The sequence below is a fragment of the Hevea brasiliensis genome, chromosome 5 (assembly GCF_030052815.1).
Source record: "Hevea brasiliensis isolate MT/VB/25A 57/8 chromosome 5, ASM3005281v1, whole genome shotgun sequence".
NCBI lineage: Eukaryota > Viridiplantae > Streptophyta > Magnoliopsida > Malpighiales > Euphorbiaceae > Hevea > Hevea brasiliensis.
Genome location: NC_079497.1, coordinates 9848288 through 9920376, shown reverse-complemented (window position 1 = coordinate 9920376; position 72089 = coordinate 9848288). Strand labels below are relative to the sequence as shown.

Below are 72089 nucleotides of genomic sequence, written 5' to 3'. Positions count from 1 at the left end.
ACTCTACATTTTTACATAAATTGGGTTTTCACTCTTCAAGTTCTGGGATGTTGTTAACAATGCTAGTAAAGGGCACATGACAGTTCAGGTGCAAAATAAAATAAAATAAAATAGAATGACCAAATGATATGGATTCAGGGTGTAGTAAAAATTTTCTAAAACATAGGCAAATATAGGGGTAAGGCTGCGTATATCAACCCTCCCCAGAGCCCACAAGTGTGGAATGCTTCGTGCAATGGGTCACCCTTTATAGGAAAATGCAGAAACACATTTAAAAATCTGCAACAGTGAATATGTACAACACGAGAATTAATTGTGCAGAATGGGAAATAGAAATTTGGTGAAGTAATGGAGAAACTAAGCTAGCAACTCACTTAAGGGGCAATCATCTCCAGGTAGTTTACAATCAGGACAACATCCATCAAAGGCCATCCTACAGATCCCACATGTTTCATCTTGAGCATCCCAAGTCCATGATGCAACAGCATGCCACCTTCACCCATTTGGAACAATAGTTATGATCCCAACCAAAGTAAAGACCATTCGGATATTTTTCTAATACCCCTAACAGTAGACAAACAAGACAGAATATACTTAAAGCCAGAAAACAAGGTCAGGAATTCTTCAACACGAGTATCATCTAGCCAAACATTAAAAGTAAACAACCTTAAGTTCAATCATTAACTCATTAGCCTTGTGTCAGATGTTTAATTCTGAGTTCATAACACTTGAAACAAAAGATAAAAAGAACGTACTCTGTTTAGAAGCCACGGTTGACAATCAGAAAGAAGATAGGTTAAGAGAAAACTGTTTATTCAGAATGTCAAATTGGGAACAAATATATTAGAATTCACATTCACATCCAAACATTGAACAATATAAGAGATTTCACTCAAGATGACAGGATCAGTCCCAACATTATGAAAAGGGCAAATGATATTCTCATGGAAAAGATAACTGACATTAGAATTTCGGTATCATTGGAGAGTAAAGCATTGATGCTAAACGCAATAAAAATGATATCTTTAATCCACAATTACTCAAAATTTGCTTATAAAACAAATGATGTCTTTCAGAAACTGCAACAATTACACAAGAAAAATTGATTGCCATTGACAAATGCTCAAACAGACAGAATATCACAGACATATAACAAAGATTATAGCTCAGCAATCTCCGGAGTTACTGGAGCCCATCAGAGTATGACTATCTATCAAATTTGATGCACAGAATTCACCCAAGTCCCAATTGCCTCAACCCCTTTGAGACATAACAAAGAGAAACTAATAAAAAGCGTAACTTTCAGTAATTAGGAAATCAAATCAATATATTGAAAACTAAATTCGTAATGAAAACAGACACAACACTACATATATGGGGAGGATACGCAAGAGCTTGACTTTCATTGTCTTGCCCTGCAAAACCATCAAGAGAGATGTCAGAGCACAGACTAATCAATAATACACTTGAGAATTTCAATTTGTAAAAGACACTCGAATAAGAGACAATAAATAATTTCTCAGTAATGAAATGGGTACAGAAGCTTATTAGACGAAAGAGGAAAATCAAAATAATGAAAACTTATTACTTCATAGACACCGCCACAAGATACATTTTCTCAGCTATCGAAGAGAAGGAAAACCAATGCCATAAGATCTGAAAAAACCCACCCCGGATTTTTTGTGAAACGGCTAAAAGATGATGATTATTCGCAGGAATCCCTCGGAAAATTTAAGACTCAAATAAGGGTTCTAGTTTTCCTTTTTGGGTATATATTATACGGTCCTTTTCTATTGTTTCATCATTAATCAAATGGGCTATTTCTCTCCTTCCACTTGAGTCGTGGTGTTTGGGCTGCATTTAGGGTAATTATGACCGAGTGTTCTCATACAAGTTTTTCATAAATTTCGTTAAATTTTAATTTATTTTATAAAATTTATTATGATTAAAATTAAAAATTTTTAATTTAATTTATTAATTATTTTATAAATAAAATTATTTAATTAGTAATTATTAAAAAAAATAAATAAATAAAATATTTGACGATAAAAAAATTTAAAATAATATAATTTTATTTATAAAATAATTAATAAGTTAATAAATTAATTTAAAAATTTTTAATTTTTAATTGTAATAGAATAAATTTTATAAAATAAAACTCAACTTAGTAATTTTTATGAAAATTCTTATAAAAATAATAATATTTATAGTGAGAAATTACTAAAAAAGTTTGAAATATTAAAGATCCCCCGACTTAAAATACTTAATTATTATTTGTTTTCCATATATTTTGTTATTATAAATTTCTTTTTTATTTAAAAAATAAATTAAAAAAGTTTTGAAGCGCTGATGCTCCCTTCACTTCCCTTTTTATTTGCCCTCCCGTCCCGTGTAAGTTGCCAGCGTACCCACAAAAATTATTAGAATTTAAATTTAATTAATATTTTTAAATTTAAATTCGCCTTAAATTCGATTAAAATTTACTTTTAATTATCCGAATCCATTTTAAATCTGATTGTTATTACTCAAAAAATATCTGTATTCATTTAATTTTATATATTTAATTAATAATCTATATAAAAAATTATTTTTATTAATAATTTATATTTTAAAATTTTAATAATTTTATAAAATATTTTAATTTTATTTTATATAAAATAAAATATATAAAAATTTATAAATATTATTAAAAAAAATATATTTTATATTTAATTAAATTTTATATAAACGGGTTCGGATAACGGATACTCAATATATAAAGCCTGAAACCGATCCGAAACCATCACGGGTATTAAAATTTAAACCCGAAATCGTCACGGGTACTAAATTTTAAACCCGAAACTGTCACGAATATTAAATTTTAAACCCGAACCCATCTCAAACCCGATTATATACTATCCAAACCCGATCTATTAGATTTTGGTCGAACTAGGTACCCACAAAAACCCGATCCGTTGCCGTACCTCCCCCTCCCCCTCCCTGCCACCGTTTCCCAATGGCATTGGCATGTAATGCTCTCTCTTAGACTATATTCGGTATCATAATATAATATAATTAATTATATAATAAAATAAATAATATATTATAATATAATTTATTTCAGTAAAATGATATAATAAATTTAAGTTATTTATTTTATTCAAAATTTTTAATTTTAAATAATTTAAGTATGATTTTTAAAATTTAAAAAATTTTACCTAAAACCCATAATTTAATTTGAAAATTTTAACTTTTATTTTATAGGTATTTATTGTAAACTAATTATCTATTTAGTAATATGCCAAGCAAAATTCTTTCAAATGAGCATTGTAAACTTATTCATTACTCTCTCCCCTGTATGAGTTTAGGATGAAATTTCATCAATTTTAAAATTATAATTAAATTGTCTAAAATTAAAATTTTTAAATAAAATAAATAATAGATGTAAAGGTCTAATTTATTATGCCAATTGGCCAATTTATTTCAGTATAATTAATTTATTATATGTAATTCATTGGGAGACCATTATCTTAAATACCAGTGGACCATCATCTATTCTAGTTATATGAAGCAATAAAGGATGAAGATCCGCCCACTTGATTCTTGGATGCTTGAAGTGGGACAACAAAATTATAGACACTCCATACAAAGAAGGTCTCATTGTTCGTACCTGAACAATATTGTATTTACTGGATGTCTGCAACCCAGAAAAAATAGCTAATCAAAAGGAGGGAACAAAGAAACTATTGGGAGAGCATTTCATTTATATTCATTTTGCTCAATAAGAGTGTCTATTTAACGACATTCCAAAGAACTAACTAGTAACCATTATTTCCCAGTTTCTTAGGCAACCATATGGTATCATATTAGCTTATTTATAAGGCCTAACCATTAAAAAAAATGTCAAACTTTTATGCGAATTATTAATTTTAATTAATTTTTTAGGCTGATTTTTGTCTAATTTCAAACTTTTGTGTCAATTTTGTTCAGGAGATGAATTTAGAAATTTTGGACATTAATGTGGCAGATGATATGACCAAAATATTATTATTTTAGATGTTACTAACGTGGCATGAATTAAAATATTGTTACTATCATGGTGATTAATGTGGTAAAAATATTATTATCTTGCAGCTAGCCGCTGACATGGCGTAAATTTTTTAAAAAAAAAATAATAAAAGTTTTCCATTTTTATCAATTATTGCTAATTTTATTTGATTTGATTTAATTATAGCTAACTGATTAATTTGAACAAACTTAGTGAAAAAATTAATGTTTTATTACTCCAATACAATTGCAAAAACAATTAATATTTATGTAACTTAGTGTACCTTTCCCTCTCCTCTCATATTTTCTTAAAATGTATTTAAGAAACTTAAATTAAAAATTCATGTAATAACGTAAATAATAACAATAATCACTATTTTAGCACATATGTTTAAACCTGGGTTTATACCTTGAGCCACTAAACCTATTTAGGCTAGGCAATCAATCAAGTATATATATAAATGTTACATACATAGCAAAATAATTAGAAACAAGAAATTATCAAGTACAAAGCAAATCATCCAGTAACCCTAAACAGGAGTGAATCCAACAATATGAGCGATTTGTGATAAGGTTTATCAAGATAGCATCTCTAACTTCTTGTAATCCTAGTCTCATGCAATTAAAGCTTTGGACTCTTTATTTATATGGCATCAGAGCCTTACAGTGGCCGCTTCTCAGAGTTTAATCACTTGTTCAACCTCTTCTTCTTTATCACAATCCTTACTGAATATTTTGATGAGTGAGGAAGAGAAGGAGGAGATCGAAGATGATGCACTACAAAAAAAATTGTCATCAAATTGCAGATACACCAAGTTCTTGTATGATAAAACCTCTTGGTTGTAAAGCCAAGCTGCTACTTCTGAGTTTCTCTCATAGTTTGTGATAATATGTATTTACATATTTTTAATTTAATAATATATATATATATAATTTAAATAATAAAAGATTATTGAAAAATTTAATTGAAAGTCATTTATCAACTAATCACATGCATAATCATATTATTTTGTCTAAATAAAATTTACTATTAAAAAAATTACAATAGAATTTTAAAAGGAAATAAATTTTTGAATACATAACATGATCATTTATCTCAAATAATTTTAAATTTTAACAAAATAAGAGTTGAAAATTAAATTTATGAGAGGTCAAAATATATAAATATATATAAATGCAAAGAGCTTTTAATAAAAAATAAGAGTGAATTGATCCTTTTTTCATGTATTAAATCTGCCACTGTGAAAAACTATTTATAAACAAATTGGATGGCAAGAAGAAGCATTTTAAGAATTAAATTATAAATAATGTACAATGCACGTTGTAATAGAAACTAGTAATTGAAACTGTACAAGATGATAATATTATTTTTTACAATTTTGTTTTTAAAATTCAACTTTAAATTTTAAATATCACAAAAAAAAATATTCTTTTTTTTTCAATATTCAAAAAAATTATAACTATTATCAATATATTTTTCTATATTAATTTAGATAATTTCCATTAAAGATATGATGCTTTAAATAGTAATATGAGATTTTTTTTATAATTATATTTACATATACGTATGAATTGCATACATATTAATTAATTTAGATAATTTTCATCATGCTAATGCCATGACAAATAAGTTTCATCATCCAAAAAAAGAATGATATTACTATGGATTTGCCAAAAACAGCAATAAAGAAATATAAGCAACAGTGAAGCATTTTTGTAAAACCATGGCTATGATCCTTTCTTGTATTCTATTCCTTAAGTAAACCTAAGTTGTAAATGTGAAAGGAATCATATTACAACTCACCAAATTTATTTGTCTGAATGGACAGACAACTTTAATATATTAGGTTACAGATTTCATCATTTATCCTAAATTAATTACCCTCTACCAACCCGCAAAATAGACCATATTACCCCCTTCAAATGATTGTTTTTTCTTTTTTTTTTTTTTAAATCTTGATTAAGCATCTTGTGATGATAATAATTAATTTCCTACACTATGTTAGGATTTTTTTTCAATGATTGCATTGTAATTGAAGGGGGGTGCAGCGGGTATAATTTCCAAATCACCCATTAATATCTCCAGCTAAGAATTAACAAATCCATAATCTTATCCTATTAATGTGGTTATCTTTCTGACCTTATAAATAGAATAGAATGTAAAGGGCAAGATACATACCAAGCCTCCAAACTTCGATATTCTTGTTCTTTCTTTGCTGCCGCCATGACTAGAAAGAAGGTCAAGCTTGCATATATCACTAATGATTCTGCAAGGAAAGCAACCTTCAAGAAAAGGAAGAAAGGATTAATGAAGAAGGTAAGCGAGTTAAGCACCCTTTGTGGGATTGATGCTTGTGCGATCATTTATAGCCCCTATGATTCTCTACCTGAGGTTTGGCCATCTCCTTTGGGGGTCCAACGTGTGCTGGCTCAATTCAAGAACATGCCTGAGATGGATCAAAGCAAGAAAATGGTGAATCAAGACAGTTTCCTCAGGCAAAGGATCGCCAAAGCCAATGAGCAGCTCAAGAAACAGCGCAAGGACAACCGCGAGAAGGAGATGACACAGATCATGTTCCAGGGCTTAATTGGAAAGAGCCTAAACAGCTTGAACATGATGGACTTGAACGATCTTGGATGGTTGATAGATCAGAACTTGAGGGATATTCATAAGAGGATAGAGACACTCAACAAGCAAGCTAATTCCCAAGCGGGAGTAGGAGCCGCATCGTCATCTGGGGCTGGAACAAGTGGAGAGGTGAATATTGCAACGGAGCAGGCAGAAAGACAAACATTTGGGATTGACATGGATGCTGTGCATAGGCAACAATGGCTGATGGACTGGATCAACCCACATGAACCCATGGCATTTGGTGGGGATGAGGTCAATCTTCATTTTGGGGAGAACAATCATAATGCTCTTTGGTCTAGTGCCTTTTTCCCATAAGGGAGACCCAATTAGGGTTTACATCTAATGTCACAAGGGATTTGCTTGGAACATTTGATGATGTTTAACCAGTTGGGACACATAATATTACTGCTTTCCCCTTCTGTTGTAGCTAGCTAAATAAACCCTTGATGACAGAATCCACATTTTATGTTCATGATGTTCACATAGTTTATTTTATATTTTTGATAAGCGTGATGTTCACATATTTAATGTATTCTATGGTTTCGAATAATCTAAAGTCTCTTTGTGTTTATCTGTTGTAGCTAAATCTGCTTCCTGTTTTATGTGCAACACTTTGTAAGGTGTTTTCTCAAGTTCAGTTATTCAAATGGGAAGCAACATAGACCGTTTTCATGGAATTTCCATTCGCTACATATAATTTGATGATGGAAATTCTATTAACTAAAATTAATACAAGTATTACCCTTATTAGTTAGCTAAATAATTTTTAAATACATTGTTACACTTAAAAAAAATCATCTATAAAAATTTGACAATACCGATTTCATCAAATAAAAGTAAAAATTAAATAATTTTATGTCATAATGAATTAAAATCATTAAAACTTTAATGATAAATTAAATTATCGCATATGAAATTAATAACATGCATAAAATGAGATATTACTTCTATCCATCTCATTTTTATTTTTATTTTAAAATTCTTTTCAAAGTATAAAAATTGTTAAAACTTAAATTCTTTATTTTATGTAATTATAAACATATTGAAAAACTATCACAATGTAATTTCATTTTTATTTTTAAAAGTTAATATCTTTTTACTAAAAAAAGTTAATTAATAAATTAATAAAAAAGAATAGCATTAATGAATAAATGTGCAAATAAATTAACTATTAGTATGTGCACGGTAAAAGGGAATTCTTGCTTACACTCAGTCTGATTCAAGACATAAATATATATGATTCATGTATTTAATAAGTGAATTTTACCATACATTTTGTATTTTAAATCTATAATAAATCGAGTTTAAATAAGAAAAATTAGTTTATATTAATATTAATATTTCCATATAATAAGTAGTGGAATGCAAAAAGCAACATGACTAAGCCAATACATGCACGTTGACAATGATAGTCCATGAAAGGCTGGCTTCAACCTTTTTGATTTTATTAATAGAAGTTCCTTATTCTGCTTATCTAAAAAAAGACAGTTAAGAAAAATAATTCTTCCAAATGAGCTGCATGATATGGTAGTAATTATTTTGAGATTTCTCAAGGATTATAAATGTATCTTGATATTAATATAAATTAATTTTGTCATAATATAGAAATTATTTCCTAAATTATGTGTGAAAAGTTCATTGTAGCACTTATCTTTTATTTTAATCTATTACACTTAATACTTTTTGTAATAGTAATAGTAATATTTTTTTAAAATTTATGTAATAAAGGAAAATAATTAAATACATTAATATATTTTTTTCACTTTATATATAGTGAATTAAACTTGATAATTTATTTAATTATTTATTATTAAGTTAAGAAAATTGTGCTTGTTGGTTATTAAAAAAAATAAATTGAAGGGTGCAAATGGTTAAAAATGAAGCATAAGAGGTGTAATAGGGTAAAATAAAAGATCAAGACTCTGATTTGCTTGAAGTTTTTATTTTCTAATATTTAGGGGTGTTTAAGAAATTTGGTTAAAAGAAAACAAGTTGTTGGTAATACAGGAAAATGACATTTTATTTTTAAAATCAAAAGTTTTTTTATTTATGTTGAACTCACTTTCTCCGACTTTCACAATACTTGACTTGATAAATTTTATGAATAATGACATTAAATACTAGAAATATATCACATAATGAAAAATATTTTCTTAAAAAATATTTTTTATGAAAATATTTTTTAGTTGTAAATTGTTTTCCGCGAAATAAATGGAATTTAAGACTCCATTTATTTTACAAAAAATAACTTGCATATAAAAAAAATTTTATAAAAAATATTTCTAAAAAAAAATATTTTTCATTATTTGGTTACGACGTTAAATTAATGATATATATTTATATGATGTATATATGTGTTTTCATATTTTAATAAAATCATTATAGTTTAGAAAATGAAAAAAAACTATTTTTTTAAAAAAAGAAAGTTATTTTATTTAAAAATGACTTAATTTTTTCTTTAATTAAGATTCATTTTTCTAAGTTGTCAAAATGCTAAAAAATGTAAAACCATGAAACAAACATAGGCTAATTAAGAGTGTATTATACATTTCCCAAATAAATTGGGAGTTAATTTATGTGTTCGGTTATTCATTTTTTTCTATTATATGGTATCCTTATAAAAAAAGTATTTATGATTAGGCACCTTCCTAGATAGGTATATTCTAAAATTACTTTATTATGAAAAATAAAGTAATTTAACAAAATTTTATAATTTATCTCATTATTTTTTATATAAAATGATGTTTTTTTTTTAAGTAGTTAATTATAAAAAATTTATTAACTTAATGGGAAAAATAAAATTTATTCAACATCTTAAATTATCATATTTTTCACAACATCTTAAATTTTAATTAAAATAATAGATATTAAATGTGAAATGCTAAATAAGTATACTTTATTTAATTTTATTTATTCTATTTTTTAATATTATTAAAAAATATTATATATGTTCTTGAAGAAATTTTAGTTTTTTTTGTTAAGTTAATAAATTTTTTTAATTATTTATTTTATGAAAAAAAATATCATTTTATAAAAATTTAATGAGATGAATTGTAAAATTTCATTAAATCGCTTTATTTTTTGTAAAAAAATAATTTTACTTTGTTTTAAATGAAGTAATCATAAAATAGACTAGACATTGCATGGCCAAATAATGATGAAGATTTAATTTTTCATAAAAAATAAAATTTTTGCAACCAAAATGAAAAGCTTGAGGAGCATAATTTATCAATTCTACAAACCTAATTGTCATTGATCTCCAGGGACTGAAATTCACCTTATACTGGTCTGCAATCGTTACAAGCTAGCTTCTGAGGGTATTAAGAAATGGGTGAATGTTGCTCCCCAGAGCCATTACTACACTGGTTTGCAACTCCACAATCTTTGCTAAAATGGAACATTGATGGTCTGCATTTGCTGCTTCTGGGAGCAGTGGTAATGGTTTTGTTCTGTGCTTATTCTCATGCCCTGTTGGAATGGTTAGTTCCAATGAAAACGAGCTTACGTGTTGGAGAGAGGAGGGATATTAAGAAGGAAGAAACTTTGTGAAGAAAGGACTTACAGAATTCACTTCTCAATTTCTCTTATGCAAACGCAAATATAAAGGGTATTTATAGGAGTAGAAAGATGAACCTTAACCCTAAGTCCATGAATCCATTCCTGAACCATATTAATGACATAAGCCTGAACATAAATCAATTAAGACACATATGCATCCAGAATTTTCAAATTAATCTTTAACACTCCCCCTCAATTTGATTATATTTTTTATTTCACAGCACACTGTTAATTTTTTAAAAACTTCGAACTTAGAAGTTTTATAAGAATGTCAGCAATTTGATCTTGAATCTTTACATAATTGAGCTCCACTTCTCTTTTAGCAACGCATTTTTTATTGAAATGATACCTTGTATCGATATGTTTGCTTCGATGATGAAAAATCAAATTCTTGACCAATGCTTGTGTATACTTATTGTGAATTCCAGCCACTCTATAAATCTCGTAGTTTTTTTTTTTTCTCTATGTTTAGGGGCAGAGGTAAAATTAATTATTAAGGACAAAAATTTAAGAGTAAGTCTTCTCCATATTTATACTCCCAACTAATCAATAAATAATATATTAATTAAAATCATAGTAAGTCGATAGATAAATATATATTCATGATTTTCTATTAGTTGGGTGAGTGCACATAAATCCCTTGATTTGAATAAGAATTTTTCAAAATTTAAATAGTCATATAATTAATAAAAAATTATAAATTATATATTTTATTAATTTTAAGGAAAATTTTAATAAAAATAGTAAATATTTAATAAATCATAATTAATATTTATTACAATATTTTTTAACCATCGGTTAGTAGATAATTTTTAGAGAATTTTATTAAGGTTAGAGAGTTAAAGTGTTAAATTGTCATAAAATACTAAATTTAAGTTTTAAGAGTTTAAATGTCTATATAAATATTTTTAAATTAATTAATTCATGAAAATAATTTATAATTATTATAATAAATAATAACTAAAAATTTTGAATCTATAGGAATAAAATAAATAGAGATAAATTTTTACACTCACAAAAAAATAAAATTTTTGGGCTTCAATAAATAATCTATTTTCATAATTGGTAGTAAAATTAATTTTAAATTTTAAGTTTGATAAAATTATTGTTCCTAAAATTTAAGGAAAATTAGTGTATTTACTGTGCATTAATGTTATATATATATATATAATAATATATATATTAATCTTTTAATATTTCCATATAATAATAAGTAGTCATATGCAAAAGGCAACATAACAATGCACGATGATAGTAAAGGAAATGCTGGTTTCCCCCTTTTTGATTATATTAATAAAAGTTTCTTAATTTGCTGAAATAGTGGTAATTATTTTGAGAATTCTCAAGGATTATATGTATTATTAATTTTGTTATAATACAGAAATTATTTCTTAAATTGTTTGAGGAAAGTTCATTGCACCACTTATCTTTTATTTTGATCTATTAATTTATTTAATAATGGAAATAATTAAATATATCACTAAATATATCTATTTTTCACTTTATAAAGAATTACAGCTGATGATTATTTAATTATTTATTATTAAATTAAGAAAATTATGCTTATTGGTTATAAAAGGAAAAATTTGAAGGGTGCAAATGGTTAAAAATGAAGAGTTAGAGGTGTAATAGGGTAAAAATAAAAGATTAAAAGTTGCATTATACTTTTCCCAAATAAATAAGGAGCTGATTTATGTGTTAGGTTATTATTATTATTATTTATTTATTTTATTATATGGTAGCATTATAGAAAAGTATGATCAATTTATTAATTTATTATTGATGAGTCTTACGGATAAATATATGGTGACTAAGACTAATTACTATGCTTAGATTGTGATTAGGCACTTACTTTTATACATCCTGAATTCCATGCAGGGCAGAGCTAGAAAATTGATCTAAGGAGGTTAAAAAAATTGTATTTTGCTTGATACAATGAAAAAAAATATATAAAATAATAAATTATTTCTTAAAAAAAATTAATATATGTAAACTTTTAATATATAATAGTAATTGAATAGAAAAAGAATATAATTTGATAAAATAATTTTTATTATAATGTTAAATTTACAATGATCTTCTACGAGTTCTTCATTATTGGATTGACATTTCTGGAAGATTATTTTACAGGAAATTATTTTGAAACCTTTATTTATTATTGGATTGGCATTCCTCGAAGATTATTTTACATGTAATTACAATAGTATTATAATTTCTCCCTTCCATGAAGGCCAGGCCTCGCATGACTAAATGTTGAAGATTTAATTTTTCATAAAAATTAAAATTTTTGTGACCAAAATGAAAAGCCTAAAGAGCGTAAAGGTGGTTCCGCATATTATTAATTCTGCAAACCTAATTTAAGATTGATCTCCAATATAATTTTTCCAATCTCCAGGGACTGAAATTCACCTTACACTGGTCTGCAATTGTTACAAGCTTCTGAGGGTATTAAGAAATGGGTAAATGTTACTCCTTAGAGGCGGCCATTACTACACTGGTCTGCACCTCCACTATCTTTGCTAATGAAACACTGATGGGTCTACATTTGGTGCATCTGGGAAATAGTATTGGTGGGGTGCTGAGTAATTGCAATGGTTTTGTTCTGTGCCTTGTTGGAATGGTTAATTCCATTGAAGCAGAGCTCATGGCTATGCACAAAGCCTTGTATATTTCTGGTCAACGTCCCTCAATTCTTCAAGGTGTATCAGAGTTGATTGTTGAATCTGGTTCCTCAAATGTTCTCTCTTGGATTATAGGGGATTCAGATGGGCCTTGGCGACTATACAGAAGGATTAGTGATATGATTAACCTTGCTTCTTCACTAACTTATATGTAATTCTCTATTTATTTTGCATAGTTCCTTCTGTAATTCTCTATTTATTTTACATAGTTTACTTGTCTAGGCCTAACAAGGCAATTACCACCGAGATGGCATCATTTAACTCGTGTATATACAAACTCACAAAAGGATAGCACTTTTAAAACCCAAATTAAGGAACAATCATTTTGAGCAGTGACTTATATTTTATGATGTTAAATTGTTATTTTTGTTATTTATAATAAAATGCATTCAATGCATATTTTTTTTAATTTTATTTTTTAAAAATTTAAATTTTTTTAAATTTATCTTGAAGTTTCACTATAATTTTTTCAAAAATAAATGATTTAACATTTGAATATAATTACTAATTACTAAAAAAAATTGGTTTTTTTTTTCAATGGGCCAAATTCAAAAGGTAGCAGATTCACCTTCCTCTTGTCTTGACTACACAACTAGGCCTACACAAATAATTTTTATAGGTAATCAAATCAAAAGTTCTGATACCAAATTGATGTAAAGTCACAAAGAACACTAAAAAAAATCAGAAAAATTCACAATTTTTTTTAATTAATTCCCAATTGTCAATATAAATAATCATAATAAATTCTACCAAAATATCTAGATGACATAAGTATTTACAATATAATAATTAGTCCTAATAGTAATAAAATTAGGAATCTTAAAATAAGAAATAATAAATCAATGAATATCAATCAACACTAATAGAAACAATAATAAATAATAGAACCCTTTAAATATTTTTAAATAATTATAGAATTCTAAAATAATAAAACACTACTTTTTAATTAAATTTTTTAATAAAAAAATAAAAAAAATTAATTTAAATTCTATTTATTTTTTAAAAAAATAACTTGTATATGAAAATATTTTATAAAAACAAAAGTAGCCTTGGTCTTTGTTGGCAACATCAGATATACTAATCACTCTTTAGTAATTAGGACCATTGGTTATGTAGGTATCAGGCATGACAGGGTAGAGTTGATTAGCTGGTAAGCAAAGAGATTTTTTTTCACTCTAAATAGCTAAAAGTATAAGAATCTGATGATTTTGCTTTATAAATACTACAACTTGCTAGTAGAAATTATTCCTGAAAGAAAAGATAAATATCTAAAACTTAACATATAAAGATTCTTGATGTATGAAGGCTTTTAGAAATTTATTGTTCTAAATCAAAAATTGACATAAATTAATCATCATATCAGAGTAGAAAGCAAGGGAAATTGTAATATGAGAGGAGAGAAAGGGGAAAAAAGTGGTAAGAGAACAATAATATAGTGGAGTACAAAGGAAGAATTTGGGAGGTTTATAATCATCAGTTGCCTTAGTAGGCACATGGTAGAACCATCAAAAGGGGACTCATAGGGGATCTTATAAAGTCCTCTACTTCTACAAATTTAGATGGTCACCATTACTTACAGCTATACATACAAGCCAAGCAAGACCCATTGTATTACTTTTCAAGCTGGCATCTGTTTCACATTGTTTTTTTTTTTTGTCTTTTAGTTCCAGTTTTTTTCAGCTGATTCGATAGAAAAAATTATACATTTTTATTAATTGACAGTTATATCTAAACGTTTTAATTTTAAATCACATATCTAACCTATTAAAACTCCAAAATCTTATGATTCATTTTGTTATCATAACAAAACATATTATTAATTTTTTTTACTTAACAATCATAGCTCTAGGCGGATGAAATTTAAAATCTCTTGAACTAATTTTAAAGTTTTCGTTATGATTACTCCCAATGTTAAAGGTTGGGATATACAATCCAAAATTAGAACGTTTGAATATAATTACCAATTAGAAAAAAAATATTTAGTCTTTTCCGTCAAATTGACCTTTATATTCAATTGATTGATGAAGTACTAGTGTAGATGCCTAAACATTATAAGACAGGCACTATAAATTGCTTAAGCAAAAATGTTCATCCAAAATAACTCTTTTTTCAGAAAAAACAAAAATAAAAAGGGAAATTTATGAAATTTCTTTTCGGTAAACAGTGATATGCAGCACATCAAAAACAAGTAGTCTAAAGAAGAATATTAAATATGAACCAACATTATTAGAAATTACAGCTAATATCATATACTTTGTCAAGGATATTTTTCTAATATGGCATGATTCTCTTAAAACTTGCAGCAGAGATTTCTCTAAATTTGTGAAGTTCACTAAATGGTTTTAGATTCTGTAGTGATGATCATATATAAGATGCCTGATGCATGCACTTCTCCCTCCGTAACATGATCTATTATTAGTCCTTTCGGGAATATTATTCAGGGTGTTTCAGAACAACCCTCGCCAATCGTTTGCTGTCAGTCCACTCCAGTTTCCAGGGGAATCTCCTTTTTTTTTTTTTTTTGGCTTTCTTATATGTATGGCTTATAACATTAAATATCATTTTACATCAAACATCCTCTTGTAGTCTCTCATGTGTTGCACATTGATGGAGCCATTGAAATTTGGTTTTGGTTACAGTAAGTAGTCACCAATAATGCTTCTAAGGGTAGGTTCATTAATTTGGGCACCTAAAGAAAGAAACAGTAAAAAGTGGGTATTTCAGAGACTAAAGCAAGTTACTGAAAGATTGAGAAACAAGAGAGGTACCTTGTAATACATGTGTCCTGAATAAACCACAACCCTTCTTCTTGGAAATGTGTAAGATTCCAGAACTAATAAAGGAATAATTTCTAGTGGCGGCTTTTTAAAAAAAAAAGAAGAAAAAAAAACACACACACACACACACACAATTTCTAGCAGCATCTTCCCTGATACAAAAGAAGAATTGGGCCGTACATTAGAGAAATGACATGAAGGTGAAAGTTCTGGAGCTATCTCAAGGTGAAAGTTCTGGATTCGAACTAGTAGTTCAGTGAAGCTAACTATTATATACGCTCAGGAATCATGATTCATCGAGCATATGTCATCCATGAAGTTTTCACATTCTGTACTTTATTATGACTACAGAATTATCTATATTTCTGCTGCTGCTGCTGCTTCTGTTTCTGTTTCTGACAAGATTAATGCAACAAATATAACAGTGCCACTCTGGTTTTTATGCTATACAAGATTCTTCCTCAATTGCACATAGTTATTGACTGCCCTAGCTTATTTAGAACTGAAAATGGCATCTTCAAGTTCAAGGCCAAATGAATACTAGAGTATATGTTTCTTTTGATAAGTAAGACTGCAAAAGCAGATTGAAGAGCATTTATATATTTGAATAACAAAACTGAAACGATCAAGAATGTGAAACTTGAAGAGACGAAAAGAAAAGAACATAAACAAATCTTGATGTTTCCATCTTTTTATTCATTAGGATAAACAAACTAGTTACAACATCATTAAACAAATAACATATATGGACACTACAGACGCAGAAACAGAGAGAAGAAGAATAAGCAGTCCTGACAAATTTTTCATCAGGCTTTTGCAGGCTGGTAAATTTGGCGGTCGGATTCTGAGATGTGAGTGGCATGGAAATGGGCAATGAAAGCAGAAGTTTTGGTGTCAATTCGAGGATCAGCAACCCTCCATGGACCTCTGCCATCTTCATCACTAGGAAACACCCTTCGAGCACTGGATACATCTTCATAACTATCTTCAACCCTTCGAGGCCTCCTGGACTTGAAGATGTTAAAAATAGACTTCTTGTTTTGCCTGCTGTTGCCGCCCATGATATAATTTCTTGCACTTGTCTCTATAGAAAGCTAGTAAGCAAGAACAGCTCTCTCTTATGGGCTCAAGGCTTTTGTTTGTTGAGTATGAGATGGAAAGCAAGCAAGGTAGTGAATTTATAGTGATGGAGGGTAGCATTTGAATTTGATGTTTGGGTGGAGAATCTTTAGAATTATTTGAATTGTTATACGAATGGTGAGAATGAAATATCAAGGCAAGGGTCAGGAAATTGAGTACTTTGTTGGTAAAACTTTTTCAAGGCAAAAGCACATGTATTGTTGTCCGCAACATTGTTCTATTGACCCTGTAAAGCATTTGTTGGCTGTTCTGTGCACTTATATTTTTCTCTGGATTTTTTTTTTTATTTTTTTATTTTTTTTTTTATATATATATATCAAAGCTCTGGAGACTTTTTAATGGCCTTTGTTATTGGAATTGGGAATTGGGATGTTACAATATTTTGGCCTAGTTCTTGAATCCTTCCTGTGCCATTTTTCATCTCCTTCCAATAATTGATTCACAGGTTGCTTCACCTGCTAGTATTTAATTAATTAATTAATTATTTATTTATTTTAGTTAATTGGCAGGAATTAAAAGATGATTAAAAAATATATTTAACAAAAAAAAGTATGTTTGTAAATTAAAATTCATGGATAGATAGGCAATAACTAATAGTTTTATAATTTCTTATCCATAAAATCACTAAAATTATAAATTTGTCTTATCTAAATTTGATTTATCATAGATATAGATGGACGATTTAAGATGTATAGTGAGATCCATCTATTAAATACACGAATTTCATATATTTATATTTTAAGTTTATGACGAACGCAATAATTTTTTTTAAAACTAGATCAATCATACGTAGAAAGTACTGTAATTTTCATATATTTATCTTATTATTCCTCCTTCTTCTTCTTCGTTATTTATTTATTTTTATTGTCTTTCGGTTTATATAATTTGTTCTTTGTTTTCCTTTGTATCACTAATATAATTTCTTTTTCCAATATTTAAAAAAAAAACTAAAAAAACCTTTTGGATTGTAAATATTCTTTTCCTTTTTCAGAACATGTTTTCTCATAAAATATTTTTTTTTCAAATAGATATCAATAAATTTCAATTAAATAATATTAAATTTTTTCCAAAATTATAAGGTATTAATTTCGAATCCCATTAAAAAAAGAAATGTAATATCATTAAATAGTATTTTTTTTAATTCAATTAAATCTTGAATTAGCTTAATTTTCACAATAAATATATATATTATAATACACATATTCGTTGCATCAAGAATAATTTACTTTAAAAAAAATATAAATCAATTAAACATGTTTTACCAATGGTATTTAGTCATTCAATCAATTTCTTAAGCAATTAATTAGTTAAAAATGCATGGATTGGAATTCAATCGCGTGAAGAATAAATCAATTGAAACTACGAAAATTAAAATGCTTTGTTGAGTTTTTAATTAGCTTATCTTTCACGAACTATATAATTAATTAATTAATTAATTACTAGATTCTACCCTTGATTTTGACATTAGAAGCCTATAAGCGACAACTCGTTTTACATATGATTTAGTTACTATAATGGATAAATAATTTTTTTTTTAATATTTTTTATAGTGTCCTCGGTTTAATTAATAGAGTAGGACTAATTCTGTTTGTATCAAGTCGATCTACTAAGAGGTAAATCACTTTAGATGGGTATCTTTTCCGTCTCCGAGAATTAAATACTCAACCTCGTTTGAAGGATAAGAGTATGAACTGCTCATATCAAATGCTCATTGATTGAATAAGGGTTTTTTTTTTTTTTTTTAATGGATGATTAGTTAAACTTGCAATTAAGTTTCCTTTACAACTCTAAAATAAACTTTAAAACTCACATTAATTAGTTGTAAAAGGGGGATTTTTATTTTAATCAAAAGAATTGTAGAAAAGTGGTCAAAAGATATAGCCAAAGTTTTCTTCTTTGAATATATGGTGCATGAACAAGTTGGTAATTAGGTTTAGGGTTTTCCTTTTTTTTCCTTAAAAAACAAAAGATGCTCCCCCTTTCCTCGCAAGAAAGTCTCTTTCAATGATCATAAAATACTACAGTCTGCAAGCTTGCAGCCATTATAAGAATGCCAATTAAACAAAAATCTATACTTATTTTCTCAAAATTGAACATTACCTACCCTTTAACTATATTTAAAGATTTTCTTTTTCCTCTCATTGGCTGCATGAATTATACAATCCACAGAATTTTTTTAGAGAAGCCAAATAAATTCTCAATTCCTATAGGAAATGCAAGCTGTCTAGCTTTAAGGTAGTATCTTGATGAAACCCTAAAATAATACATAAAAAGAGCTAGAGCTTGCCATGCATGTCCAACTTTAATTGTACACAAGTGCACGGAACTTATTTATTTATTTATTTTTCTATAAATCTCAACTCTCTAGAGATATGTAATGCTTTCTTGCTGTAACCGATTGATTTCTTTTCTTTTCTTTAAATTTTTTTAATAAAAGAAATTGTTCAGTATTCTGCAAGAATGAATGAATACTTTCTTACAATAAAAGTCCATCGTTTTATATATAATATTGTGATCGTGATCAAAGTGGGGCTTGAGTTCTTTTGTGGATGACACATAATTAATGATTAATTCTTGTTGATCATGATTAGCAGTCTTAGTGGTTTAATTAATTACTAGTAAGTTTGGCCAATTTAGGTCAGATACCTATGGCCTAGATAGATTTGCTTAGTTATAACTTAGAGAAAACTAAATTAATTTCGGTATTCAACCCTTGAGGTAGCTACTAAATGAAACATCATATTAAGTATGTTTGTATTTTAGATTCATAATTAATTACATTTGGACATAAATTTTTCATAAAATTTTTATCGTAATTTAATATATATTTGTTAGTGGATAAATAGATTTTAACAATTAATTTTTTTATTTAATGAATATTTGTAAGGTAAATTTTATTTTATTTTTTAATTAAAGGCGCCTAAAAAATAAAATCAAAGATAATTTAGATTAAGAGGAAGTTAAAATGAATAAGGATATGTGCAAAAATGGGAAGAAGATGAACATATAAAACTACCGTCATATTCAACAAAAATTAGTCTCACTTGAGTTTTACTATGATTAATAATTGCATGTACAGATGACACCAAATAAAAATTCCATATACAGGACGTCAGAAAATGGAGTGGTGGAGGACCATAGTCTTTCTGAAGAACTTACAAGAAGAAATATGGAGTAAACATGAAACCCCAAACAATCAGCAAATAAATGAACCAATCAGTCAATCAAGCAACATTGATTGATCTGCGTAGTTTTTCTATCATAGCTCAGGCTAATGGTGAATCTACTTTCAATGCAATCAATTTTCATTTCATTTGATGTCGAAATCAATTCAAACATAATTTCAATTAATACAACTAAATATCTTACACATCCACATTCAATTAAATTCAAGCTATAACCAATTAAATTATTTTCACAACAAACAATATATTTAAACATGATATATTTACCAAGCTCAAGTTGAATTTTCTTTTCCCTTTATTTGGCTAAAAAAGAAAAAGTTACAATTAGAAAGAATTTCATCCATAAAATGTATATATTAGCAAAAGTTGAAGAATTAGATCTCATGGATAGAAGGATTGTATAATAAAATAAAATGGGCACATTGATATCTAATAATTAATTTAACAACTATAATTACTTTAATGTGAACAATAGTAAAAGATAATTAATCAAATTGATCAAAATCATCACGAAAACTAATTTTTGCATACATATATCAATGTGTATGATAGTTAATAAATATCTAGAGAACATATATAGTGTTGATAGAGGAAAGTACCTTAGCTTTTTATATTAAACGGCCTAGTTGAGAATATATTGTTTTGCTTTAGCACTTTATTTTTTCTTGATTTATTAAATTGATGTGAATGAAGTTTCATGGGATATGTGTATTATATTTCATAATAATTTAATGCCAATGAAAATGATTGTTTGTCTTGTTAGATTTTTTTAATTTATGTGTACAAATGCTGGCAAGCATTTTGCTCCTGGATTACCCTACAATATATTCTTCTACATCTCTTTTGGTTTTGGAATAAATTTATCAATTACATAATAATTAAATGAATTCCATTTTTAATTAAATCATCTTTAAATATATTACATATGTGACTCATGTGAACTCCATTTTTTAATTTTTAGTCTATCATAAATTAATTAAAAATGTTAATTTATGTCTAATCTAATTTAATTTAATAATTAAAGGTACATCATTTATGTAATAGATTTGGCTTAATTCATTTTATATTCATAATGTGAAGGATAAAGTTCTCACTCCCAATCCATTTATTGAGTGACTAGTGAGTTTTAACTATGATATTGAAAATATTTTTAAAATTGTAAAACCTATAGTTTAAATTTAATATATATATATATATATATATATATATATATATATATATATATATATATATATATTAATATGCATTATACGTTGTCTTTCTTGTGATTTAATTTTCTTTCAAAGTAATAATATAATAAAACTAATAAAACTAAAGTAAGGATATAAATTTAAGTTATGCAAACATCTAAAAAAATACTTTCATTGTATTTTAATTATAGATATTTAATTAAATAAAATATATTCTTATTTATTAATAATATATTTTATTTTGCTTATGCAAAATTCAAAATATCTGTCTTATTAGGTATGATATTTTTTGCTATCAAATTTTTTATTATTGATTTTTTTTTAAAAAAAATTAGTTAGTCATAATAACAAAATATATATATATATATATATATATATATATATATATATATATATATATATATATATATATATATATATATTAACTTTTGCTGTTATAGCCAATTTTTTAATTTTTTGAAAATTTAACTTATTTTAATTATTTATTATTTTTAGTGAGCAATAAAAATTAAATAAATTTATAGTGAAAAAATATGGTATTTCAATTGACTAAAAGAGAAACTAATCGTCAAAATTACATCACATTAGCTTATTTAAATTAATTTTAATTATGGTTTAAAGAAAAATTTTAAAATAAAGCTAAAATTATCAAAAAAAGTTATAATTATCAGAACTTGAAAAAAAAATATTTTTAGCATTAAATCTTTAAATTACATAATATTATTGATTATTAATAAAATTATTCATGAGTTAGGATATCAAATAGAATTTATAATATGATTAATATTTTAATATATTAAATATTATTTATTGTAATTTACAAAACCATAAAAATAATTTGATCAATTTATAAATTTTTCTATTCATATTTTTATATTAATTAATTAATTATTAAGTAGAAAAGAACACAAGACTATAAACGAAAAGTATAATTAATAATTGGATAGATTTTATAATTTATTATTATTATTATTATTATTATTATTATTATTATATAAATTAATAAATTTAATAATGAAAATATTTTATTCTTATTTTTATTTTAATGAAAATAAAATAATGAAAAATTGGTTATATATAAAAATAATTTCTAAATTTGATTAAAGTTATTTTTTTTATTAAGTGGTTGTTATACTTGAATTGGACTAAAAATTTCAATTCTCCATTTTAATATTTAGTTAAAATTTATCTATTACTGTTTTTTTCTTCCAAAAAAAAAAAAGACTGGAAATTTATAACAAATAAAGTAAGTCATTGAATATAATTAAAATTTTATATCTATTAATATTAATATAAATTTTTATTTAATTAAATATATTTTTAGTAATAATTTTATAATTGTGATAATTAAATAATTAAACTTTTAATAATAATTTTATAATTATGATAAGAATATTTTTATTTATCCTATTATTCTTCCCCACACACATATATTATAAATTTGTAAATGTTTCAAAAAATTAAAAAAATAAATTAATGAAAATAAAATTTAGTGTTACAATGTTTTATTAATTTTATTATAATAAGTTAAAATTTTAACGAATTAATAATATTTATAGAGTTAAGATTATAGAATTACTATATATTAGAAAGTATAACATAATTTTTAGTATAAGTAAAATTATTATTAAAATAATATTAAAATTTTAATTTATATTAATTATAATAATATTAAAATTAAAATTATTTAAAAATTTAGCAATAAAAATATTTTCACTAAAAATTATTAGCAATTATAGGCTATCTCAGCCCATGGGTGATCCCAACAACAGAGTAACATACCCTTAAAATATTGGGCTTTGTTGCCAAGAATAAGGGCAGCCCAGTTCAGCCCAGCATTTATTTGATTGAGCTTGGCATTTAAATGAAGAAAAGTTGACTCACCCAAACATCACCTAACGCAAGATCGTAGCGCGAGTCTGTAAGAAGGCGGAAGCAGCAGGTTAGTTTCTATTCCGCCATAGATTGAATATCAGTCGATCAAATCTAATTTTATTCCTTAATTCATATTTAACTTTGATTTTATTCGCTAATAATCAGTTTAATCTCAATTTGCTTTGCTAATCGTTGCTTGGCTTGGCTTCTAAATCTGATTCACTCTGTAAATCTTCTTATTTGGCACGATTTAAGAATTTGTAGCTACGTGGATCGTGGAGCATGGTAGGAATGTGAACAGAGAATCATTTTTCTTACCTGGTGTTTGAGTTTTTGTAATTTCTAGGGAACCCAGTTAAGGAATGGTTAAAAACTTGTAGAGAACGTTGAGATTTGTGGGTATTTTCCTGTGTTACAGAAAAAAGCTAGGATGGGGAAGAAAAGATTTTCCTTTCTCTTTCTCCTTGGCAATCAAACCAAGGTTTAGTGAGCTCAAGATTTCTCATTTGTTCTAGCTAATCTTGTATTTATTCTTGTTAGGCCTTTTGTTCTTTTTTCCTTGAATTCAGAAGTAAATTATTTATAGCTAATATTTTCAGGCCTTGGATGAACTTCTTGAAATTGTACTGTCTCGCATAATTTAACAATGTTGAAACCCTAACAAGGTTGTATCTCTTCATTTTCATCTGTCATGAAGTATATATTTTTAATTTTTTGTTTCTTGGTTTGCAATTTAGCTGGTAAAAAATGGACAACAGATGGTACAGTAGTGAACCAGAAAGAGAAGTCCAAGACAAAAGTCAACAAAATAGGGAGCAGGTAAACCAAAGGTTTATACAGTTCTATGCTTTTTCTGCATATCTGCTACATGTACAGTTTGTTTTGCTGGCTGCATAAATGGTTTAGCCTGTCAATTTGCTCAGTTGTTAAGAGCAACTAATATAATATCTATTTCTCTGTGCTAAAAATATTTGTTGCATCAATGGATTTATCCACTCTTTCATTAAGTGGTTCATGAATTTCAGTGTATTGATGTCCAATATGTGCATTTTCTACTGCATGCTTATCAGGATTCTCTTATTGAGGATTTGGTGGAAGATTTTCGCTTGCCTATTAATCACAAGCCCACAGAAAATGTGGATCTGGATAATGTTGAACAGGCATCACTCGACACAAAGTTGACAGCATCTAACATTGGGTTTAGGCTTCTTCAGAAAATGGGATGGAAAGGGAAAGGTCTTGGAAAGGATGAGCAGGGTATGTTTGGAACCTTGATGTTCACTGCAAAATTGATTTTGATATGTGACTTCTCTGCTGGTAGCATTGTCTTCGAACTCTTTTATATGCTTTTATATTCAAACTTCTATTTTGTGATGCGGGGCATGTTTCTTCAATCCAACAAACCACACTCTCAGGGAGTGTGGTGTTCTGTCCAGCAGTGTGCAGATACTTTTATTTTTTGGATAATTTCAGTTCCAGCAGTCCTAGTTTGACTAGGACTTCCTGTTTTGACTACCTACAGCTGTGGAATTAGTTTAGAACTAGTTCAAAGGTTTTCCTATTATTAGAACGATTATTTATTTAGTTTTCCTCTATGTTACTCGGTCTTAGGTACGGATGTCGAAAATGGGTACATATCCGTGCGTCAGAATTGTGAACTTTCTAAATAGAAAATACAGGATGTGGATCTAAATTTAGACATGGGTGCTTGGATCAATTTTGTAGGCCGAAAAGGTTGAACTAATCTATCCAAAAGGGGTCCACCACAATTAATGACAATATGCAACCATTGGATTCTTGAAATGTTTTATGTTTCTTTGAACTTGTTTTGTACGTATCCATCAATTCAAAGTTGCATACTGTTTTTAACTTGGTTTTTAATTCAATGTGCTTTTCATCTCGAGAGATCTCTATCACTCAAGTGTCTGACTGCATGAATATGTGTTGAACACATATTCCATGTTGTGTCCTGTGTTATGTCGTGTCTACACAGGTATGGCAAGGCAAAATGAAGATTCAGAGTATCAGAGCTTTTCCTATTCCATCTAGAATTAGTTTTATTCCTATTTTATTTAGATTTCCTAATATAATTAGATTTAGTTAAAGTTACTATTTAGTAGAGCTATTTTCCTCTTTGGTTGATGAGTCTACAAACTTTATGAATACGCCTAATTCTATGTATTTCAATTTAGAGAATTCAATTAACAAAATTTTCAGCAGAGAATTTCTCTCAATATTTCACTCGTGTGTATGAGTGTATTATCTTGTTAAGCTTCACGCTGCATCAAGTGGTATTAGAGTGAGGAAATCTCTCCAATCAAGATGACTAACTTTGATGGAGGTTATGATGACGATGGTCCTCACGATGGTGATAAAGGAGCTAGAGCCTTTTACCATAGAGACAAAACGTTGTGACGATGAGAGCAACATTTGGAGCAACAAGTGGATATCAGATTCGAGCGCATCAAGAGACACTTCAAAGAAATTGAAGATTGTATTGATGCTATGGGATTAAAATTGACGAGGATAGGAATGATGATAGAAGGCCAGGAGATGGTATAGCTCATGGTGACCTTATTTTTCGATGGTGATGAAAATTTGGAGGAGGAAGACAACTATGAGCCAATTTGGTACGATATACATAAACGATTTGGTGGTGATAGGAGAAGAGCATAGTTATTAAAGGCTTAAGGCGCACTAAGGCGCCAAGGGATCCATGAGCTTAGGCACCCAAAAAAAAAAAAAAAAAATCAAAGTCAAATAAATGTGAATATTCCATCAAATTTCAATAAAATAATAATAACTAACAAGCATTTAAGTGCTAATATATTAAAACTTGAATAGTCCTTTAATGTTTCAAAACTAAAGTCAAGCAACAATAAAATAACTACCGTTTAATCTTCATCAAAAGTAGTATCATAATCTTCTTCATCTTTTTTTACACCTTCTTCCTCTTAATACTCATCTTCAAAATCAATATTTTTATCATCTTCCTCATTTTTAAGAATTAAAGGGGTATTATTTAATTTTCAAATTATATTGGCAAAGATTTTGAAATAGGTGTAGATACTTTTTTTTTTTTTTTGAAAAAGATAATAGGCGTTAATGTTGAAAATGGAAATATGGGAGGTTTGTGATCCTGGGTGTGGTAGTTTGATGAGATTTTGGTGACTAGTTGTCATCAGCAATACTAATTTCAAAAAATTCTAGATCAATAAATTTTGAGTTGAGTGATAGTGTTTTTTGTCAATGGAAGTATTCGCTGAAAGTGTAAATAAAAAAGGTGCGCCTTTATAGAGCCTTGCGCCTAAAGCAAGGCGTGTACCTAGGCGCATAAGGTGAGAGCCTGGTGAATATCGCTTGTCTTTCTTCTATAGAGGCGTTAGGGTTTGAGCCTGTTGAGCCTGAGGTGTGCCTGAGGCGCACCTTTAATAACCATGGAGAAGAGGCGTGTATGGGTATCATGAAAGGGAAAATCGGTCGAAAATCAGTATTCCTAATTTCTATGGAAATCTCGACATAGAAGAATTTTTAGATTGGATTTCAAAGTTGGAAAATTATTCAACCATGTAATAGAGTCAAATTGGTGGCTTGTCAATTGAAAGGAGGTGCTTTTGTTTGATGTGAGCGATTGCAATCCAAGAGAGCAAGAGAAGGGACAGGACTAGTCTGTACATGGTTTATAATGAAGTATTTGTTGGAATAAGAATTTTTGCCTCTAGATTATGAGCATATCTTATTTCAATATTGTCAAAAGGAAGTCAAACCAAAGCCCTTAGTATTTGAAAAACAAAAAAACTGAAGAACAAACTAAGTTTCGGGATTTGACAATACAACTTAAAGTGGAGGAGTCTAAGTTTGAAGAATTTGAATTAAAAACTCTAATCAAATTTCATTTTGTTGTGGTTGAAGATGAAGAGCTTGAGGAATGTCCCCTATAGAATGAAAAATACCACGTTTTGGATATTCTACTAGAAGTTGAAGAAAAACCATCCATGAAGATAATAATGGAGAGTGAAGAAACTAAAGTCATGGCATTAATAGAAGGTGAAGGTTTATCTATCTCATTGCCCTCTATTATTTCCTTTGATTTTATTTATTTAGGTGTTTTTGTAGAGGCAAAGGCAATAATAGAGGATGAAGTGGATCAATTCTATCGTGTTCAAATCTCCATGGACTACCTCATCAAAGAAGGCTATATGGTGCTCATACCCAATGAAGATTTTCATTCTTTCAATTCAAAATTTGAGAGAAGATTTATTCCTGTTGGGAAATATGGTTTGATTTACTCGTGTGGATTAACCCAGATCTATGAGACTTAAAATTAATACCAAGAACAACCGCATGAAAAGTCATGTATATTGCAAAAAGGCGACAAAAATTCAGAAGTCATGTAAATTGCCAAAAGGTTACAAAATTCAAAAGTCATGTATATTGGGTAAAAGATGTAATTATATGAAAAGATCCAACTCTTCTTAATAGTTACATGCATGAAGTAATGCAACTTTTGGCCAAAAGGCTGGTACACTTTGAGTAGTATATATAAAAGCCTTATAAGTCATTTGAATAAGTAACAAAAGGACAAATGAGTGTGCATTTGTGTGTGTGCAAATTTGGCTCGATTCTTAATCTTTGGAGGCTCTCATTTTAAACAAGTTGTAGAACAATTTGTTTTTTTAAATAAGGTACACATCTAAACTGTGAACTAATCTATGTAGTTTATGTTATTCACGTGATTATATGGTAGGCTAGTGAAACAAATATGGTGGAAATTTTAGGGTTATATGAATACAGGTTAGGATCCATGTAGTTGAATTCATGTACTGGGCCTTTAATTTTTCTTCAATTCCAAAGGGGGGAGAATGGTATGGAAGAGTTCTAACTCGAGGGCGAGCTTTTTTCAAGTGGGGGAGCATGATGCTGGGCATGTTTATTCAAACCAACAAACCACACTCCCACCTAGTTACCAGGCGTTGCCACATGCCTAGATAGTGTGGTGTTCTGGCTAGCAGTTTGTAGATACGCTTTTTTGGATAATTTGAGTTCAGCCATCCTAGTTTGACTAGGACTTCCTGTTTTGACTACCTAATAGCTGGGGAATTAGTTTAGAACTAGTTTAAAGGTTTTCTTATTATTAGAAGGATTGTTTATTTAGTTTTCCTAATCTATTTAGGATTAGTTTTATTCCTATTAAGTAGAGCTCAATGTTATTAAGGCAAAAGGCGACATTAAGTCAATAGGGTACCCTATGACTTTAGGCAAGAGTCTTTTTGAAGCAAGGTATATATAACATAAAAATTCATACTTTTAACTAGTTTAATTAGGCAACAAAACAATACTCATCTAACAAAAAAAGAAACATTTATAAACCATATAGAAGAATACCCATAGACTTGGAGAAGAGTAGTACAACATGACCTCGAAGTATTGCACATTTATGAGGATTTCATCCAAAATCATTTAGAGTAAAGAAAACCATATAGAAGAATACCCATAGACTTGTAGAAGAGTAGTACAACATGACCTCGAAGTATTGCACATTTATGAGGATTTAATCCAAAATCATTTAGAGTAGAGAAAGTGAATCCATATAGCCGACCCCAAATTTTGGGATAAAAGTTTAGTTTAGTTTAGTTTAGTTGAGTTGAGTATAGAAGAATACCCATACCTAAAATCATCTATATAAATTAAAAACTATTTGACAAAATGATACCAATCTCTAAAATTTCATGGGCAGAATTATGAATGATAAATTAATGGTTTTGGCATATTAAATTGGGCAACATGTAGAAGAATTCATGTCACAGTTGAGTTCAATGAGACACATAAACAACTATCAAGGCTGTCCCAATTCAAGACATATAGAAGAATTTATGTAATAGGAACAACAAGTATTAATATTGTCCCAATTCAAGCAAATAAGAAATTAAAGTATTAAATAATTATTTTTTAAATAATTTGCACAATTACACTTTATCATGGCAAGTGCATCAATACCCATTTAATAAAAACATATCACAAATCACAAATACTCATTTAATAAAAAAGCATATTAGACTACTCAAGTAACAAATTTAACAAAAAAAAAGAAGAAACAAAAAAATAATAATAAAGTGTTGGAACTACTGTAGTGAAGATGGGTCGATGGAAGAAGAGAAGAAGAAAAAAAAAATTTAAAAAAAAAAAAACCTGGATTGCAGGAGCTGGACTTGCTAGTAGGTTGCGCAGGTGAGAGGAGAAAAAATATAGAAAAAGAGTAGGGGAGAGAGGAAAGAAGGTGAAGATGAGAGAAGGAGAGAGAAAGTAAGGAAGAAAATGCCTTGTCTGTCGTGTTTCTTTGCTCTATTTGGCATTATCTTCTCTATTAGTGGTGTAAAATGAAGGTGGCTTAAGGTTTTTTTTAGTTTTACTTTTATGCTATTAAAAAAAAAAAAAAAAGGGCGAAAGTGTATGTCAGTCTACAAAGGTGTCGCCTAAACGCCCCAACGCCTTTCGCCTCAAACGTCTCGGGCGCTTGCTTGTTTTCAGTGGCCTCGGCTCAGCCAGGTGAGGCGCCCAAGGCTTGCCTTATCTCACCTAGTGCCTTTTATCGCCTTTAACAACACTGGTTTAGGAGTAAGCAAACTCTATAAATATCCCTAATTCTATGTATTTCAGTTAGAGAATTTAATTATTAAAATTTCCAGCAGAGAATCTCTCAAATTTTCACTCATGAGTGTATGTGTGTTATCTTGTTAAGCTTCACGCTGCGTCGTTGTGTCTTCAAATTCTTTGTTTCTATAAACAAAACATTAATTTAGACATTCTTTTACCAACAAATGTTGGGTACAGTGGTAAGGCTCACTGTGTTCCCAAGGGGAGAACTCAAGTTCGATCATTGGAGAAAACATTATTGGGAGGATTAGCCACGAACTCCAAAGGGATTAGTCTTCTATGAACCGTAAAATGGACAAAGAGGATACCTTGATGTACAACAACCCCCCCCCCCCCCCAACATCCTTTTGTTATCCATGTTTTTTGATAAATCCATATTTCCTGGTCCTGTAAACTCTATTGTTCTTTATTTTTCCCCCTGGATAAATTTATTCACATGGCTCTGGGGGGTGTATGCTCTTTTGATGAAGAGTGGGATTTTCTCACTTTAATGATATTGAAGGCTTGTCAATTGATGACTTCTTTGAAATTTGTGCTTGATCAATCTTATTCTGAATTTCACAATCTGTGTTTTTCGTTCAGGAATAGTTGAGCCCATAAAATCTGGGATTAGAGATCCAAAGTTAGGGATTGGAAAACAAGAAGAAGATGATTTTTTCACTTCAGAAGAAAATATCCAGCGAAAAAAATTGGACGTTGAGGTTGAGGAAACAGAGGAACACGCGAAGAAACGTGAGGTATGCATATAAACTCATAGAAATGACCATAAATATCTTGGCCAGTAGAAAACACATTGAGGTTGATGCTTTACTTTGTCTGAAACCCACATCTAATAGCAGAAGGCAGCATATAGCTTATATGCATGTCTTTTGACGGGAATGGTATATCCTAGGAGAACATCAACTTTGGAAGATCTTGAGAATTTCCTGCAGTTTTTATTACCTGGTGGCTTCTACTGCCTGCTTCGTGCACATTATGAAAATTCAGGTGTTAGCGGAACGGGAGCAGAAAATTCAAACTGAGGTGAAAGAAATAAGGAAGGTGTTTCATTGTGATCTCTGCAACAAGCAATACAAATTGGCTATGGAATTCGAAGTTCACCTAAGTTCATATGATCACAATCACAGAAAGGTTTTTGACCTATCTTGGCAATTGGCATATTGCTGAATTTCCTTTTCATCCATAGCATGACTGTCATATTTTGGCTAAAACTTTGACATTCTTTTGATGAGACGCAGCGTTTTAAAGAAATGAAAGAGATGCATGGTTCTAGCAGTCGTGATGATCGGCAAAAGCGGGAACTGCAACGACAAGAGAGAGAGATGGCTAAGTTTGCTCAGATGTAATCTACATACTTATTTTCCTTGATATATCTTAACCTAGGCCTTTTAGCATGTTCCATCAGCTTTAGGGCCTGATTTCCTTCATCTTTATTTATGCATTCTTTAATGCAATGTAGGGCAGATGCTCGTAAACAGCAACAGCAACAGCAACAGCAACAGCAACAGCAACAACAGCAGCAGGTGGAAGAGTCTGGATCTGGTCAGGTTTCCAATTCAATGAGAAGTGGAACTGCACTTGCCGATCAGGATCAGCGGAAGGCATTAAAATTTGGGTTTTCTTCTAAGAGTGGCACTTCTAAGGCATGACTTTGGTGGCCCTTCATTTATTTTCAAGTTGAAGTCATATGACTTTTAATTTTATCACCATTTTTTAAGTGCTGTTAATTTGTTGCCTTGTCTCTTATTTTATAGAAGCCATCTGGTGGTGATGCAAAGAAGCCGAAAGTAGCTGTAGCCTCAGTCTTTGGCAATGATAGTGACGAAGAACAGTAAATTTTGACCCTGTAGCTTGAAATCAGCTATATGCCCTATGATATGTTCTCGTTTTATTTGGTTCATGATTTGTACTATCTATGGCCAGAACCTCTAATTTCAAGAACCAAATTATCAATGGTTATGGTTCTGAAGATCCTATTTAAAAGTTCCGTGATTTAAGTTTAATGTTCTGAGACGAGCATAGATGATTTTATTGTAAGGCATAGTTTGTATGATGATACAGCTTTCCGAAATATGTGTAGAAACTTACTTTTATGTAGCCTCGTGGACTTGGTTCAAATATTGTGTGATTGGAGATTGAGAAACGTCAAGAACAGGCCACAAGTGCCTGGAACAATCTGATTGCATTCTTACATTCAAAAGAATTATCAATGCAAATACAATCTGATTGCATTTTAATCCTTGCAGTCAAATTATAGGAAACTCCAAAATGAACTGGCAGCCATATGTGCAAAATTTATGTGGTGGAAGCAAGTCATGTTTTACTTCTGGTAGGAAGCAACAAAGTGTGGCGTCTAAACCATTATAATTCCAGTTCAAGTTGCAATAACTGCCTGTTTAAACACAATAAGAGTGCAGAAGCTAGTGATACTGAGAAGCTGAGGTATGACAAAATGGAGAGCTTAAATTCATCCCATGAGACGATATCTCCATAATCTTTATGATTTACCTAAACCAAATAAAAGAAATAAACACCCATGAATTTGCCCCATCTTCACCTTTAAAAGGACAATTTTGCAAAGACATGGCAAATTGCAATAAGACATGGCAAATTGCAATACAACATGGCTACATTGGCAGATGATGCAGCAGAGGAAAATACCAATGCTTATTAAGGGTTTTCCGTACCCAAAGCAACAGAAGATATAAAATTCTGTGGTTAAAAGTTGCACCAAAGACAATCCAGCAGCTTCTTTCCCAATTTAATCAAGCATCGGTTGAATGGCATACTGAATCTTTACATGCCCCTGTCTAAGCACAAATAAGAAGTAATGGCATTTACTTAGCTCCATCCCTTTTGAAAAAAAAAAGTTAAAAAAAAAGAAAGAAAGAAATATACCTTAATTACAAAGATTTTTAAGTATAATTCAGTTGAATTTAAGAGCAAAAGTGCATGTATTCATGTGATGTGATAATAGGCATATACAAGCATAAACCTCTCTACAATCCATTATATCTATCTTCTACTACTATTGGCATCAGAGCATCTGATCACAATATACAACCTAATAAAAGGTTTGCTTGCTAAACAGCCTCAGCAAAACCCAGCTGGAGTTCACCGAAGTCGAACACAGTGTGATACACTCTCATGAACACATCTCCAAGAATCCTGTAAGAAAAACAAAAAAGGGGAAAATGAGAATCCAGGTCATTCCTACTTGAGCTTCAATTTCAAAGGCCATAAACCCAGGAAAATATTGCATACCAGAGAGGACCTCTTGGAGGAGGTATGTCAAAAGCCATAAACCCACTGATGCAAACTGCTGCAATGCCTTCTCCAGTTTTCAGAATATACTGCAGGTAAAGATTTTTTTTTCAGTAGGAAAAGTAAGGATGATTTCTCCATATAAATGAGCAACTAAGACTACATGAACAAAAAGATTTACTCGTTTTGGTGAATTTCAAATTGATCATGAACTGATCATCATGCACTAAATTCAAAAAGATATCACGAATGAGAAGGTATCATGAAATGAAACAAACCTGGTCTGGAGTGAGATTGAAAGGTTTATCTCCTATGGTAAAAGTGATGTTTGGCATGCTTAAAACACTCTCACAATCAATTACTGACTCTCCCATTGGACTTGGTAGGCTCTCGCATAACTGTCGAAGATCATACCCAGAAATTAACACCACACTCAAGAGACTGCCTCCTGAACAGAGGTGGGGTTTCAAGATAAGTCACCTTATTCACATAGTTGAAAGCTGCCTCCTTTGTCTCCTTTTGTTTTAGTTGATTCTGGACCCAAATGACAAGCGTCTCACAGGCCGTGCATAGAAGATCATCCCCAACAGACGATTCCTCCTTCTCAACCACTGATTCAATCCTGGTGCTGCACATAATCATGTTTCACATTTGACTCACGAATTGAAGGCACTATCGTGGTAAAAAAAGAAATGAAATCAGCAAACAGAGACTGAAAAAAACTTGTCGACTTGTCACGATGAGTCTTATAGTATAACAACCTAGACATGATAAAAGAAAATGCCCTTTGATCATGTTTCCAAGGAACTCCATACTAGGCATGTGCTTGCCCTTGGCCTCACAAAACTTCCTTCTCACCTGAATATGGCATGCAATATCCATTTCCATTTCATGTAATATCTGAATAAATAACCTAAATGTATACGTACTAGGGATGTATGCAATCAAAGACTGTCAAAGTCTATAGCATGTACTATGAGATTTATAGCCATACAAATTGATTTGCGGAACATTAAACTCCCTCACCTCACACACTGAGCCCCATTGCAAATGCATAAACCAAGCTGTGAACATACTTGACCAGGTCGTATCTGAACAGAGCAATATAAAATTTCAGTCTATCTACCATTGGAAATACATATAAAGATTGAAAGGCAAAAGATAAATGAGTAAATTAAATGTCAGCCGCACCCCTGATATCAGTAGATCCCATATTAACTCTCCATACTGTGTGATCACTTCCTTGCACTCAGCACTCACGATCCCTTCAGCTCCAATGGCATTATTGATTTCAGCCACAATAGCCTAAAAAATCGCAGCTAATTACTGTACCATTGAAATAATAAATTCATGAAGGATGAAATGAAGATGATTGGTGAAAACTGGTTTCTTTTGAAGGAAGCTGATTGCTGAAAAGATGAAATAACTTACTGTTGGACCAGCAAGCAAGGATGTTCCTGAATCCACGATTGCAGGGCAACCCCACTGGCAGACTCCTGAGAAATCAAAAATATTCTTGAAATATCAGTAGACTTTACAGATATGAAGAGTTCTGTTGATGATAAACTATAAATAGCATAACAATGCAGATGTTGCTTGAATCACCTGTTGAATGGTCTCCAATTAGAAAATCTCCCATGCTGAACTGAAAATGGATAAGATCATTAGGTTTCAGTTTTCTACCCTTATTTTTTCACACAGAATGGCATCTAAGAATAGAAATAGAAATTGATCAGAAGATAACATCTTTTCTGACCTGCCAGTAACCTTTTCTGGTAATTGGAACATAGGTATGTTTCCCCTTATAGTGTTTTTCATCAACACCACCAAAAACAATCTCACCACCCTCTGCGGCCTCTGGATCCTTGTTGAGCCAGAATGAGAAGACATCATCCCCTACAAGGTGTTGCTGCATCATATTGTACCTGCACTCTCAGCATGAATCAATGTGTCCAATATGCTAGTATTAAAAAATTGCAGTTATATGAAAGCCAGCATGATTAGGTCTTCCAAGGGAAAAAAAAAAGTTTAGGACTATTAATTAACTAAAGTATTGACAGAATAATACCACACTGGAACAGCATTCCCAACTGAGATTTCCTGAAATCCAAGCCCAAGTATTCCATCAAACTTTGCCAAGACAAATGTAAGACTTCCTTCTCGCGTAACCTCAATGAAATCCTGGATTAAAAACAGTTGAATCAACATTGTTGTTGGCACAAGACAAATGATTTTTATGATATACACACATGGAACTAACACCTACTTGATCCCTGACAACAAGATTTCCAACTTCAACACTATCTTGACTGAAGAAACCAGCAATTGATCCAGATCCATACTGTATTTCACAAGTTGTTCCTGAATCACATTTGAAAAATATTAGAGTTCTAATTGTTCAATGAAATACTCCTCAAAGTTTGGAATATTCTGGTAATAGGAATATCAGGAAACATATGGCAACGAAAATACAGAGAACATATATGTTATTACCATTCATGGTATATGTACTGGACTGACTTGATTTGTACCTAGAATGGAAATAGCAGGCAAGCTGCAAGTAATTATGAGTCAATAGCCGATGTTGATTTTGATTGAAGGACAGTATGAAAGCCAATATCAATCATTTGAAGTGTAGAACTCACAGAAAAGTAGCATTTTGATGATGGAATCCAGAGATTAGAACTGCCAGTATCAAATATGACAGTGAACTTCTGTGGGGGCGAGCCAATACCAATTTCTCCGAAGTATTGAGTATCCAAAAAGTTTTTAAGTGGTACTATATCTATATCTGAATTATGAAACCTGCTGTATGCACCAACTCCTGATTTGCCTTCCTGCCTTGCGAGTCTGGCAGCATTAATGCTATCAAGATCCAGAGGACGCTTCTTCAAACTAATTCTCACTAGGCCATCGGAGGTAGCAGGAAGAAGTAGGCATGTCAAAGCCCATAAACAAAATACCAACCAAAGAATTTGATTCCCCATATTTAGGCAAATTCCTGCAAGAAGAGATGAAAAAAGATTCAGTTGGACAAATGAAATCAACTATATGCCAAGAAGGAATTGTAAAAAAAAAATAAAAATCATAGAGAGATCAAAGGCAAGTAAATGTACAGTAAGGATAAAGATTAGTTTATGGTCTCAATGGCTTCTCAAAGTAAAAGCCTCATGTTATCAGAGCAAGGCAGAATTAGTTGACCAAATTCTTCAAAACAAGCAACTTTTTTTCCCTCAGAGGGAGGAAAGAAAAAGATAGAAGGAGCAACTTTTCTGATTTTTGATGATTGTCTGATTGTGAGTGCTATCATTTTCTCATATCAGGGCATTCAATTGCAAGCAATGAACCAAGATATAAAGCACTGGGTTATTGCACTGTGAGACAATCTTCCAAAAAGGAAAAAAAAATAGGAGATAATTATATCTGAAGCTGGATTTCACCTAATATAACACTTCTTGATCCAAAACAACAAATTAGAAAAACAAATCAGCACTACCCACAAAACCCTGATAACCTGTATCGATTTTCCTATTGGGATTATCCAATTTTAATGTTATAAGCACACACATATAGAAGAGCACCCATGGAATTCATGGTTATTCAACAACAGAAGGCCAGAGGAATAAAATTAGAAGCAGAAATTGAGAGCCAGCAAATATATTGTGATTAAAATAATTAAACAGTATCATCACAGCTCGAAATGTCAAGATAAGGGTTTGATAACTTCTTGATTATCAAAACCTAACAAACACACCCACAAACATGTAAGTGATACCACCAGGCATATAATCATCCGTCCAACACAAAGACATGATCATCAAGAGAAATTTATATGATATGAATGTTGGTATTTGAGGTTTTAGAAGACAAACCTGAGCTAGGATATAACAGAAACAAAGAGAACAGATAGTACTGAGCTTTTATAAAAGAGTGAAAAAGGTGAAAGAAAGATGATTTTCACGCTTCTTTTAAGAGCGTGGTAGCTTGAGTTTGATAACTACATGCAATAATGGACTATACAACACACAGAAACTATATATTGAATTCCATTACTCCATTTACTCATTCTGAAAAGTATCTGCACAAGGAATTATCCAGTGTTTGTTGAAAGGGATGTCTAATTTGCCTAATAATCAATTTATTTTTCTGTTTTCTAATTTTTATTTACCTTCATCGAGTTGGAGTCCAGCGAGAAATTAAAAAAGCAGATAAGCAAGAGAGTCAAATTTATCTAGTTTAAATCGTTTATCTTGATGAAAGTAACTTCGAACTCAATAATTGAATTATATTAATAATTTTTTATAATTTTTAGTTAGAATTTTACATGAAAACAGAACATGTCACAATCTGAAACCCATAAAAATATGTCAGGCGATGAGTTAAAACTAGGTGAATTCAGAGACTAGTAAAATGAACTAAACCCCTAATGCCAATCCCAAATTCAACAATTAGAATCACTCTCCGGATCAGAATTTAACAGGTTTCTAAAAGACAAAGACTCTAGTACTATACATGATCCCAAAATACTTGATAAAAAATTATGGACCATCCTGAGGTGAGAAATTTTGTTTATTCAACTCTTAAATTTTGATTAATATTTATATATTCTTTTTTAATATTTGTGAAGTCTGAATTTTATACCCATCACTTTTCATGTTTTGTCTACATCAAGATGTTTTTTTTCATTGATTTTATGTGAAGCAAGACATGAAAGGTGGCAAACCCTATTAGAATCTCTGCGTAAGTTAATTATCTGCAACCCCTTCATGATTTGCAAATGAATATGCTGCTTTCTTGGTTTGCATAATGCACACATCAGCTGATTAAAGAATTTGGCATTAGAGTTTTATATCTTCTGTTTGTAGTTGTTGGCATGCTTTTTCTTATTGTCTGCTTCTGTTGCCATTCTTTTACTTGTGATTGCAATTTGAAGTGAAGGCTAATAAGAACATCATGCAAAAAGACATTAAAGAGAAAAAAAAAAAAAATTAAAATATGCATTGCAGATTGCTTTCATACTTTACATATCAATTGAGGGAGACTTCTAAATATATAACTCGTTTAAACCAGATAAAATAGTTTGTTTTTTCAAATTTTACCTACCTAAAGCTCTTATTCTATAACCGTAGAATATTGAGCTCATTAAAAGATATTTATTTTAACTTATAAATTGATTAAATTAGTTTATAAGCTCTAAAAATAAGCTGAATTATTTATTTATAATAATTTTTAAACTTATAAATTGAGTTTATATAAAAAAAAAGCTAATTTAATTAAATATTTTCATATATTTTGTTCATTTAATTTTTAAAATTTTATTATAAATCTTATTTAAAATCCTTTCAATTGTTTTAATAATAAATGTATTTAGAAATCATTTTTTATCAGTTAGTTGAAGACCAAATACAAATACGCAACTATTTAAAATTTTAAATGCTTATAAGTTAAATTTCATAGGTTAAAGAAAAAATCTCTAAATGTGATTCCAATTCAAAATTTTATGGAACTTAAATAATTTTAATATCATTAAATTAAAATTTAAATAAAAATTTTATTTAAAAAATATTGAAAATTAATTTTTTAAAAAATATTGAGAAATTAAAAATATGTGGTGAGTCAAAATTTTCATCTTATCGTTTATAATTAACAACAATGTCCCATATAAGGTATGACAACGTATAGGGTATTCATGAAAATCACCCTATCCGAATTTAAATTTGATTAACATTTTTAAAATCTGAATCCATCCTGAATCTGATTAAAATTTATTTTCAACTACTCGAATCCGATTATTATTATCTAAAAAATTCCAAATCAGTTTAATTTTATATATTTTAATTAAAATTTACATAAAAAATTATTTTTATTAATAATTTACATTTTAAAAATTTAATAACTTCATAAAATGTTTAAATTTTATTTTGTATAAAATAAAATATATAAAAATTTATAAATATTGTTATAAAAAATATACATTTTATATTTAATTAAATATTTATATAAATGAGAAATCTATATCCAATCCGAACCCATCAAAAATCTATATCTAACTCGAACCCATTTAAATTTTAAATTTAATTCTATTATAAATTTAATTATGTACTATCTAAACATATTCTGTTAGAGTTCGATTGTAATAGGTACAACAAAAAATTTGACTTGTTGTCATTCCTAATCGAAAAACTAAATTTAAACCTAATTAAATCAATTTAATTATTTTGACTCGGCTAATTGATTTATTTGATTTGATTATTGATTTTAAAAAATTTTATTTTTTATTCATTCGATTAAACTGACATTAATGAAAAAAAAAAAATACCAACCGAATTATGAGAAGGGGTTCACCTAATCTGAGATGCCCAGCCCAGTATCTCAGCACTCTGAAGGTCCATCCATCTCCTATTTTCCCCACTAATTGGGTAATTTACCATTCTGTTGCTGAACCCAAATGAGATTGGTCACGGCTACTGCTTTCCCACAAAAGTCTCGCCTCTCCCTGCTGCCGCTTGCCGTCGCCCATCTCTCCTCCCCTCTATTCTGGCCATCTGCTAGTGGATTGCTTGATCTGCTACAGTGCTAATCTCAGGTACTTTCTTTTTTTACTTATTCAACTATCATTGCTACTCTGTGCTATTGTGGTTTACTGGTTTCTCACGAAAGTTTTCTTGAAATATATTCATGTATATATGTTTTCAGCCCTCTTTCGTTTTTGTCCCTGCATTTACCTGCACTTTTTAGATGTTGAGTTGGTGACTTGTACAGAGCAGTATGGGGAACTGAATCAAACAAAAGCAAGTGTGGAGTCTAAATGGAGTTGAGGGGTTGAGGGAAGTTCATAAAACACTTTTCAGATTTTGCTGTATGATGATAGTGTGATATCTGGAATTATATTAAATGAATGAGTAGATTTTGGAGAAGCATTAGCATTTCTGCTGATATATTTTTTTTCCACTTTCTTGTGATCATTTTTCTTTTTTTCTTTCTTGATTAAGGACAACTGTGGAACACATGCTCTGCTTCATGCTTTCTTTTGATTTAATTATCTAACATATTATCCTGTCAATATGATGCTTGTAAATATTAAATTGTATATAAGAAAGAAATCATCACTTCTCTGAATTGATTTTTATGTATGTATAGTATGTCGATTTTTGGTAAATTCGGTTTGTTTTAAACTGAACTTAACAGAATCATACTTAGCGATTTAGTTCAGTTTAATTGAAAATCGAACCAATCGAATGCTCCCCTACCCATACACATACAATAGCATAGAAGTAGCTAGCACTTCAGAAACAGAGCAGTAAGCATCTCTGTCTCTGTCATGGCAAACAGAGAGGCAGAGCAGCAGGGCTGCCGGGGTGGTGACGCTTTTGGGGATATTGGTTGGCCCATTTGTGGCCAAAGTCTAGTGGTCTCTGAAATTCAAGGGTTTTACTGTTTATCAAAGACCCAAAACCTCCCAGCCCATTTAGAAAATCAGTGCTTCCTTACTTTCTCTCACCATCGCCGTAGCACCACCACCACAGTCGTATAATCCTCCATTTAAATGTTATTGTACCCTCTCTAACCTTAAACAACATAATTTCAACAGCTATTACTCTAATCCTTGCCACCACTGGACTCTCCATTTCCATAAACAAGTTAGAAACTCAAAGCTCTTAGCTTGCACACTGAATCTTATGTTCTCATTTACTCATTTTTTTCGAGGTGGCATCCTTTACCTTTGTCAGTGCTTGTAGCTTTTTACCCTGCCTGTTTCGTAGTGGCTTTTCAACTTGTTGCTATTCAATTGTTCGACAAAATGACACTGAGAAATAGTAGTTTAAAATAAATCATCTTATACTTGATTAATTGTATGAAACATAAACATATGCATTCAAATTTTTTTATATATTTGATTGTTTCTAAGAGCTTTCATATCTCGGTGGCTGTTGGATTGTAAATTCAATCCTTTCTCAACATTTATATTAGTAGGATTGAGCCATAAACATGGAACCATGGTCAATGCTTGTGGCAAATTCAAGTTTTGAAGCTTTTGAATTTAATTGACAGAGTCATACATGGCGTTGAGGCGCTTCTTTGGGTTCTCAGATGGCGAGCTGATGAGGTCAGATGCTAAACCTTGCTCCAGGCTAATGAGGCAAACAGCTGGAATTTTTTCCGTTGGAGGGGCATTGGGATTCTGGATTCTCTGTAGATTGCATTATGGTATGTTCTGCTTTCGCTATTACATTTCTACTAACCTTTAACTCAACTTAACTCAATTAAGCTTTTATCCAAAAAATTTGGGGTCGGTTATATGGATTCTCTTTCTTAACTCTAAACGATTTTGAGTTAAATTCTCGAAAATGTGTAATGCTTCTAGGTCATATTGTATTACTCTCCTCTAAGTCAGTTTAGGTCTATCCCTTCTTTTCTTTCTATTCTTTGCCCTAATGTGCTCTACTTGTCTAATTGGAGCCTCCGTATGTCTACGCTTCACATGATCAAACCACTTCAATCTCCCTTCTCTCAACTTATCCTCAACTGGTACCACTCCTACCTTTTCTCTAATACTTTCATTACGGACTTTATCTAGTCTAGTATGGCCACTCATCCACCTTAACATTCTCGTCTTCACAACTCTTATCTTAGACACATACGACTCCTTCAGTGCCCAACACTTACTATCATATAACATGGATATAACATGGCCGGTCGTATGGCTGTACGGTAAAATTTTCCTTTCAATTTATTTTCTACTAACCTTTACATTTGCTAAATTTTAATTGATTGCTTGCGAGGTTGTTCATGAGTGAATCTGTCAATTTTAATTAGCTTTTATTGAGCACATGCAACATCTTGGTTATGGAAGTGTTGTTTTATTAATTATTGATATGCCCACTTATGATATCTTCCAATTAAGGCACTACCTGGGCTATCCTTTTGATAGACGCTTGCGAAGCATGGGATCTCATGGAGAAGGTCGCACTTAGTTATAGAAAAGTATATGCGTAGTCATCACTGAATCTAAATGTGATCAACATCAGAGTTAGTCATACAAAACTCAAGGAAATGTTGGTTCTAGCTAGGTCTTATAGGCGATCATCTCTGTAATAATGGAAAGATTGTTCCATTAAAGTAATGGACGATACAAAGATGAATCATATACTTATTAAAGGAAATGAATGGGGAAGGAAACTGTAGGGAATAGGGATAGTGATTGGCAAGCAGGATCCAAATTGAAATATTTGATGATTGAGTTCTAGTGACTCAAGTTTATGGTGTTGCAACCACAGCCTCTATGTAGATAAATGAGTTCTTGTTGTCCAAATGGTCTGGAGCAGGAGCTGCAGGCCTTTAAGGATTGGCAGTTGCGTGCTGGCAAAGGTAAGAGTCCTCCTTATGCATCACCCAGGTTCAATTTCTGGCTTCATCTGTCTGTTAACCCTCTTGGCTGTCTTATCAGGATTATGTTGCTTAGACAGTATTTATTTAGGATTCCCTGTTACTGAGAAAAACAAAATTTTGGAGCTATGAAAGTTCAAGGGAAAAACAGAAGAGAACATAAAATGGAGCATTCCATTCAGAAATTGAAAAAATGGAAGGAAATGCACTGCAATGAACTGTTCTCAAGAATTTTTTATGTGACGCTTCATGCATGAGTTATTTTCTGCTTTTCATTATTTAATACGATGTGGCTAGATGCTAGTGTATTTAATATGCGTCTCAGAAGCAACTATTTAGTCTATTTTTGTTTTGCCTTTGCCTAGTTATGGTTTGTTATTGATTTATGGCATGTAGTTAGCAATGGTACTGTGATTTCTTATTTCATATTTTGGTTAAATTACCTGTAACATTCATGTTGCATTCTCATGCAGGTCCTAGAATTACAGTTCCTAGGAGCCTTCGCTGGGCTACTTGTGGAGCTATTTCTGTGAGTTCAACCTCTGCTCTCCTGGTCCGCCTTTTCAGTCCTGAATGTGAACCCCAGAATATAGCTGCTTATGACAAAACAAAATAGTGATACATCACTATTAAGGTTGAAACTATTGTGCATTAGATGAGCCCATCTATCAGTCTTTTGCAGAGACATCCATCCTATTATATATTTCCTGTGATGAACATTCTTGTGTATAAAGTGATACGTTCATCTTGAAAAGGCTTTGTGGAACAGTTAGTCTTGTCTGAGGATTAGTCGTCTTTGATTTAGCATAGCCATGAATATTTAGCATGGATCTTCCAAGTTGGTTTCCATCATTAATCTGTAGCAACATTATGCCTCGTGATATCCTTTTGATCAACAAATAATGCTCATTGTGAGAATTAAATTTATAAGAATATATGGCGCTACGATGGAGCAAGTATCCACACATATTAGCTAAACCAAGTACTTAATGAATCCCAAACCCTATGAGAACAGCTATTGTTCACCAATGCTTTCAGTTTTCATAACCCTAACAGCTATGAGATACCCCTACCAAAGGGTTCCCTTCCATATGAATATCAAAGTCCTGCACATCTTTTCAGCTGTGCTTTCATAACCATATCAGCTACCAAAGCAGAGTATAAAACAATTACCTGTCTACGATAACTTTTTTTTTCCTCTCCTGGGTACTTAAACTTCAGCAGGCTTTGCATGGAAGCAGTGCAATATCTTTGTAAAGGACCAAAAACCTCAAGATCATAGGATGTTGTGAGAGATATCCTAGGGTTTCGAATGGTGAAAATTATGTTCCAAGTAGTGAGATTACTGAGTGGTGCCATATTGCCAATGGGGTAGGTGAAGTTTTTAAGCTTAGAAACATAGAGAATCAACATTGAATTAGAGGAAAGATCATAATTTAGATGCTACTGCTATGAGAAACACCTTCAAAGTCCCACTTGTTGCTAAGATTAAGCAATTTCAGATAATAAAATTATTGATTATCTAAATTACCAAAAAAAAAAAAAGTTGCTTTCATAGCAATAAGGAAATAGGAATAATCTTAAAATATTACAAGTTGTAGATACAAGTGACCAAAAACTAATAAATTATTAAAAGGTAAATGATCTATAGTCACAGTTTGTGTGTGTGGTACCTCATGCACTAGACAAGAACCAATTTCAAAGCGTCAATTGAAAACTACAAAACATATATTAAAGAAAAATGATATTAAAATCCTAGGAAGAGAAAATGTCATTATCGTATAGTTCCACCATTGTTTTTGCCTTCTCACCTTCCACAGTAGAAGATATTTTCTTTTAATTGATTGACGATGCTATTTCTATATCCGTTTTATAATAATTAAATTAATCTAAATTAAATAATAAAAAATAAATTTATTATTTAATTAACAAATGTTCGATAAAAAAAAAATAGTAATAATAATAATAATAATAATAATAATAAAACTAATCACAAAATAAGATGGCGCGAGTGGCAGTCGAAGCATATTGAATGATGCAGAGTTAATGGAAGTGTACGTATGTCAACAAAGCATTATTTTAATTCATCATCTGTCTCCTCCTCCTCGTCCACCACCACGGCCTTTCTCTATGAGCTATCCTCTCCTCTCCTACCCCTGATTTCCACTCCAATGGCCACCCACAACCGCCAAAACCATACCCTCAACGGCGACCACTGCCACTCTACCATACCCATTACCAAGAGGCCCAAACTTTCTTCACCGTCTCCCACCTCCTTTATCACCCACTCCCAAATCCAATCTGAATTCTCCCACCATGACTTATCCGTCGCTCGCATCAACAACGGCAGTTTCGGCAGCTGCCCTCAGTCTGTCATCTCCGCTCAGCAACGCTGGCAGACCCAGTTCCTCCGCCAGCCTGACCACTTCTACTACAACCAGCTCAAGCCTGGTATCCTCCACTCTCGATCCATCGTCAAATCCTTAATTAATGCTGACCAAGTCGACGAGGTCTCCCTCGTCGACAACGCCACCACCGCTGCCGCTATCGTCTTGCAGAAATCTGCGTGGTCCTTTTCCGAAGGTAGATACAACAAAGGCGATGTTGCTGTAATGCTTCATTATGCTTACGGAGCTGTGAAGAAGTCCGTTGAAGCTTACGTCACGCGCGCTGGTGGGCATGTGATCGAAGTTCAGTTGCCGTTTCCGGTGAAATCGAAAGAGGAAATCATTACCGAATTCCGGAAGGCTTTGGAGAAAGGAAAAGAGAATGGGAAGAAAGTGAGGCTGGCTGTGATTGATCATGTCACTTCCATGCCTAGCGTGGTGATTCCTGTTAAAGAATTGGTTAAGATTTGCAGAGAGGAAGGTGTAGACCAGGTTTTTGTTGATGCAGCTCATGGGATTGGGTGTGTTGATGTTGACATGAAAGAAATTGGGGCTGATTTCTATACCAGTAATTTGCATAAATGGTTTTTTAGTCCACCTTCTGTTGCGTTTTTGTATTCAAGAAAGTCGAACGATAAAGGCAATGATGATTTGCATCACCCTGTGGTTTCCCATGAGTATGGTAATGGGTTGGCACTGGAGAGTGCTTGGATTGGAACTAGGGACTACAGTGCTCAATTAGTAGTTCCTTCGGTTTTGGAATTCATCAATAGATTTCCAGGTGGGATTGACGGAATCAAGAAGAGGAATCATGAGGCTGTTGTTGAAATGGGGGAGATGTTAGTTAAGGCATGGGGGACTCATCTTGGGTGCCCGCCAGAGATGTGTGGGAGCATGATCATGGTTGGATTACCTGCTTGTTTGAGGATTTCGAGTGAGTCAGATGCTTTGAAGTTGAGGACTCATTTGAGAAATAATTTTGGAGTTGAAGTCCCAATATATTTTAGGGCTCCAAAGGATGGAGAGGTTGATCCTATTACTGGGTATGCTCGGATTTCTCATCAAGTCTACAACAAGGTTGAGGATTACTACAAATTTAGGGATGCCGTCAACAAAATTGTTAGTGATGGCATTACTTGTGCCTGTCTCCCTAATTGAAGAGGTATGCCTTTCTTTCAATCATGATGGTCTGTAAGCTGTTTTATCGTGAATTCAGTTATTCTTTTTCATGCCTGTTACTGTTCCATCATTCTATAAAATAGGCGCAATCTTGAATCAGTAATCTATTTTTGTATGATCTTTTCTCCAAAATAGTGTATTTTAATTCTGAAATAGGGGAAGGTTAGTCAATGGAGATTGAATTTAGAACTAATTCAAATTTTTGTGCTTTAATCTAAATGATTCAGAATAATGAATATGCCGAGCGTCTCTTATGCAATTTGTCTGTCATGGCATATTATTCTTGAAAAATGCCCAACTTTTAGAACTTTGTGGCAAGAGTATAATTAGAGCAAGTGGTGGCACCCTAGATGCTCTTATAGAATTAGTAATGAAATAATTAATTAAAATTGTTGCTTAAAACGGTCTCCATTTCCTATGTTGTCTGATGGACCCCTTGTTAATATGTGGTTTGACTGTAACAACTAGGCAAAGCATTTACCCACAAGTGAGCGTAGTAGCTTTTTCTTGAAATATTGTACGTTTCTGCTGATTATTGAAATTTAAGTGATTTTCTTCTAATTTCTTTGCAGATGGTGTTTGTATTGATGTTAATGATGATACTAGATAATTTAAGCTTAATCTTAAATCTCCCATTTTTAGTCACATTCCCAAATGACCTCCTTGCCCCTTGTGAGTGAACTCTGCCTTATGTTAAGCTCTGGAATTAAAGGCAACTATTGGTCTTACTTTATCATTCACTCAAGCTTCTGCTGAGAACAAATGCGTTGCCCAATAATTTTTCTGGTGATAGTTTTGGTTGTGCTTTTTTTCTGTTCCCATTACCACACTTAAATGCAGCATATCTAGCCAATCACTAGCAAGGCCACCCAGAACTACCACAACCGAAGTCCAGATTGCAGGGAAGCCTGTATTAGCATATAACTGCAGCACCTCAAAAGAAATTTGGAACATGCATTGAGTAGTTCTTACTAAGTTAGATCTGCAGTCAAGTAATAAATCTTTGTGATAAATATTTTCATATTGTCAATTCACTTCCTCAAACAGTTGGGCTGGTTTCCAATGGATTGCATTGCAAATTGATTTCAAAATTTTCTTAGTAGGTAGCACAATAATACAATTGAACTGCCCCTCACAACCCTTCCTCCTCTCTTATGAAAAGAAAAGAAAGAACAACTCTGTTGCTGTTTACCATTATTACTGTTTTAAGTCATTAAGAAAAAGTGGGCATCCCTAGAGTCCGAGGGGTCATCTATCTTAATGTTCCCTTCCCCTTTTTTCTGGCATAGAGGCTGTTTGCTTGAAAACTATATATTGTTGTAATTTTAAAAATTGGATAGATTTTTTTTCGTCTCCTTTTTCCTTACAATTCATCTTGTATGCGTGCCTACTCCTTTCTTCAATAATGCATTATAAATGTGTTTTTTTAACACTCCTACTTCATTACTACTGCCAGCATCACCTTTTAATCCCTTTCCCAGTTCTTTTTAGGAACCCGATTCTCACTCATGTTGATTATTGATGGGATTCCACATAAATGGTCTAATGAGAACAAAAAAATTCCCTCCTAAGGTCTAACTATGGTGAGCAGAATTTCTTGCTTTGGTATTAAAATATTTGTTATTAGAGTGCAGCAGCATTAGTTGGCAATATTTTTCTATGCATTTGAGTTCTGTGAAAGAAGGTAATATAGCACCAATCAATTTGTTGCAAGATTTCCATTTGTTATCATATATGAGAAATCGTAAATTGTAAAGATTACGCTAAAACATCCTAGGCATGTTTCCAGTTCCAGTTGGTGCATGCAAGGAACAAGTCAACCATCTTTGTGAATTACAATCTGAAGTTTTGAGTTTTTCTTGTAGTGATGAAACCTATGTGATAATGCCTAAATTTGATTTGCCAATTTATAAGTTTCTTGTTTAACCTGTCTTTTTCTGTTTGTTTGTAGTTAGAGGCACACTAGAAGTATTCCAATGAATAACAGCCATTATACTTGGCCAGTGGTCATGGTTTCGGTACCATGAACCCCTAACCTCCCTCCTCAAAAACATGGACGAATGCATCACAGCTGCAGCATTTGTTTCAATGTTATGAACTTGTCAGTTGTTATCATAAGAGATCTTTTTGTAAATGTTTCGATGACAATTTTAGCATTTGCATGCTTTAATTCTTCAACCATGTAAATAAGCCTGACTTAATATAGACTGGACTGGACAGTCGTTCATGAAAATGAATTTGCATGTATGTCCCATTGACCAATTTTGTGGGCCTGTAGTAGCTGAGTTGTGGATTTTAATTTTGTATGCCAGGTCAAGTCAAGTTGTATTGTTGATTACTAGTGCCCTGTGGATCACCAATTTTGAGTTATATTTAACTTGGATGAAACTGAAAATCCTGATGCATATCTGTTGTTTTAGAGCTTACGTAGTAGCCTGCAGAAGTTCACTAAACAGTCCAATATAAATACAAAGGGTTGTGATGTTCTGTTTCAGAAAGATAAAGTAGCCATTCTCGTAGGATGATTCCCCTTGTCCCTGAAGCTGGCTATCCTTTTTGTTTGCTGTGATCTTTATGATTAAGAGTCCATTAAGAAAATAATATATGATTTGATAGTGTCAGGTCCAAAAAGATTCTCATGGAATATGCTCTGATAACTGATATGCCAGTGTGAAGTTGGCTTCATTCTTTTGGAATGGAATGGCAAGGCAACCACCACCAATGGCTACAAGATATACCAAAAAGCTTGCCTAAGCTCATGTCCATTGATCTGTCCAAGTTGAAATCCTCTCTAACAACTACTGAAAAAGAATAGAAAAATGCAAGTTGTAATCAACATTCTACAAGATTAATTATTAAAATAATCTATTTTCAAAAATTATTTTGTTTAAGAAAATGCCAGTTAAAATACATTTTTAAGGTTCAAAACATAAGCACAAAATCGCTAATTGAAATAACACTTTTAACGCAAATTCATTGCTCTCCTACTTCTCTTGTCAGTGTGTGTTAGCGTGCAGGAAATGTTTATGTTACTTAAAGAAAATATCATTTCAAATAACGATTTTTTAAGCATGCATCAAATCATTGGAACGTGTAAATTGCAAAGAATTTATTCTCTTCAACTGCCTCAATGGCTCACTGATCCCTTCAAATGCAAATTTAAAGCCCTCCCTTCAAATGCAAATTTAAAGCCCTCCCTTGCATTCATATTCATACCAAATATATATATATATAAATTTTTTCTCTTTCTCTCCCTTCTAAAAAAAATTTTCTTTAATTCTTCATAGCAAGATTTAATTTTTCATGGCAAGAATGATTAATGCATATAGGTATTTTTTAGATTTTGTTATGTTATATTTATTAATTTTATATCTATTTATTGTAATAAATAAATATATAAATATTTATTTTAGAATTATTTCTCAAAATCACAATTAAGGAATAATTTGAAATAAAATAAGAGTACTGCAACTCTTTTTTAATTTATATTCTTGTTATGAGTGTAATTCTTATCTTTATTGATTTTAATTGTACTTTAAATTTATAATATTATAACTCTTATTTTATAAAATATGAAAATCTTATCTGAAATTCTTGCTCCGCTTTAAATTAATGAAAAATCCTCACCTAGTAAAAAGATTAGCCCATCTTGCTTTGATTTGTTCTCACCTTAAAAATATATTTCTATTTATATTATAAATATTTTAGGATTGATACAATCATAAAAATGTATTAAGGAATAGTTTTAAATAAATTCAGTTCATGTAAATTTAGTTATATTAGAAAAAAAAAACTAATTACATGATGTAAATAGATGAAATTGAAGATATATTATAATATAAATAATATATTTATAATTAAACACATATTAAAATATAAATTAAATGCTTCTCTTAAAAAATTATATTTATAATGTTCATTATATTAAAATATAATGTAATTAATATAAAATATAATTGAACATATATTAAAACAATATTTGTCCTTCTTTTATGTCAAAATCCAATATAGAAAATCAAGTTGATATATACATATATAAAAAGTAAAAAACAAGTTAACTACAAAGGTAATAAAAAAAAAAAAATAGAAGAAAAAGGGAAGAAGAGAGAATCTTACTCAAGTAAAGGATATTCTTATTTAATATTTTAAATATGAAAACACTTATTTAACTGATGATTTCTATTTTAATATATTATTTTAATAAATAATTTAGATTTTATATTATTATAATAAATAGTTTTTAAAATTATATTATTTTAATAATTAATCCCATTCTACGAGACAAAACATAACCATCCCAATTATGGGGGGATCCAAATGCTTCCTGATTCTGTAGCTGTATGTTTCAATACGTATTTTCTTAAAGTAGGAGCAGAAGTCAAAAAATTTACTAAGTCTACATCATGACCTGACTCGACATTATTGAAAATCAGTAACTTAACTTACTAATTAAGTTTACAATTACCTGCACTCCAAGATAAATTTTTATTTTATTGTTGATGAAATGACTCCATAGAGAATTTTATGTCTTATATAGATTACTAATCACAAAACTACTTCTACTTCTGTAGCTTAAGGGTGACTAGCATTGTGTTGTCCAGAAGAGACCATGAGGTGGTTGTGGGGTTTTGAATGACCGTGTCCATGCCAATTAGAAAAATCTTGATCTTTGTTTGATTTATAAAAACCGAAATTGCTTGGACTGGATTTGGCAGATCATGGCAGAGACTAAACTAATAGCAATTTGCCAGTTGGGGGGCGAATTTGAGACTGATAAGGATGGTTCGTTGCCCTGTAGAGGTGGTGATGCCTATGCTATAGACATTGATGACCAAATGAAGTTCAATGATTTCAAGATGGAAGTGGCTGAAATGTTTAACAGTAGCATCAATATCATGTCTCTCAAGTACTTTCTCCCAGGCAATAGGAAGACTCTCATTACTATCTCCAATGATAAGGACCTAAAATGGTTGCTAAAGTTTCAGGGTGATTTTGTCACCACTGACATTTATGTAATACCGGAAGACATTGTTCTGCCTGATGTCTCAAACTTGCCTGCCAGTTGGTAGTCTTCTCCGTTTCTAAGCTAAAATATATCGTTGATTTTGGTTATCAAGCAGAACAACATTCTCAGAAGCACTGTCTCCTGTACCTCTGGCTGTTGTGGATGGGGTTGTGGATGGTACCATGCAATCAGCTATCCAACTCACTGGACTTCTTGATGTTGTAGTTGATACCAATCATGTTGATGTTCATATTGATGAGACACAGATTGATCAACCACTTGACATTTCACCTATTCTTCCTCTTGTTGATTCCATTGATGATAGACATGCTAAAGGTGCACAGCAGTGGCAAAATACTATTACTGGAGTGGGCCAAAGATTCAGCAGTGTTAACGAATTTCGTGAATCATTGCGTAAATATGCCATTGCACATCAGTTTGCCTTTTGGTATAAGAAGAATGATAGTCACCGCCTGACTGTTAAGCGCAAAGCAGAAGATTGTCCTTGTAGAATTCATGCATCAAGGCTGTCAACCACTCAGCTAATCTGTGTTAAGAAGATGAATCCAACACATACATGTGAAGGTTCTGTAGCAACAACAGGATATCATGCAACTCGGAGCTGGGTGGCTAGCATCATTAAGGAAAGGTCGAAAGTTTTTCCGAATTAAAAGCCAAAGGATATTGTCAATGACATCAAACAAGAGCATGGGATCCAACTAAACTATTTTCAGGACTGGCGTGGAAAAGAAATTTCAAATGAGCAACTTCAAGGTTCTTATAAAGAGGCATATAATCAGTTTCCCTTGTTCTGTGAGAAGATAACACAGACTAATCCAGGCAGTCTTGCTACTTTCACCACTAAGGAAGACTCAAGTTTCCAGCGTCTATTTGTCTCATTCCATGCCTCATTGTATGGTTTTTTTCAAGGTTGCAGGCCTCTCCTTTTCCTTGTTAGCATACCCTTGAAAACAAAATATCAAGGAACATTATTAGCTGCAACAGCTGCAGATGGGGATGATGGTTGTCCCCTGTGGCTTTTTGCTGGAGTAGATAAAGAAACTGATGATAACTGGCATTGGTTTTTGGTACAACTGAAAACTGCACTCTCAACCTCTTGTCCCATAACATTTGTGGCAGACAGGTTTAAAGGAATCAATTGCTGATATATTTAAAGTATCACGCCATGCCTATTGCCTTCGGTACTCGACTGAACAATTTATTCAGGATTTGAAGGGGCAGTTTTCTCATTTGTTGAAGTGACTCATGGTTGAGGACTTGTACTCTGCTGCTTATGCACCTAGGCCTGAAGTGTTCCAGAGGTGCATTGAAAGCATCAAGAGCATTTCACTAGATGCTTATAATTGGATCATACAAAGTGAGCCTCAAAATTGGGCAAATGCGGTTTTTCAGTGTGCAAGATATAACCATATTTTGTCTAACTTTGGAGAGATGTTCTACAGTTGGGCATCAGATGCTCATGAGTTACCAATAACACAAATGGTTGAAGCAATACGGGGTAGGATTATGGGGTTGATTTATACACAGCGGGCAGAATCTGATTCATGGATGACAAGGTTAACTCCAATCCATGGAGGAAAAACTTGAAAAGGAGAGCTCAAAGTCCCATTCCCTTCAAGTGCTACTGTCAGCTGGTAGCACATTTGAGGTTCGAGGTGAATCAATGGAATTGGTGGATATTGATAGATGGGATTGTTGTTGCAAAGGGTGGCAGCTAACTGGTTTACCTTGCTGCCATGCTGTTGCAGTCATTAGTTGTATTGGAAGGAGCCCATATGAATTTTGTTCAAGATATTTCACAACTGAGAGCTGCAGATTAACTTATTCAGAATCAGTTAATCCTATACCAAATATGGACTGGCCTGTTAAGAATGATTCTTCTGAGGTTACAGTGACTGTAACCCCTCCCCCAACCCGCTGTCCTCCTGGACGACCGAGTGCAAAAAGATGTGTACCACAAGATGTAGTTAAACGTCAGCTTCAGTGCAGTAGATGCAAGGGTCTTGGGCACAATAAATCCATTTGCAAAGAGCTTTTGTACAATGTTAGATGAGCTTTTGTTAAGTGTTAGGCGCTGTTAAGTATTCGCTATTGCACATATTGCACTTCATAATACCTCTTTCCGCAGTACTGGAAATCACACAGGACAACTAGTTTTACTTGATGTGCATTTTTAGATGTTGCTTTCATTCGTTCATCCTGATATGAAGTGCATATAGAGCCATATATCTACACAACTTGTTGCTTCTTCAATGTTGGTCAACAAACTGGCCTAGATGCTGAGCCTAAGTGCACTGCTTCTTTTCTATATAAACATACACTTGCACTGCATGTTTTTTTGAGTCGGTAGAGTTCCTGAGATGCATTCTGTAGAAGCAATTTAAGTATTCAGCTAATCAAATTTTAATAGAGGCAGAAGCTTGTGTTCCATGTTGTTCACACTTGAGAGAAAGTGACTCCATTTGAGATAAGAGTCCTGAACCTCAAGCAACTTATTGAAAAGAAAAGGGTCTTGTGTGTTTCTGTGAAAGTGGCTTTCAATTATATGCATCTTTTAGCATGTTACCATTCCTCATGGTTTTAAACAAGGAAATGATGCTCAAGTCTTGTCACCAAGGCCTCTAAAGCAATGACATCGTTCCAAAAGGGCTCACGGATCCTCTAGTTAAAGCGTTGCCACTTGACATTTAGGACAGCCTATGGCTCGCGGGTCCAAAGGAAGGAAAATAAATCATCCATACGACGTCGTTATGATCATGCTTGAGAGGCTAATTTTTAATTAATTATGATAAATTATTATTTATTATTTTGTGTGCTTAGTTTGACAATTACATTATTACATTTTTAAAAATTTGATTTCGTCAATTAAATATTCTTTATTTATATCTATTTATAATTTTTTTTTAATCTATAAAAATTTATGAGTAATTTTTTTGACAAAATATCTGTGTTGACTTTTAAAATGTGAGTAAATATTCATATAAACTCTTCAATTTTTCTGAAATTTGAACAAATATTTCAAATTAAAAAAAAATTAAATAAGCCCTTTAAATTTTAATAATAAGTCAAATAAGTTCTTAATGGATAAATACATCCTTTAAATTTTAAAAATTTATTAAATAAGCTTTGTAACTTCTAAATATAGATCAAAATTAAATTATAATTTACCTCAAATATAATTTCAACTACGGTCGTGTACGATAATTTTCTTATGGATAGGGTCCTTATCAATAACCTCACGCATCTGATTTGCAACATATCAATAGATATGTATTGCATTCTATAGCAAATTGAGTTATTTTTGCTGAATAGCTCAAAAAGTTTTTTATGGGTTTATCATTTTTGTCACAGTTTTTATAGATAAGTTTTTTTAATCATTTGATAAAGAACAATTTGTCAATTTGCTTCAGGATGTAGCAGATGTTCATCGGAGTCTTATAGATCAAATATGCTCAAAGTAGCTAATGAGAACCTTGTGTACTAAAACATTTTTTGCACGACCTTAGGTTGGATTTGAATCGGAAACAAGTTATAGTTTAGTTTCTTTTGATCTATTTTTAAAACTTAAAGGTTTATTTATTTTCAAAATAATAAAAAAAAATTATTTGATTTATTTTAAAATTCGAAAGAGTTATTTGAATTTTCTAAAGATTTGAAGGTTTATTTAGAACTTAAAATTTTTTAAGGATTTATATAAGTATTAGGGCAAACTTTAATGGCCTAAATAGGGCTTTTGCCTTTCTCTTTTTTATAAAGCTAGGGGATCTGGCACCCCAGCACTACTCAGCCCCCTAACTTTTTCATTGCCCTCCTCCTCACTGCGAACCCAAAGCTCTCCTTTCCTACAAACTCGATACTCTTATCTTTCATTCCCTCTCCCTATTCCCAAATTTGGCGACCATAACAAAAAGGAATCTATCTTTACTTAGTCTGTAGTTTTTTTGAGGAAGACAATGACCAACTATTTACCTCAACCCAAATAATGTTCAATCCAATGATGGCCATCATCGATAACTCATCTTGTCGATCTGTCATCAACACTAGCACCAATTTCTTTGGTGGCGGGAGGTGGTTATAGCTCCATAACTTAGAACAGCTACATATAGCCATGATTTTCTGAATTTGAATTGTCATGTTTTGCGACATATTTTGCACAACTAGTAGGTAATAACTGAGAAAAAGAAAATTTTGGTTTCTTTCATTTCGTAAAAGAGAAAATTTTCAATTTCTAACAAGCATAATAAAAACATAATTCTTCTTTTATTCTTTTACTTTTATTATCAGATTTCTTAGTAGTGAGAAAGAGATAGAATTAGAGGAAACTGAAGTAGAAGAAATTGCAATTGGTAGAGTTTTAGGTTGTCTCTTTTTGTTATTCAATTTGTGACATTTTGATTGGATTGAAATGAGTTTCTTGTTTTTTTTTTTTTAAGTTGTTGACGTATGAAAATAAAGAAGAAATTGAAGTTGGATGACTGGGAGAGAGAGAGAGAGAGAGAGAGAGGTGGAAAAGATAGAAATAGAAAGAAAAAAAAAAGAAAGGAACAGAAAATGGAAGAGAGATGGATGAGAGGGTCACAGAGAGGTATGAATATTATATGAATTGAGGTAAATTATTGTTTTGTTTATTTATTTTAATAAAATTAATTATTTAATTTATATATTTTTAAAAAAATATATTATTCAATCTCTATATTTTATTTTTATTAAATTATTTAGCCTATTCGTCAAATTTTTTATTATTCAATACTATCAAATTACTATTACTCTCTCTATTTTAATAAAATTAATTAGTTAATCTCGATATTTTAGAAAAATATATTAATTAGTCTCTGTAATTTGACTTGTTAATTATTTAGTTTCATAATTATTTTTATACTTAAACTACCTAATTTTCTCCCATTTATTTCTCTCTTATCTTTTCTTATTTCTATCTCTTTATATTTCTTTTCCTCTACGCCTACACCATTCTCTCTCATTTTCTTTTTGTTTTCATTTATTAATAAAATAATATAAGCTGTTTACACAAAAAAGTTAATCAATTTTCTCAAAAATTTTAAAAAATTAAGCAACATTATTTTTTAATTGATAAAATACAAAAATAATATTTAAGGAAATGAAAACTTAAAAAAAATATAAATTCAAATTTAATTTTCACATAACAAAATTTCAATTTTTATCTAAAAATATTATATTTTTTAAAATATATTGACTAATTAATTAGTTTCAATAAAATAAAAAGATTAACAATAGTATTTTTCAAATTACATTAATCAACTAATCAATTTTTTTAAAATGGAAGGACTAAATAGTAATTTAAATAGTATAAAAATAAAAAATTTAACAAAAAAATTAAATAATTTAATAGAAATAAAATAAAAATTAGATAATATATTTTTTAAAATATAAAAATTATATTATTAATTTTATTAAAATATATAAATTAAATAATAATTTTTCTTATAAATTAAAAAATTAATATCTCATTTAACTTTTTTACTAATAAAGTACATTAAAATAGTTGATGAAATTAAATTTTTGATAAATTATTTTTTCGTTCTGAATTATGTCAAAATTAGTCCTTATCTATCAAGTTCTAAAAATCAATGATTTAGCCTATGAGTTTTGGTTTGTTAAACAAATCGTCCCTCTATCTAATAATTCCATTAATTCAATGGTTTAAAACTAGTCAAAGAGGGGAGAATAAATTTTATTTCCAAAAATACCCTCAGTCATTTAAGGATAAACCCTTTAATCCTCTAAAGCTGCACACACACTAATCAGTTCATCCCTCTCTCTGCCTCTACCAGCAAAACTCACTCCACCCTTTCCCTCCTCTCTCCATGAAAAAGAACCACCAACCTCTCGTCCCCAGAGGAAACCGACCACCACCACCACCCACCATAGCCTCTGACGCACTATCAAGCTGATTTGCAGCTTCAATGGCGCATTTCATCAAGTAAAAACATCATCAAGAACAGAACAATACATTGCCTTTCAATATTAACCATTGAACAACTCCAAGCTAAATATTTCTTATACATCAATTCGTAAAAAAAAATAAAATAAAATAAATTAAGAAGGTAACTACCCATGTCTATTTGAAAGTTACTATATCATTTAAAACCAAACTGCTATGAGAATGGGTATATCTCAATTAGGAATTTGCTTTTAATTAAAAATTTTTAATTTAATTAAAGAGCATTATGGTCATTTTATGTTTCATTAACAGCAATATTAGAAAAAAATTCTTTCACAAGATCAAAATACAGATTAAATTATTTAGTTTTAAAAATAAAAAGATAAAAATATTAATTATGATATGTTTTAAGGATTAAAAAGTAATTTGGCCTTAAATTTTTTGATTTTATAGATATGATAATATAATTATCAAAATTTTGGTTTTTGTGCACTTCGCCCTTTTCGTTCGCTTTCTCAAATTTATGTGGGCGTTGGAAAGTGAAAATTATCTCATAAACCCCTCGCCCTTCCCCGAAACGGTCATCAGCTCTAAACAGCACCATCACGGGCACCGGCACCACCATAACCAACGAGTAAAACCCTAAAGAATAAAGTATCTCTTCTTAAGTGTATCGTTATCTTCTTTAGAATTTCCCAAAATGAATATCCCAATAGCATCAAAACCCAATACAACCGCTACCATCAACAGCGACGCCAATCCATCCGCTGGACAATGCGGCAACTGCGACACCAAAGACAGCTGGCCCCTCCACCACGTCCGCCTCCGAGGCATCTATCGCCGTCTCTGTACCTCCTGCGTCCTTCGCCTCCATCCTTCCTCTTTCTGCCCTTCCTGCTTCACACTTTATGACTCTTCCCCTCCTCCTCCCTCCAAGCGCCTCTCCTGCTCCAATTGCTCCTCCTTCACCCACTCACACTGCGCCCCCTCTCACCCTCCTTCACCTTTCCCCTTCCTCTGCCCGCCTTGCGCTGACCCCAATTTCTCTTTCTTCCACCTCGATAAAACTGATAATCGAACCATTGATAAGAAAATGGCCACGGTCCTTCTTTGCGCAGCGAAGATTGCGGCTTCCTCCATGGCCAAGGCGGTGATCGTGGCGAGGACGGAGGCCGAAAGGCGGGTAAGGGAGGCGGCTGTTTGTAGAAAGAGAGCTAGAGAGGCGTTGGAGCACGTGGCGTTGGTGGCGAAGAGAAAGGAGGTGGAGTCCGTGGAGGTTTCTGGATCTGGGAATTTGGGGAAACGGGAAAGAGGGAGCGTCGATGTAACCATCATCGGGTCACCCAAGAATGTGGAGCGCATTGCTTCGGCTGGATTTGCAAAGAGCAATGGAAATGCCAACAACAATTCAGGTCATCTGGAAAAGGGTCTTGATAATGGAAGTAATGCAGAGAAGAAGCAGAGCTTGACCAATAATCCTGGTAATGTTAGCGTTAAAGAAGAGGGTGTCAATTCGCTTGTTCGTAATAACTCCTGAGAATTCTTCACTGCTCCGGCCAACAGCCAAAAGCTAATATCCTAGGTGCAGATTCCACTTTGGTTTTTCAATGTACATCCTGCTAATATTAAATGATCAAGATGAGTTTATTCATTTTCTTTCTATCTAGAAAACGCCCATTCTGATCATATATGCTTGATTTTGCAGATTCATAGGTTGCTAAATTACTGGAATTCTCTCTGATACAAGGAAATCTTCTGCGACATGTTTTTGCCAAAAGAAGTTCTAATTTTTCTCTCAGCGCATTGCATTGTTTCTACACATATATAAAGCTTGTTGTTATGTACAATTGATTAGGGTACATGTTCATATATGTTGATTAGACTCTGGCTGGCCAAGTTTAATTCTTTACTACCATCCTTTGTACTATTTTACCTGGTGTGCATTCACATTCAGTGGTAGTAAAACTTCTTATTGCAATATTCTTTTTTCCTTTGCATACATTTTCTGGTGAGCGCACCAGTTCTCTGTTACAATAGGGTATCTTAGGCCATTTTTCATGTACCGTACTAAATCTAGCTTACTAGTCCGGTCAAAGGCATACTAGTTTTATTAGCAGCATCAACTCTGTTTCTATGCTTGTATTTTACTTGGATTCGTAAGCATTTACAATAGGGTTTTATAGGTGGAAAATTTTCCTATTATGTTGATGTTTGAACACCATGATTCATGCATGCAGAGTTGGAACTCTTTAAATTTCTATCTTGGTCACTGTCATGAAATTCTTCCTAAAGTTGACAAGAGATATATCTAGTCTAGATGCGAAAATTGATTGAAGCTTTTGAAATTCCTTTTGTGTATGTTTATATTGAAACACAAGGGATTAAGCCTGGGGTTGGGAATGTATTGGGTAACATTGACCATTCAGAGGTTCAAAGTCCTATCCTGTTTTGATCTGTTTTCGTCTATCTTCTGGAGACGTGGTTTTTCCATGATTGTCAATTAACCTTATGCAAAGAATCAATGCTTGCTTACTTGAATTGTGCCTTTGATTGGGGATTTCCAGTTCTCTATTAATTACAAAAACAGTTTTCTTTGAATCTTGTTTACATCTCCTTTCCTTTGCTCTGTCTTCTTTTACGAAGAAAAATACAACAAATAATTCGTAGATCTTTTGCTGTTAGCGGTGAGTCAGTTGCTGCTCAACAGTAGAAAACAGGCACCCTTTTTATGGATGGAATGGTACCATCTTTCTGTACTTTTGAAGAACTCTATGTTTATACTATTAAAGACTGAACTTTGATGCTAAATTTTGGAGGAGTTTCGTTGAGGTAAAGTGTAGAGAATCTTTTTACTTTACCCAATTCCCTTTTGATGCATATTCGTTCCAACAATACATTTGATACATCTTCTAAATTGAGTAAAATGAAGCAAATTATCAAATCCCTTGCAAAGAACTAAAAATTGAAGCCAGGGATCTTTGACAATTCCAAAATAAAAATTTCCTACAAAAATTATAAAGCGAATTAAAGGAACTAGTAATTCATTCATGTTCTTCGAAAAAAAAGCCCCTACTCGAATCATTACAAAATACGGACCATATTTATTGGTAACTGAAGTAAAAAAGCATCTTCTAATAAATTACATAAAGCAGCAAACACGTAGCAGCAAATGGGATGCATAGGCTTCCTTCACCCCTCCCAGTTTCACAGCACTTCCTCAACTTTCGAAGATCAACCAAATGGGTAATGTTTATCAGAAATATAAATATTGATCGAACCCTAGACATCCTTGAATGCAATCATTAAATCATGATACCAATTTGGCGATTTTATCTCCACTTCAATAATTCTAACCATGACAGCAGCAGGATCCTTTGGAAAAAAAAAAAGAGGCCTACTGATGCGTTAAAACATCCTCGTGGTGGTTTTGAACATCTTCATGTAAGAGTAAAATTAATAGGCTTGATGGTCCAATTATGCCAGGGAATAAATATTTCCATGTCCTGTAATTGAATTTGGCAAGTTTATTAATTTGTGCTAAACATCCTTTTTCCAGTTTTCATAGCCTAGATTAATGTAAATGATTAGCTCATCCAGATTATAATACCGACTAAATTATAAGTTTTTTTTTTTTTGATGCAGCCAACAATAAACTCGTTCTTATAGAAGAATGTTTCTTATAATTTTTAGATGAAATATTTGTTATAAAATTCATGAAGATTAATTAATAAGTGTGTTAATGATTTATAAATTTCATAATAAATATTTAATTTAAGGACAGTTAAATTATTGTTGTCTGAAAATAAATTTATAATAATTCATCCTTTGTTTTTTTATAAATAAAAGTTGTAAGGATTTGATTGACAGTGAAATCTACAAATCCATAATTTCATCAGCTGTTATGCTGAACTTATGCATCAGAAGCAACAGTTTCCTAGTTTAAAGAGCAGTTATCTCCCTTTTTGTGATATAAAATTAAAAGTAATTAAATTCGTCCATCATAAAAATAGAATTGACAAAAAAAAATCAATTAAATTAAATTTTTGTGAACTTTTAAGTTTTAGAACAGTTTCCTGGTTTAACGAGCAATTATCTTTCATTTTTTCCTCTCAAAAATAAGTGATTGAAAATTAAAAGTAACTGAATTCTTCCATTGTAAAAATAGAATTGATAAAAAAAAATATAATTAAATTAAATTCTTATAAAATTTTAGTTTCCAGAAATAACCTTAAGTTGGGTTATTTAATAGATAGTAGTCTAATGGAAAGGGGCAATCATTACTGAAGAGTAGAAACTTTGATATAAAGAAGATTTGTTGATTGAATAGTTGATGTTTATGAATATGTGTTTTAGTTGCAATTTTACTTGCATTTTGGAAGTTATTGTATGGAACGCCAGTCCTACAGTAAATTCTTTATGCTATTTTCCATTACTTATTATTAGCTAATGGACAATGATTGATACAATGTTCGCGTTGATTAAAGATCTCTGCCTAGCCCTTTGAGAAGTTTGCCGGTGCCGGATGGCCCTGGATTTACACTCTCTCTAACCTATACACCGGTGATGATTTCCAGTTGTTACAGGAATGTTATTTTTTTATAAAATTAAATGTAGCATGCTGATTCAGCCCTTGGTAGGCACACCTTGTTATCATCTGCTATTGATGTTTGATAATTTCTGACAATAATGGGAATCAAATTCATTCAGTTCAGAGGGTTCAGCGATTAAGGGCGCTTTGCAATATTCTCAGTTCTGATGCACCAAACCAGAATAGGAATAGTTCCAGGACAGGAAGACCTATCGAAAACTCCACAATCCCTAGCAATGAGAATTGATACACCTAAAAATGACATAATTTCAGCTGCATCTTTTCTGGGGCCTTTTATTAGGATTCCATAAATTTTTTTTGGCATTTGACTGCCAGCATAACATTGAAAAATACTGAAAATGGCAAATTATAGAAGTTGCAATGATCCTAAGAAAAGAGAAGAAAGATATTATCTACTTATTTTGAAAGTAAAATGACTAGGGACTTCAAACAAGCTTATATATTGCTTTTATTCAAGTATGCATACATAACATATTACATACACAACTAGCATGGTGCAGATGCACCAAATATTGTTCAACTCCTCAATTCACAGGCTCGGCTCATGCAATAGTTGTTTACACCTGATTAATCCCAAAAACAAAAGGTCTTATTACCAAAGAAGTTACAAGAACATTACCTTCTCAATGACCAAATTAATCCACACTCGGAACAAGATGATTATAGCATCTTATCTCCACAGCACAAACCATCATTTTCTGCTTGGGTTTTCCTTACTTCCTTCATTTGATATGATCATGATGGTTGCAAAAAGTTCCCAACCATACACAATTTCTCATATTAAATATGTCACTGCAGTATAAATTGACGCTTTTCCATCAATAACTTGCATCTTCTGTTTCCATCAAAGCAGTCAAGCTTTCCGCCTCATCTTTAAGGATTATAATCAAACTTCGGTCAGACTTTCCATCACATACAAGATTCATTTTGTCCACTAAGTACTCCATTGCTGGTTTGAGGTAGAAAGTGATGAACTACTGCAACATAAAAAGGCTAGTGGATATTCAAATAACTAGCTAAAAAGTCCATATGCTGGAGATGATAAATCTTTCTTGATGTTTGGACTGCTTGAATTGAAAGCATGCACCGAGTCCGCGTTCTAATTAAGCAAACACCAGCAAAACCATTAAGATGTAAGAGAAGCCAAAGAATGGGCGAAGGCCTCATTTGGTGCTGCAGGAGGGCCTGGGTCCATAAATTCCCAGGCCCCAAAACGCAGCTGGAGTAAGCAGCTTCTTGCTCTAGCTCCCCATCTACATTTTAGGACCTAGGAATTTGTGCATCCAAACCCCACCCCCCAAACAACGCCAAATTTGCACTCAAGCCCACTGTTGCAATACCTACACATTGGGTGTACTCAAGATGCAAAAAGCCATTAAATTGGCAACCAGAAACTATGCTACCTCTGAAAAATGTGTGGCATAATGTCCCACTTAAGGTTGTCCAAGCACTTCTTTAAATACCGTCCTCAAGGAAAAACTTCAGAACTTTCCCAGGGATAAGAAATTAAAATAACTAATCCTACAGGCTTGTTCTTCTACCAGAAATCAAACTGCCACCATTACCAAGTTTCCAATTCCAAGCGGAAAAAGAGCATTCCCTGCTGACATCAGTTCTAATCAATTATCACCAAATTTAGAACCTCATGACTATCTACAGGGCCCTTTTCCTTACTATAGCATTGGTATAACTTATGGACCAGCTGCAGACCCTAAATCAGTGTTGGCTTCTGCAAGAGTAATGGTGAGTGGCTGCCACCCAGACTGATGGTGTACAATCCATTTCTTTATGGCAATTACCATGTTTAAGATCTGGAGTATATTACCCAAAGCAAGTTCTTTCAGGCACATGCTCTTTAAAATAGTAGCAGCTTCATACCTGCATAATAAATGATAGGTACCTTAGGACAACATTTTCACAGTCAGAGAAGAAACATGGAAGCCAAACTGAAAACAATGATGGGCCTTACCTGCACCGAGAAGATAGAATTGCAGATCGTCCAGCAGGAGATGTCAGATATTTCTGAGTTTCATCCCACGTTGCTTTTGGATATTCCTTTGGATTTCCACCTATAGGGTTCACACATTTCCACAGTTTCTCATTCTTACCAACATACAACTGCACAGCTCCTAAGCTCTGTTTCACGACCATCTGCTGCTCAATAGCGCTCTCAAGGGCCTTCTTAATATCAGTATTACGATGTTTGGGATCTCCATATCGAATGCAATCAGCTATATTTGATTCAGTTGGCATTATCTTTTCAGTTTTAAGGGTGTTCAAGGCAAGTAAGATAACTCCTATAAGGCCTTGAACATATTCCGAAGGTTTGGGGCATCCTGGAGTTCCCCATATAACATTACCAGGAGCAACATCGGTAGCTGTTACTGCTGAAGAAGATGGTGGATATTCTGGACAACTGGAGTATCTATTGTTTGGTGTCTCATGGTGTCCTGATGGCTTGTTCTGTGGCATATATCCATTTTGTGAGTCATTTAATTTAACAGACTTTAGAGCTTTTTTCTTTGAATCATGCTTTTGCTCTCCGCCTCGTATTTGAACAGCTGGAGGGTTGTGAAAGCTGGTTGGGTATCCAGAAATGTTCAAGTTACCAATATCAGGCGCATTTGTAAGTGGTGCTGAGGTAAAGGTAGTCCCATTGGGCCTAGCAGGCATTAGAGGAGGAGTATGGGTTTGAATATTAGGGGGATACAAACTACCTGCTGCAAAATTAGGATGCATAGCTGGAGCATTTGGCCTTAGTGGCTGTGGATAGTGATTTTGATGGTTGCCATGAGCATTAGTGACCTCACTCCAAGTAAAATTAGGATTTCCAGGAACAAAATCTGGAGCAGGTCCATTTAGGGGACCTTTTGGGACATAAGGACCAGGTTGGTAAGAGTTAGAATTATGCTGATCTTCTTGGGTCCAAACAGGCATATTTGATGTTCTTGATCCATTTGTTTGGTTCAAATTCCTTCGGGTGGGTTTCGCTTTCTGTTTAGTTATATAAGGAGTTCTCTGATTTCCCATATTGAAATTATCAGGGTAGGAATCCACTGGTTGCTTTATGTGAATGGCATCAGAAATTGGAATCTGTAAAGTGTCTAAACTGGATGTAAAACTATTATTACCAAGTTGTTGTGATTCACCATCTGATAGTGGTGGTCCTCCAGCGAGAAGACTTGTCCAAAGCCATACACTCCTAGCAGCTGCAATGAGGGGTGCCGATGCTCTTTGCGGCTGTGCTAGAAGAATATTGTATCTCCTCATCCGCAACTGATGGAGCGCATTAGAAAAGTCACGATCACCGGAAATTAACAAATAATTAGCAGGTGCAGGATTGTCCACCGCCCAGAATAACATATCTACCAGAATCTTCTTGTCACTGGCATCTTTAACACCTGTTCGCATAAAAATTGTCAACTAACAGATAACAACATCTAAAGATTAAGTTCTTCTAAAAATTCGGGAAAAACACAAAGTAACCAATATAAACACAAAGAACCAATGTCAAGTAGGATTACAAGACAGAAGTACACAAAATTTACAAAATATTTTACGTGGTCTAGGTGGCAAAGCAGATGGGTTAGGAAGTAGAAAATAAATCGCGGTAATGTTTAGTTATTGTTATATTTATGTGTTTTGCTAATTTGATTTGCCTGCATTTCTCATGTTTCATGTGGTTCGTATGAAACCTAGGGGCGTTTGGGCTTTAGGGGCCTCTGTTACGATGGGAGGGGAAGATCTTTTTCCCCCTTCTCTAATACATAAGACATAAGTTTGCTATTGAGAAAGGGAAACTATCCACTGTCCACCCCATTAATTCTGACATAAGTTTGCTATTGAGAAAGGGAAACTATCCACTATCCACCCCATTAATTCTCTCTATGCCCAGGAACCAATTGCATAGTTCAGGAACTGAGCTTGCTTTACAATACCAAAATGACACTGCAAAAGTGCAAGTACTGCTGAAACATTACTAGGCTACTCCTCCACTATCCTCCCTAATTTAGTAAATAATTTCACACTACAATTCCCAAACACAAAAACCCAAAAAGAAGAAGAAGAGGCACAAAACTGTCATCACAAAACCGTAACAAAATGAAATCGATACAGTTTCTATTCTAGGAATCCAGAAAGTCAAGATCCAACCTTTACACCACAAATCACAAGAAAAAACCAAAATCCGACAACCCAACATGTAGATCGACAACACGAGAAACGAAGGAACAAAAGAGAAAAAGTCGAGTACCAGCAGGGACGTGATTAAGTGCGATGCCGGTACTGGACAGAGCCTGTTGGACAGCTGAGTGAATCCGATTGGTATCCCCGTAAGCAGAGATGGAGACTGGCCCACAATAATTCATCTTGGCCAGGGCGGAGCTTATGTTCTGGGCTATGGCATGTGGATCGCATTCTCTAGGTACCTGGCAGTTCTCTATATCCCACCACACCGAGGTCTTGGCCGTGACATACTGCGTCTCTGCTACTCCTTCGCCGCCCATAGTTTCCCCGATCAACCGGATAATTGATAATCAATAAACCCAGGCAGCGGCTCCACCGGCAGCGAAGGTATAGAGAGGATCGCTCTGGCTTCTAATGAAGTCAGAAAAAACCTAAAGGGTTAACCCCTTGGCACGAGATTGGATAAGAAGAGAAGATGCCGTTTAGGGACTTTAATAGTAAGCCGATTCGCAGGAGAAATTGCTATTACGCCCTTGATGGGTAGTCGCCAACGTGGGCGGTGATGCTCTTTTTTCATTTTTTTTAATAGTAAAATTATAGTGTGAGACTCTGATTTTTCAGACTCTGATTTTTGTGACAGAGACGGGCGTATAGATCGCATTGATCACTGCAAGAATGGCTCAAAGCTTTTTAATTTTTTATGACAGAGAAAAATATACATATAAAAATATAAAAATTATTATATAAATATTTATATTTTAGTTATAATTGACTGAATGAAATCTTAGTATATATCTATAAATTATTATTAAAATATATTTTTAATTATTTAAATTTATTTTAAATTTAATTATTATTTAGAAAATATTTAAAATTTTTTAATTTTATATATTTTAATTAATAATTTATATAAAATTATGTTTTATTAATAATCTATATTATATAAATTTAATAATTTTATAAAATATTTAAATTTTATTTATTTAAAATAATATATAAAAAAATTATAAAAATATATTTTTTTATATTTAATTAAGTATTAATAGATAAAGAATAATTAATATGTAAAATTTGAATTTAATCAAATTTTATTATCTCTAAAATTCAAACTAATTTCAAACTATACTATATATTATTTAAATTTATTATATTAAAATTTAATCAATTGATAATACAAAAATCAGACTCATTATCATTTTAATATGAATCTTAATATTGGAAAAAATTTTGTTACTCTGTTTATTTAATATAAAATATTTTTTTACATTTTTATTTTTAGAGTACCTTAAAAAATAAATTAATAAAAAATATTTTTATTTCAAAAAATTAAATTATTGTTAAAAATAATAATTGTTTCTTAAAAAAATTATTTTATTAATTTTAAAAATTTTATTAAAATATAAAAATATTTATACACAACCAATCACTGGTTGTGTGGTCCCCGTTGCGCTTCTGCTTTCTCTCTTTCTAGCCAATTTGGTAGTTGGGACTTGGGTGGGGTCCTTCTCAAATAAATAAATGATAGTTGAGTCATGGCATTGGGTGGTTGGACTAGTGGCCCGTGTCGTTTCTTTGGACGACTCCTCCTGTACTTTGTCTGTTTGCCATGTAACCATTAAGTCACGCCGACAAAAGGAATTCCTGCTTTCAATTATATACTAAGCTAGTCATTTTATTTTTATTTATTTATTATTTTAATAATATAATTTAATATTTATTTTTTAAAATTTTATATTTTAAAATTATATTATATAATTTTATTAATGAAATTTTTAATTAATTATATTAAATATAATTTAAATTTTTATTAAAATTTAAATAACCATATCTCTATTAAAATTAAATTTAATTTTATTTTTTAAATATTTATTAATTATTTTTATCTAAATATTTTCTCATAAAAAATGTAATAATATAATGTTTTTATCGAATAATTATATTTAAAAAAGATCATATATTATTAGGATTTTTTTATAAATCTAGTGATTTAATTGAATGTCATTGATAATATGAAAAACTTTTCAGTGCCATTAAGATAAATGTATAGCATACTTATGACTTAATTGAGAATTATATAAATAAGATAAAATTTTTAATTTCTCTAAGAAAAAAAAAAATTTAAAAGCCATAAGGTAAATAATATAAAATGTTATTTCTTGGTAAGTTCCTTAAAACTTCTTCACTTTTAATTCTTTTAAATATAATAATAGCAATAATAAAATTTTAAATATTATAATAATAATAATAATAATAATAATAATAATAATAATAATAATAATAATAATAATAATACGTCAAATATTTTTTAATTTATGCTCTACATTTAATTTTCTTTTTTTTTTCTTTTAAAATTTAAAAATGATAAATTAAAATTTAAAATAATCAATATTTATATCAAATAACCTGTAACACTTAAAATTTTTAAATTTATTATTTTGTGGATAAATATTAATATTTTATTTTATTTAAATTTTTGAGAAATTATTTGAAATTATTTGGATTTTAGAAATTAGGTTCGATTTTCAGAAAATATAAAACTTTGATGATTTTTAAAAATCAATTTAAAGTCCACGTAGTAAAACTAAAAATATATTTAGACTCTACGAATTTTTTTGAGTTTTCTAGAATTTTTTCGAAATTTTTGGGCCTCGTTTTCTGTCCCAAGGCAGAGTAAAAAATTTAAAATTTTGTATTCTGAATCAGACCGGCCGAATCGAACCGGACAGAATCGGACCGATCGAATCGGACCGGCCTTCTTCTTCTTTTTTCTTCTCCTCGCGCGTTCCCGTCGCCCTACCTCTCTCTCCCATTTTCTCTCTCCTCCCTCCTTCCCACGCCACACCGTCGCCACCCCAACCTCCTCACCTCGCCGGTGCGCCTCCCCATCCCTTCTCCACCTCCGGCCGGCACGGCGGCCTGAAATGACCCGCAAAGTCCTCCCCTGCGCGCGCGCAAGGCTTCACCTTCATAGCTAAAATCCGACCGATCCGGCCATCGATCGGACCGGGTATTGTGTCAAAACACATCTACACCTCCAGAGCTTTCCATAGAAACCAAGAATACCAAAATCCATAAAGCGGTTTGTCCAATTTTTGTCCGGAAAGTTTTAGCCCATTTTGACTTTTAAGCTAAATTTCTAGCAAACCGTGAAGCCCACGAGAAAACCGAGAGTACCGGAGCGCTCCACTCGTCGAGAGCTTCGCAGTAATATAAATTTCAAAATTTTCCGATATCGTTTTTCGATGGGTCCCAAGAAACTTTGTAGTGTTTTTCGAGCATTAAATGAGCTTAGAAAATTTCGTAAAAATTATATACTAACTCCCGTGTTATGGGCTTCATGTAAGTACTTTCAATTCGGGAAATTCAACGGTTGTCCGGGTCTGTAAATTTCGGGCCAGACAAACAGGCTAACGAGAAAGTCTTAGAATTAGGTCTAGATTTTGGCTACTCCACCGTTTTCAGACATCCCGAGCGCGTTCCCGAGGTCAGAATCGACATAGGTAAACCCGAACCTTGCTTTTTCTTAATTATCTAGTGCTTGAATGGAATTAAAAATCCATAAAATATTCGTGGTAGCTTAGAAAATTATGATTCCTTTTGCATTAGCTTAGTAATATTGCTAAGGACCGCGGGGCAAAGTTTTAGAATTTTTAGAGCCCATTTGGGTAGTTTTTGCAAAAGGGTCAATTATAAAGACTAAACTGTAAGTTTACATATTGTGATTGATGACTGTTTGGATAGGGTCCAGGAGGGGCTGTGTGATATGATTGAGTTGTGGGTATATGGTTTGTCGATATAGAAGTGCGTTTTAAGCCCTTTTGCAGGTTGGGTAAGTCCTAGGTATAGGGGAGACTCTGCTGGATTTTCGGCACGACTTAGGACATCTTTGATCTTTTTCTTAATTTGTATTGTGTTAAATGTATTAAATAATTATAATAAAATTGTCAGGTGAGCCGGGACAGCATTCATCCTCCGCCCAGCCACCACAGTGACTTCGGTTGAATCTGTGAGTAAAATATTAATTTTAATTGTAATTTCGATATTATTATATGTTCAAGCATGCCCATGCATCACTTATAAATATGTATCTATGTAGTTAAACTTTAGGCACATTTTATGTTGCATTCACAATTGTTAAAGTGCCATGAATATTATTTGTGGTAATTTGGAGCAGTGTGCGTGCGTTGGCGTGCGTGTGGTATGGTGTTGGATATGGACAGGACGGGTAGACACGGCTTGAGATCTTCGCTAGGACCCCGTATTTGGTTTATTAAGCGAAAGTCCGACTTGAGATCTTCGCTGGCAGAGGTTAGATTAAGAGGGCTGTATAGAGGATCAGCTCCCATATATATATTGTTTGACATTATCGAGTGCGTGAGTGCTCCAAATTGCCTTTTTGATGTAATTTGTATGAAATTTATGACAATGTTGCATTTTACTCCACAGGGTACATTAGTTTTAGATAACTATAGAGATTATGGTTAAAATTGATATTTTATTCTCTGAGTCGAACGCTCACTCCTGTTCATTATTTTTTCAGGCTACAGGAGGATTATTGTTGTGGTTAACCTACTTTTCTTCTTCACAGGTCGTCTATTAATGTCTGTAATGTTTGTATAATTCTGTTAACTCCTAGAAATTTCGCATGTGTTAGAAATATTTATTTGATTGGGTGTCACACCTTACCCCTCCGTAAGGCATAACATGATCTCGTAGTATACCTAATGAATTATCAAACTTCGTCTGCTGATAACCCATTAAGTACACTATAAGAGATTTTAAATCTTTTCTTATTTCTTTTTACAGTGGTGAGCACTTTTGACAGGTATTAAATTTTTTTTTACTAAAGTGAAACCAATTAACAAATTTGAAGTATCAGTAATTTCTGTAAAAATTTCGGCAGAGTGCCGTCTGTATTTTGAATAAAACAGTTCTTCAAAAACTTGTAAAAACACTTCCAATATACTTGTTCAATCCCAAACTCCAATAATAGTTCAACAAAAATAAATTTCTTAACATTTGTCAAACTCAATTCAACATCAATTTTCAGTATTTTCAAAGATAGACTACAAAATGACAGAGTAGTTCAAAAGCTGAGATAAGAAATAAATATATTATAACTTTAGTTTACAACTGCTCAAGACCAAGTACAATATATACATACAGTACACATACATTACAACAAAAATTACAAAAAGGTGGTATACTCAATATATTCGGCAGAATCCCAAAATGTAGCACAAGCAGCCTACTCTAATGCTTTGTCTGTCTGTCTACCTGCGACAATAATGAAAAAGTTATCATCGAGCCAATGTCTCAATGGTGCACAACATTAAGAAAATGCAATTTAAAACCATAAACATAAATCATATAAACTGCGGATACTTAAAATCATAGTTAAATTCAAAAGACAAAGAATGTCATAAAGAATTAAACTCCATTTCACAATGTCTCAATGAATATCAATAAATTACACACACAGCTTAATAATGATTCCAAAGTCCAATTCGTTTCAAAAGCCAATGGCTAATGAGGAATAACATAGCTAGCTAGCAATTATATGAGTACTCATCTTATTCGTCCTCAACTGGCACACACCTCAACACTTCAGCCGGAGAGGAAATTCAAAGTCAATTCGTCCCACTAGACAAGCTAGCGAGAAATTCAATCAATATACATGATAGCTGTGGTTTCAAACCATTTACAATATTTTTCGAGCAATAAGTATCCATCAAATTTCATTCAAACAAATTTTCCACAATTTAAGCAATAACATACAATTTGTCATAATTTATTTCAATTGAAAATTCAAAAAAAATAACTGTTGTGCATAACCTCTGATGAGTAGCCTCTTGGCCTTGACTCAGTGTTTCTTTCCCCTTCCCCGAGTCTTTACTAACTAAAACATACAATTTAAAGTGTTTCAGTACTCAGTTAAATTATCTCTAACAATAAGGTTCAATAATTAAATTTATTTAATACTATTGTTTTTATTAGTCAACCTATAATGTTGACTTTTGATGCACTCTAGGAGAATAAATTTTAATGTTACCAATATGTCACATTTTATAGTCCTTTAGTGTTGGTACATGTTACCAATTTCATTTTCAAGTGTATTACATTTTATTGTAACTTATCAAATTTTGGTATGCTGTTTTGACCTAACTGGATGACCTAGTTTCCTCGGTTTTCGAGTTCTAGTCCGAATTATAAAATTGTAGGTCTATGTCTTAGTAAACTTTTGCCACAAATTTTAGGTCATTTGGAGTTTACTAGACCAAGTTATGGTCATTTTACCAATGCTGGACAGATTGCACTAAAATGGCAAACTTAGGTCATTTTTAGGTCATTTCTGATTCTGGCAGTTTTTATACCCGAACTTGTGTAAGCATTTTGACTTGCTTATGGTCATTT

General features: G+C 31.7%; 7 protein-coding genes and 1 pseudogene across 11 annotated transcripts; 6 read left to right on the top strand and 2 right to left on the bottom strand.

Moving 5' to 3' along the window:
* Positions 1-6250: 6250 nt before the first annotated feature.
* Positions 6251-7161, top strand: LOC110644027 (agamous-like MADS-box protein AGL80). Its single transcript, XM_021796625.2, has one exon. The coding sequence runs from the start codon at positions 6251-6253 to the stop codon at positions 6971-6973; it is 723 nt and encodes a 240-aa protein (XP_021652317.2). The 3' UTR covers positions 6974-7161.
* A 15896-nt stretch (positions 7162-23057) lies between these two features.
* On the top strand, positions 23058-31815 carry LOC110653718 (uncharacterized). The gene is made up of 8 exons (XM_021809476.2): positions 23058-23131; positions 23802-23883; positions 24135-24321; positions 30301-30455; positions 30706-30849; positions 30957-31060; positions 31178-31361; positions 31473-31815. The coding sequence occupies exons 2-8, from the start codon at positions 23812-23814 to the stop codon at positions 31551-31553; spliced, it is 927 nt and encodes a 308-aa protein (XP_021665168.2). The 5' UTR covers positions 23058-23131; positions 23802-23811; the 3' UTR covers positions 31554-31815.
* A 788-nt stretch (positions 31816-32603) lies between these two features.
* LOC110653716 (aspartic proteinase) lies at positions 32604-37099 on the bottom strand. Of its 3 annotated transcripts, none has more exons than XM_058146927.1 (14): positions 36855-37099; positions 35628-35983; positions 35476-35536; positions 35249-35343; positions 35051-35163; positions 34739-34907; positions 34588-34627; positions 34414-34478; positions 34174-34287; positions 34009-34073; positions 33463-33610; positions 33261-33380; positions 32983-33071; positions 32604-32886 (listed from the first exon to the last, which is right to left on the bottom strand). In XM_058146927.1, exons 2-14 carry the CDS (start codon positions 35967-35969, stop codon positions 32802-32804), a joined length of 1506 nt encoding a protein of 501 aa, XP_058002910.1. In that variant the 5' UTR covers positions 35970-35983; positions 36855-37099; the 3' UTR covers positions 32604-32801. The 3 variants fall into 3 exon arrangements, with proteins under 3 accessions (XP_058002910.1, XP_058002909.1, XP_058002911.1); XM_058146926.1 differs by lacking the exon at positions 36855-37099 and adding an exon at positions 36737-36809; XM_058146928.1 differs by lacking the exons at positions 32604-32886; positions 32983-33071; positions 36855-37099 and adding exons at positions 33106-33141; positions 36737-36809.
* Positions 37100-39400: 2301 nt separating this feature from the next.
* Positions 39401-43321, top strand: LOC110653719 (uncharacterized). Of its 3 annotated transcripts, none has more exons than XM_021809479.2 (3): positions 39401-39568; positions 41035-41190; positions 42843-43321. In XM_021809479.2, exons 2-3 carry the CDS (start codon positions 41043-41045, stop codon positions 42983-42985), a joined length of 291 nt encoding a protein of 96 aa, XP_021665171.1. In that variant the 5' UTR covers positions 39401-39568; positions 41035-41042; the 3' UTR covers positions 42986-43321. The 3 variants fall into 3 exon arrangements, with proteins under 3 accessions (XP_021665171.1, XP_058002908.1, XP_058002907.1); XM_058146925.1 differs by having other exon boundaries at positions 39412-39568; positions 40957-41190; XM_058146924.1 differs by having other exon boundaries at positions 39412-39568; positions 39679-41190.
* Positions 43322-44375: 1054 nt separating this feature from the next.
* Positions 44376-48197, top strand: LOC110653717 (probable L-cysteine desulfhydrase, chloroplastic). Its single transcript, XM_021809475.2, has 2 exons — positions 44376-45918; positions 47887-48197. Exon 1 carries the CDS (start codon positions 44430-44432, stop codon positions 45912-45914), a length of 1485 nt encoding a protein of 494 aa, XP_021665167.2. The 5' UTR covers positions 44376-44429; the 3' UTR covers positions 45915-45918; positions 47887-48197.
* Positions 48198-50637: 2440 nt separating this feature from the next.
* Positions 50638-53142, top strand: LOC110653687 (uncharacterized; annotated as a pseudogene).
* A 4232-nt stretch (positions 53143-57374) lies between these two features.
* LOC110653715 (uncharacterized) lies at positions 57375-58861 on the top strand. The gene is made up of 2 exons (XM_021809469.2): positions 57375-58463; positions 58587-58861. Exon 1 carries the CDS (start codon positions 57582-57584, stop codon positions 58416-58418), a length of 837 nt encoding a protein of 278 aa, XP_021665161.2. The 5' UTR covers positions 57375-57581; the 3' UTR covers positions 58419-58463; positions 58587-58861.
* A 3053-nt stretch (positions 58862-61914) lies between these two features.
* Positions 61915-66332, bottom strand: LOC110653713 (uncharacterized). Its single transcript, XM_058146922.1, has 3 exons — positions 65743-66332; positions 63460-64891; positions 61915-63368 (listed from the first exon to the last, which is right to left on the bottom strand). Exons 1-3 carry the CDS (start codon positions 65993-65995, stop codon positions 63182-63184), a joined length of 1872 nt encoding a protein of 623 aa, XP_058002905.1. The 5' UTR covers positions 65996-66332; the 3' UTR covers positions 61915-63181.
* Between the last annotated feature and the right edge of the window lie 5757 nt (positions 66333-72089).

Coding starts and splice junctions, on each gene's coding strand:
- LOC110653716 (XM_058146926.1), bottom strand. CDS start 36,800: ATGATCATGTCTTTGTGTTGGACGGATGATTATATGCCTGGTGGTATC. Junction 35,984..36,736: donor TATCACTTACATGTTTGTGG/GTGTGTTTGTTA, acceptor CTCTTCTTGCAG/GAATTTGCCTAAATATGGGG. Junction 33,611..34,008: donor AATGGGGCTCAGTGTGTGAG/GTGAGGGAGTTT, acceptor GATTATGTGCAG/CACCAGGATTGAATCAGTGG.
- LOC110653713 (XM_058146922.1), bottom strand. CDS start 65,995: ATGGGCGGCGAAGGAGTAGCAGAGACGCAGTATGTCACGGCCAAGACC. Junction 64,892..65,742: donor ACTTAATCACGTCCCTGCTG/GTACTCGACTTT, acceptor TTATGCGAACAG/GTGTTAAAGATGCCAGTGAC. Junction 63,369..63,459: donor ATTCTATCTTCTCGGTGCAG/GTAAGGCCCATC, acceptor TTTATTATGCAG/GTATGAAGCTGCTACTATTT.
- LOC110644027 (XM_021796625.2), top strand. CDS start 6,251: ATGACTAGAAAGAAGGTCAAGCTTGCATATATCACTAATGATTCTGCA.
- LOC110653719 (XM_021809479.2), top strand. CDS start 41,043: ATGGCGTTGAGGCGCTTCTTTGGGTTCTCAGATGGCGAGCTGATGAGG. Junction 41,191..42,842: donor TCTCTGTAGATTGCATTATG/GTATGTTCTGCT, acceptor ATTCTCATGCAG/GTCCTAGAATTACAGTTCCT.
- LOC110653717 (XM_021809475.2), top strand. CDS start 44,430: ATGTCAACAAAGCATTATTTTAATTCATCATCTGTCTCCTCCTCCTCG.
- LOC110653718 (XM_021809476.2), top strand. CDS start 23,812: ATGGACAACAGATGGTACAGTAGTGAACCAGAAAGAGAAGTCCAAGAC. Junction 30,456..30,705: donor AACACGCGAAGAAACGTGAG/GTATGCATATAA, acceptor ATGAAAATTCAG/GTGTTAGCGGAACGGGAGCA. Junction 31,061..31,177: donor ATGGCTAAGTTTGCTCAGAT/GTAATCTACATA, acceptor AATGCAATGTAG/GGCAGATGCTCGTAAACAGC.
- LOC110653715 (XM_021809469.2), top strand. CDS start 57,582: ATGAATATCCCAATAGCATCAAAACCCAATACAACCGCTACCATCAAC.